This window comes from Diabrotica undecimpunctata, chromosome 9 (assembly GCF_040954645.1).
Source record: "Diabrotica undecimpunctata isolate CICGRU chromosome 9, icDiaUnde3, whole genome shotgun sequence".
Classification (NCBI taxonomy): Eukaryota; Metazoa; Arthropoda; class Insecta; order Coleoptera; family Chrysomelidae; genus Diabrotica; species Diabrotica undecimpunctata.
Window position 1 is genome coordinate 46,637,943 of NC_092811.1, and position 72,089 is coordinate 46,710,031.

At 34.2% G+C, this 72,089-nt stretch overlaps 2 long non-coding RNA genes across 2 annotated transcripts; both read left to right on the forward strand.

Moving 5' to 3' along the window:
- Positions 1-7,220: 7,220 nt before the first annotated feature.
- LOC140450063 (uncharacterized) lies at positions 7,221-20,285 on the forward strand. The gene is made up of 4 exons (XR_011951942.1): positions 7,221-7,335; positions 7,393-7,519; positions 7,574-7,645; positions 19,800-20,285. It is a non-coding gene; the product is annotated as an uncharacterized lncRNA (long non-coding RNA).
- Positions 20,286-27,266: 6,981 nt separating this feature from the next.
- On the forward strand, positions 27,267-55,391 carry LOC140450062 (uncharacterized). Its single transcript, XR_011951941.1, has 3 exons — positions 27,267-27,462; positions 36,545-36,773; positions 55,186-55,391. It is a non-coding gene; the product is annotated as an uncharacterized lncRNA (long non-coding RNA).
- Positions 55,392-72,089: the final 16,698 nt, after the last annotated feature.

Sequence of the window (72,089 nt, forward strand, 5' to 3'; positions counted from 1 at the left end):
ACCACAGGAAGATAGGGGCGGTAATGGGTCCTTAGGAGAGGGTAGATATTGTGATATTTTCTTGGGTGGTCGAAAAGTAGTCCTGATACCTTCTTTGCGAAGAATTTTGCCAATCCTATCAGTGACACTTCGAATATACGGAAGAAAAGCCACAGGAGTATTACCCGAAGATTCTGAATTTGTCGTCCTAGGGTGTAAAGGGGGATGTAGATGTCGGTGTGTAATATTTTGAATTGTGGACTTGGAGTAACCGTTGGCGACAAGGGTTTTTTGCAGATGGCCAAGTTCTTCTCTAAGGTTGTCAGGTTCAGAAATCGAAATGGCCCGATGGATGAGAGAGTTGATCACAGAATTCTTTTGGGCAGGATGGTGGTGTGATAAAGCATGTAGGTAACGATTCGTGTGAGTCTTTTTTCTATAAACAGAGTGACCCAATCGGCCATTGGGCTTGGAGGTGACTAACACATCGAGAAAGGGAAGGGACCGATTATTTTCTACTTCCATTGTGAATTTTATACTCGGATGTTGTGAGTTAAGATGATCTAGGAAGGGAGAAAGGGTATGTTGACCATGGGGCCAGATGATAAATGTATCATCAACGTAGCGGAACCAGACTTTTGGTTTTAAGGGGTAAGATTCTAGGGCTAAAGACTCAAAGGCTTCCATGAAAATGTCAGCAATGACAGGGGAAAGGGGAGAACCCATTGGTGTTCCAGATATTTGTTTGTAGAAATTGCCTCTAAAAGAAAAATATGTTGAAAGGAGGCATTTTTCCGCAAGATCTGCCAAAACCAAAGACTTGTTATCATTGGTCAAGTGATCTCGCAGAACAACTAGAGAGTCATGTATGGGGATATTAGTAAATAGGGATGATACATCGAAACTGACGAGAATGTCTTGGGGATCGACCGTGAGGGAGGAGATTAAGGTGATGAAATGTGTGGAATTTCGGACATAAGAAGAGGTACGACCAGTATAGGTCTTAAACTGATTCGACAAGTACTTTGCGAGTTTGTAGGTAGGAGAGTTAATCGTAGTCACAATGGGACGAAGAGGTACGTTGTCTTTATGGATTTTGGGAAGACCGTAAATTCTGGGGCAGATGGAGTTTTTCGGAACTATGGACTTCTTAACATCATCGGAAAGATCGGATTGTTTGATGGCATGGGAAATTTCGCGTTCGACTCTAGGAGTGGGGTCTCGAGAAATTGTGTTATAACAGGATGTATCCCTAAGTAAGTCGTTTACTTTCTCTATGTAGGAAGGAGTATCCAGGATGACTGTGGCATTACCTTTGTCTGCAGGAAGGATTATTATCTCAGAAAGAGAACGGAGATTTTTGAGAGCTATGAATTCCTCACGAGATATATTGGAAGTAGGGATTTTGGCTGTATCAAGACATTTAGCGACGTCAAAGCGGATACGGTCGGCTGGAATTTTGGGAATTGTGCGGAGTGCCGCTTCCACATTTGAAACTATTTCTTCGGTAGGAATTCTGGAAGGAGTGATAGCAAAATTAAGACCTTTAGATAGAAGACTGCTTTCTGCACTTGTTAATTGGTGAGAAGAAAGATTAACGACGGTGTTAGTAAGAGGTGAAAGAGAAGTAGAAGTGGTGGAATGTGATTTTTTCTTAGATACAAGGGATTGGAATTTCTTTTTGTGAGTTTCGTTGCTTAGAAGAAGGATTTTATCGGCTTGATGATAGGAAATGCGGTCTAAAAGTGACCAATCATCGACACTAAGAATACTGGAGAGTTCAAGATGCAGCTTAAAAAGTTTTTGGGATTGAAAATTAAGGGTTTTCCGAATATGTTGAATCCGTTCACGAAGTAGAGATAGGCTGGCTCGATGTAGAATTCGGGAAGAAGATGAAGAGGAAATGTGATGTTTTAGAACAAGAAAATTGGGAACCAAGTTATTATCACGACATCTAGAGAGGAAGGTGAGCGAAGAAAGTAGAGATGAAACTTTAGAGCGAAGATTGGAGAACTCTGAGGTTTTGCGGAATATAACCTCCCCGTAGAGGTTGGTCAAATGAAATCGTAGGCTTCCACGGCCAGAGTCAGAATTATGGTTTATTCGTCTTCCGGGTTTGGACCGTGTCATTTGTGAGTGACCCAAAAGTGGGTTCATCTCGACGTTTCGCTACAATTATATGTAGCTTCTTCAGGAGAACAAAAAAGAAAAAGAGACAAAAACAGGAAGATGGGTAGTTAGCAACGGTAACTCAGTTACTCAACGCAACCAGAGGCGAATACTAACTACCAAGATGGGCATTTGGTCACAGTAACTCAACTACTCAACGCAGCCAGAGGTGAAAACCAAATGCCAGGACAGGGATTCACGTCCAACAGCTCAGAACACTAACGCGTCGAGAGGCAGGGAGTGAATCCGACGATTACTCCGCTACCGCTCTATTTATAGTCGCGGTGACCTGTCGTGTCGGGACGTATCGGCACACTCCGTGGCGCGAACGTCAAGAAGCGCGCGCTGGCCAATCATGTGGCTGCATCGTGGTAGCGGGACCGGACGGCGGCTCTAGACTGGGATTCCAGATGGGAGACAAGTAGTATCCTTCCTCTCGATTGATATTATGTGGATTTTTTCGGATCTCTAGAGATTCGCGGATTTTCCTGGAATAAAAGAAGGGGCTCTTAGAAATAATATGAGTTTTTTCGAACAATATGGAATGACCGGTTTCTTGGCAGTGTTCTGCAACTGCAGAATGGGAGAAAAGACCTGATCGAATGCATCTTTGATGCTCTTGAATCCGAGTTTTGACGGAACGACCAGTTTCGCCAATATACACTTGTCCACATGAACAAGGAATAGAATAGACACCACAGGAAGATAGGGGCGGTAATGGGTCCTTAGGAGAGGGTAGATATTGTGATATTTTCTTGGGTGGTCGAAAAGTAGTCCTGATACCTTCTTTGCGAAGAATTTTGCCAATCCTATCAGTGACACTTCGAATATACGGAAGAAAAGCCACAGGAGTATTACCCGAAGATTCTGAATTTGTCGTCCTAGGGTGTAAAGGGGGATGTAGATGTCGGTGTGTAATATTTTGAATTGTGGACTTGGAGTAACCGTTGGCGACAAGGGTTTTTTGCAGATGGCCAAGTTCTTCTCTAAGGTTGTCAGGTTCAGAAATCGAAATGGCCCGATGGATGAGAGAGTTGATCACAGAATTCTTTTGGGCAGGATGGTGGTGTGATAAAGCATGTAGGTAACGATTCGTGTGAGTCTTTTTTCTATAAACAGAGTGACCCAATCGGCCATTGGGCTTGGAGGTGACTAACACATCGAGAAAGGGAAGGGACCGATTATTTTCTACTTCCATTGTGAATTTTATACTCGGATGTTGTGAGTTAAGATGATCTAGGAAGGGAGAAAGGGTATGTTGACCATGGGGCCAGATGATAAATGTATCATCAACGTAGCGGAACCAGACTTTTGGTTTTAAGGGGTAAGATTCTAGGGCTAAAGACTCAAAGGCTTCCATGAAAATGTCAGCAATGACAGGGGAAAGGGGAGAACCCATTGGTGTTCCAGATATTTGTTTGTAGAAATTGCCTCTAAAAGAAAAATATGTTGAAAGGAGGCATTTTTCCGCAAGATCTGCCAAAACCAAAGACTTGTTATCATTGGTCAAGTGATCTCGCAGAACAACTAGAGAGTCATGTATGGGGATATTAGTAAATAGGGATGATACATCGAAACTGACGAGAATGTCTTGGGGATCGACCGTGAGGGAGGAGATTAAGGTGATGAAATGTGTGGAATTTCGGACATAAGAAGAGGTACGACCAGTATAGGTCTTAAACTGATTCGACAAGTACTTTGCGAGTTTGTAGGTAGGAGAGTTAATCGTAGTCACAATGGGACGAAGAGGTACGTTGTCTTTATGGATTTTGGGAAGACCGTAAATTCTGGGGCAGATGGAGTTTTTCGGAACTATGGACTTCTTAACATCATCGGAAAGATCGGATTGTTTGATGGCATGGGAAATTTCGCGTTCGACTCTAGGAGTGGGGTCTCGAGAAATTGTGTTATAACAGGATGTATCCCTAAGTAAGTCGTTTACTTTCTCTATGTAGGAAGGAGTATCCAGGATGACTGTGGCATTACCTTTGTCTGCAGGAAGGATTATTATCTCAGAAAGAGAACGGAGATTTTTGAGAGCTATGAATTCCTCACGAGATATATTGGAAGTAGGGATTTTGGCTGTATCAAGACATTTAGCGACGTCAAAGCGGATACGGTCGGCTGGAATTTTGGGAATTGTGCGGAGTGCCGCTTCCACATTTGAAACTATTTCTTCTTCTATATATTTGATAACTACAAATTAACTGACAGTTAAAAATTTAGTTCAATTAACAAAGTTAGAAAAGTTATTATTAAAAAAACAAAATTGAATATCTGCCAAATATCACAATGGAAACACTGTGTAGAAATAAAAATGAATTCCAGTGTAATTAAGTTTTTCTAAAACATCACATCTTTTTTCTATAAATTCAAATGAGTGTTGGAACATTCTTAGAACCTACTTCGTATTCGAAAGCCTTGTGAGAAGCAAAATCTATTTTTTCTAAAAATATTTCTATTAAAAGGAGGTCCCAATGTTCAATCGGAACTTCGAGATTACTAAGAGCTTGAAGCGTTTACTTCGTGTATACAAGAAAATCTCTTAGTACCTGAGGAGTGCATTTGACTAGAGATTGAAGAGTACTAATCACTCGTGATTTGTTACCATTTCTTGCTTTTAGCGTTTTTATAGCGATAGCAAAATTTGCATCTATTACTTCAATACTACTGATTAAATTTAAAGGTTCTCTTTTGAGGAAAGATTTTAAATATATAAAACTTTGTACATTATTTAAACTTGAATTGTTTGTGATCAGAGTTCCAACTCGTTGAAAAAATTCATTGAATTCTGAGAAATTGCCGGTAAAGGTTTTCATGCTAATTTCAGGAAGTTTCGCACTGGAAACAGCATTATTGTTTGAGCTAGGTGTTTTATTTTCTGTTAAATTTAATTCTATTATTTTTCTTTGTAAACCTTTGAGCGTGTTGAAGTATTTTTCTTCAACATTTGATCGATCAGCTGATTGCTGTTCGCTGTCATCAGTCTTTTCGATTTCTAATTGAATCTGTTCATATTGTGTGAAAAAATTAAAAAAATTTTCTTTCCTTTTTTCGAAATCAAGTATTTCGTTTTCTGTATCTTTATTGGCTATAAACCATTCTGATATACGTGTAATTGATGCTTTAAGTGATTTGCGCTTTTTCTTTAAAGCTTCCATTTTTTATTTAAAAGTGAATTTATTTCCAAATATATACTGAGCGAGAAATAAGAGTGAACGATTTTGTTCAGTGTAAATGTCTTTTTTAACTAAGACGTGTTTTTAATTTTAATAGAGTATTTTTAACTAGAGTAATAAAACAAATAATAGTTTTTGTGAGAGCGGGCCGTGAGACAATCTGTAACACAGTTAAAGAATGGCAAAGTGGCAGGCCCTGATAATATACAAGCAGAACTACTCAAACTAATGGACAACGAATCAATAGCAATAATCGCAAAGATATTCAACAACATATACAACTCTGGAGAAATACCAACAAAATGGCTAAAATCTGAGTTTATTGCACTTCCAAAAACCAAATTGCGAAGATTACCGTACTATAAGCCACATGAGTCATCTCCTAAAATTATTCCTAAAGATAATTCATAAGAGAATCTACAAGCTGTGTGAAAGTCAAATTTCCCCCAACCCGTTCAGGTTCACAAATGCTGTTGTTACTAGAGATGCTTTGTTCTCAGTACAAGTCTTATTCCAGAGATGCAGAGACGTCAACTGCGACGTATACGCATGTCTGGTTATTATCTGGAATTAACAACCAAGATCTGAAAATAATTAGAAGTCTCTACTGGAATCAGACAGCAAATCTCAGAGTTGAAGGTGAACACACTGACTATGTGAAAATCATGCGTGGAGTGAGGCAAGGCTGTATTTTGTCTCCTCTAATCTTCAATCTGTACTGTGAAAGAATATTTATCGAAGCTTTGCACGAAACTGAAAAAGGTATTCTACTAAATGGTTACCGGCTAAACAACATCAGATATGCAGACCACAACATAGTATTTGCGGACAACTTAGAAGACCTTCGTATGAACAAAATCACGTATAACAGTCAACAATATGGACTTAATATAAATGTTAAGAAGACAAAGCTTATGATAATTTGCAAGAAAAGAATAACAGAAGGTCAACTCTACGTCAACCAATCCCCTATAGAAAGAGTGACGCACTACAACTACCTCGGCACCATAATAAATGAAGAATGGGCCAACAACCAGGAGATTAGAGCACGCATCGGAAAAGCTAGATCCACCTTCAATTGGATCGGGGCCTTCTTCAAGAGTCGCAACCTCTCTCTTGATACAAAAGTAAGAATGTTGCGATGCTACGTCTGCTCTGTCCTTTTTTATGGTGTTGAATCGTGGACCTTGAACGAAGATATGTGCAGAAAACTGGAAGCATTTGCAGGAGTAAAGAAATATGCCGTGTTTGGCCCCAAATGAATTTGGAAAAAAGAAAAATAAAGGCTCAGAAATGGAAACATCGTCAAGATCTGTTATCCCTCCTGATTGCCATTACTTTTACGATAATATCAAACATAATTAATTATTTCTGTTTAAAATCATTTTAATAATATGTACTTTAGTTATAAATAAAACTTAATTTCGAAATAACTTTTTAATTCGATAAAATACTTAAACCACATTTTGCAACATCATTTGGCATAGTAACCCACCGTTAGACCAAAATCATTTTGAAAATCAAAAAAATTGAGTATTTTACAATATAATATAAGAATGCCTTGATATTAAATCAATAATTATTTATTTGGGTTTGACGATTTTCACTTGCAGAGAATAGTTTTTTATTCTCCTATAAAAAAACCTATTTGTGGGTTACGAGCTTTTGCATCTTAAGCGACGATAAGATGCATGAAAAAAATTCCGATATACCTTGTATATTTTTGTTCTACAATAAACGTCAAGGTTGTCGAAGCTCAGCAAAGTATGAACTAAGTCATAAAATAATGATTGAACATAACAATGAAATTGATAAAGTTGAAGGCTAGAAGTTTGATGCGATATACAAAACCTCACAGTTGCTAGGTAGAGATAAGAAAACTGAATTATGATACAAATGTGTGCGATAAAATCTGTGGTTAACGGTCAAGGCGCAAACAAATAGATATCTCGGTTGGCTGTTCGGCAAACTGAATTATAGTGTTATAACGCACATATTGTTCAGCGAGGTAAGTTAAAAAAAATACTTATAAACGAATAAAAATTAAAAACTGTTCTTGTTACAGATGAAATAAACAGAAAATGGAAAAGGCAGCGACGACAGCGGGGTATAAGAGGTGGTTTGACGAATATATAGAAAGGAAAGACGGAGAAAAACGGGGATGGGAGTAAACCGGTATATCGATCAGCGAGGTAAGTTAAAAATGTTTATAAAAGAATCGAAATTAAACGTTATTCGTGTTACAGATGCCCAGAACAGGGGAGATCAACAAGACGAAAATATAAGACTGGAAAGTCGGAAAAACGGATGAAGCGAAGGTAAATATACGCTTTTAAATATGTATTTCTGCATTTCAGACCGTTATAGAAAAGGGCTAATACACAGTAAAATATGCTGGCTTAGTTCTTCGTGAGTGAAGTATTAAAGGTTTACCCATTCTTTCCAAAAATTTGAAATTCTGTCGGGTTACGCGAAGGGCCTACGGGCTATCGATCGGTAAATATAGGGGTGCCTGTTGCTAGTAATAAAATGCTTAGAAACATAAATTTATTCTAACAATATAATAATAATAACAATAATATATGTATTTAATAATATAGTACACTAGATTTCGATAAAACAGAGGTTAACAGGAAATCATCTTCTTCGTATAACGTTCTAGTTCTTGTTACAATTACTAGTCTTCTTCTCGTAAATAATGTTTATCAGATTTCGTCTTTCTGGTCTTCCTACTCTCTCGTAAAATAATTTTGTAGCGGCCGTCTTCTTCTAGTCTTTTACTGCACCGGGATTCTTCTCTATTATGGCAGGTATTAAGTCTACACCCTCTTTTTCAAGATAGTCTGTAATGTATTTGTTTTGTTTTTCCTCAGTGTCGCAATCTGCAGGCCAAGTGCTAGCCTCCTGCTTAATACCCAAAAACTTACTGATATATTCAGTAAATAGACCTCCTGGTTTTGTTTCCGTATTATATTTTTCCATCCAGTAGTTCCATAGTTCATAAATTTCTAGTACTCTATACCCTTTTTCTAAGGCTTTCTTGACTTCTAAAGTTACCCAAGTTCCAGTCAAAGACCTGTCATCTTCTGAGTGAGTGCACGCCGTCTGAACCATTTGTTCACCACAGCTACTACGTAAAACAAACATCAGCTTGTTATTTATTTTACATGGCAGTACAGGATGAAACAGATCAGTAGGTGGAAGTACTGTGCACTTGGTAAGACCTTCCATAGTTTTTAAGTTATAATCTATATAAACTGTGGGGTGTCCGATAGGGTACCAGCAGTATTTATTCACGTAAGTGTACAAAGACGTAAAATTGACATACTTGACTTGACTATGCCTGGTTTCTTCCACCAAAAAAAGCATCTCTGGCATCTAAAGGGGTTTTGTGTAACAGAAAATTGTTTTCAGTATATCTGTGTATGTCTTTATTATCTTCCAGATTGATGCAGAGATGACCTGCAGAACAGTGTTTCTTACAAATCTTGTAAAATATTTCACCGCAAGTATGTATTCTGGTCGAGGCAACGGTTGTAGCTTCCATGAAGGGACAAACACTTGATGTTTACTTAAAGTGCCAAACCTCATATACTTTGTATTTGATATCACTTTTCCCGCGCTTTATTAATTTCCAAAGTAGTCCACGTACCCATCAACATTCTCTCAGATTCATTATGTCTGCATTCTTCTGGTCTATCTATAACACACTGGTTATATAAAGGAAACATTAATTTGTCAGTTTTGACAGGCAGGAGGGGTGATGTAGACTGGTGGGTGGTAGTATTTGAAAATGTAACAGACCAAACCATTTAAAGTCGTCTACTTCAGGGGCATGTATTTTTGTGGGGTGGCCTACAGAGTAGCGGTCATAATACTGTACGATTGGATACAGTAATACAATATCTATATATCTGAGTTTTTTGCCTGTTACTTTTAGCTTTGTAGCATTTGCCGCCCTCCAAAGAATGCTTCGCAAGGCTTTAAAGGTTCAACAATTTGAGGAATTGGGGCATTTTTACATTATTCTGATTTCAACCACTCGCATTCCCAATGACTTTTAATTTTTCTTTTTCAGGTGCCATCTCCACTACGGAGGTTGACAATCATCATAGCTATTTTAATTTTTGAGGCAGTAGCTCTAAATAGTTGTTTTGAGTTGCATTGAAACCATTCTCTCAGGTTCTTAAGCCATGAAATTCGTCTTCTTCCGATGCTTCTTCTGCCATCTATCATCTTCCTGCATCCTTGTATTACGAGTCGCAGGATGCCATACTTCTCGCCCCGCATCACATGTCCGAGATACTGTAGCTTCCTTTCTTTAATTGTAAGTTCAGCTTCCTTCTCTTTACCTATTCTTCTCAGTACTTCATTGTTCGTAACTCTATCTACCCAGGAAACCCTCATAATTCTTCTATAGGTCCACATTTCAAAGGCGTTAAGTCGTCTCATTGTTTCTAGATTTAAAGTCCATGATTCCATTCCATAGTATAGTACACTGTATACGTAACATTTTGTTAGGCGTACTTTAAGAGCTAATGTTAAATCTTTGCCACATAGGACCTTTTTCATTTTCATAAAATTAGAACGTGCTTTTTCAATTCTGACTTTGATTTCTGCAGTGTAGTCATTATTTTCTGTTATAAGTGTTCCTAGATAAGTGCACTTTTTTACTCTTTTGATCTGCTGGCCCTCTACTATCAAGATTTCGTTAGTATTATGGTTGTTTTTACAAATTTTCATAAACTTCGTCTTTTTGATATTGAGCGAGAGTTTGTACTCCCTACTACACATTACTATTTTACTTATGAGTCTTTCCAGGTCTTGTAAACTATCGGCTATTATTACTGTATCATCTGCACATCTGATGTTAACTAAGACTCCATTTACTCTTATGCCGACTGTTTCATCTTCCAGAGTTTCTCGAATTATCTCTTCAGAATAAGCGTTAAATAGTAGAGGTGTATGCAGCCTTGCTGGACTCCTCTCTTTATTTCCATTTCTTCGGATGTCTCTTTTTCAATTCGTACTATTGCTCGCTGATTGTAATAAATGTTTGTTATTAGCCTTAAATCAGTTTCATCTAGGATTTTATTTTTTAGAATTTCCATGAGTCGGTCATGTTTTACTTTATCAAACGTTTTATTGTACTCTATAAAACAGACGTAAAGAGGACGGTTAACATCCAAACATCTCTGCGTAAGCACGTTGAAGCAGAATAGTGCCTCTCTGGTACCCATATCATTGCGGAACCCATATTGTGTGTCACTAATATCCAGCTCCAGTTTAGAGTGAATTCTGGCGTGGATAATTTTCAACAGAATTTTCAATGTATGCGACATTAAGCTTATGGTTCGATAGTCACTGTACTCTTTGGCATTCATTTCTTTGACAAACACACAAATGCTGATGTCAACATTTCTCTAGGGATGATTCCCATAGTATAGATAGCGTTGAACAGTTCTACTATTATCCCCAGGTTTTTCTCGTTTACCAACTTTAATAGCTCGCTGGGTAATTCATCTGGACCAGCAGATTTATTGGTTTTCATTGAGTTTAATGCCTGACTAACCTCTGATTTGGTTATCTATGGGCCTGCATCTCCCGTTTGGCTGTCTACAGATGTACTAGCTTCTCTCTGGTCATGAAATAATTCCTCGATATACTCTTTCCATCGTCGTAGTTTTTGTTCTGTCTCCAATATAATATTTCTATTTTTGTCAAACAATATATTCGAGGTTCTTCTACTTCCTACTCCGGCTAGTTCTTTGACTTTTTTACGTAGATTAAACTTGTCATATCTGTTTTGCAGATCTTCTATTTCTTTACATTTTTCAGAGAAGTAGGTTTCTTTAGCCTCCCTAATTTTTATTCTTATTTGGTTTTGAAGCTGTTTATAGCGGATCGTATTGACGGTTTTGTTTTTTCTTCTTTCATTCATCAACTCTAGAATTTCCTCGGTCATCCACTCTTTTTTCTTACATTTGGTTGTTGTAAGTACTTTCTTACTTGGCTACAATATAGAGGTTTTGAAAAATTGCCTCTGCTGCTCTACGTTATAATCATGTCTTGGATTTCTATCTAGATTTGTGTTGATTTCGTGTTTCAGATTTTCTTTTGTTTCTTCTGACTTTAGTTTCTGTATATTAAGTTTATTGTTGCGGCTTTTTTGCGTATTTTTTAGTTGAAGTTGATACCTAGCAATAAGAAGACTGTTATCAAAGGATAAGTCTGCTCCTGGATATGCGTTTACTGCTTGAATTGAGTTTCGATATCTGTGTTTTATTAGGATGTATTCAATTTGATTTCTGACGATTTTGTTGTCTTTGTCAGCTGGCGATTTCCATGTATAAAGGCATCGCTTAGGTAATTTAAAAAATGTATTTGCGGCTATAACATTATGCTCCTGGCAAAATTCTATTAGGCGATCTTCTCTGTCGTTTCGTTCACCAAGTCCATATGGTTCTACATTAGGGTAGCACTTTCCTTCGCCAATTTTTGCATTAAAATCACCCATGATCACTGTTAAATCTCTAGATGCTGTGAGATGTAATGTTTTTTGAAGTTCGCTGTAAAAGTTTTCTATTTCTTTTTCGTTTTTGTCAGCAGTTGGCGCATAAATCTGAATTAACTTCATTTTTCCATGGGTTGTCAATAGCTGCAGCATTATTCAGCAATTCTTTCGGACATCGGAACGAAGCCTGTTACTGATCTCGTTACTTTTTCACTGAGGATTATAGCAACTCCATATCTGCGTTGAGTGTCGCTGCTTCCAGAGTAATAAATTCGTCCATTGTCTGTATTGAGCTCGCCAGAGCTGATCCATCTTGTATCGCTTATTCCTAATATATCAATCTCCAGTCGCAACATCTGTTGCTGTATATTGCTCAGTTTCCCAGGTTCATACATACTTTTTACGTTCCATGTAGCGATTTTGCAGATGGATTTGTATATATTTAGTGAACAAGGATTTCGCTGGCTAACGGCCTTCGTTACTGTTGTTTCTTCCCTTGCCGAATCTTGGCATGCGAGGATCATGATTAGTAGGTTGTTGATTGTCATTTCTATAAGCCATGACGATGTCTAGGGATACTCCATGAGTCTTTAATGCACTAGTTTCCCGTTGCCTTCTGCATTCTTCTGCCGTTGGCCAATTTATTGGTTCTTCCTCCTTTGGAGTCGATTTCTCAGCTCTAGGACAAAAGAGTGTCCTACTACTTACCAACTCATCCGTCCGAAGCCGTTGGTCGGTAAGCAGGGTATTGATTATACCGGCAATCATTCGGTGAATTACCTGTTGGTCTACGGAAGGTATTTTATTACCCACCGGTAAACCGGATCGGGCATTCCCCTATGCTTCACCTGGGGACGCGCTCTCTAGGAGTTACAGGTTCTCCCGAGAGCATTTTAATTAGAAACTGCTAATACTTGTTGTTTTAATTAGGCACTAACAATACTTCCAAAACGTGGTTTTTTTATGTGTAATTCTCTAATTTTCTTTACGGAATATCTATTTTGATGTAACAGGTATTTTATACATCTAATGGCCTGTTGGGTAATCTATAACTTTTAACGATAACGTTATAGCGATTATTTTATACATACTACCGCTTAGCGATAACCACAGATGTTTTTTACAATATACACTTATGCTTATTAAAGTAGCTCTTTTATTTATACTTGCTTTTCTTCTGACTGCCTTCGGTTCTTTTGGTTAGTTGTGGTGGTGATGTTTGTTTTCGTTTCTTAGGTCTGTCTTAAGACACGCAATATAATCATTTATAAATATGACATTTGTTATATATTAATCTTACCATCCATCAAAATATCGTACCATCTTTTGAACTCTGCAACCTATTCAGTGTGAGCTTCAAGCTTTTGTGTTTTCTGAGAGCTGAATTTAGGAGAAGGACTCCTTGTTGTGGTCCAGATTTCCATAAACTGCTGGAAAAGGTCTTTATACTTGCTTTTTTTCGTAGGACTACTCTTTAGCTTGGTGTTTTTCAGGTTTGTCGACAGTTCTTTTGCTGTCTTTAGCTTAAGTGCTTTCGGTTCAATCTTAGGCTTTTTTTTAGCTTAATAGTCCTAGAGTTGTGTTTAGACATTTTATAAATTGTGCACAGCGGAAATTCAAAAACTCATCTATTGTAGGAAGTTCGTTGAAATCTCTTTCGGATCCAAAGGATCGTTTCATATTAAAATCTAATTTTTTTGTGAATATGTAAATTAAAATTAAATCTTCAAGATTGTTGGAGATATTTAAACTATTTAGCGCAATTAAATTCTTTTTTATGTGAGTTAAGAATTCTCGCAATTTTTGAGCAGTATTTTTTGCTAATGAAGGAAAGTTCAAAAGTTGTTTTAAATATGTGTTAATTATTAAACATTTGTTTTCAAATATATTCTTAAGTGTATCGATAGCAACAAAAAAATTTGAGCCTATAACTTCCAAATTTTAAATTAGTTGTAGAGGCTCGTTCTTGAGAATTTATTTTAAGTAAATAAGTTTTTCAATATCTGACAGACGAATCATTTACGATAAGTAAGGTGCTTTCTTGCATTTATCTTTATTTTTACCCTGATAAGGAGTATCACACCTCAAACAACAAATTTTTTTTACCGTATAGACCCTTTAAACTATTAATCACATCAAAATGGTTTTTGTTTTTGTATAAACATACCATGCGGTCCATATGTATGGAATAAATTCATTTTTAGCGTTATTATGTACTATCTGAAAAAACCTGAAATAGGTCGATATTTATTCTTAAATTGACAATTTACAGTATGAAAATATTATCCCCTTCCAGCACTTCCTTTGAATTATAAGTACCCCCTCGAAAATTTTAAATGACAAAGGGGGTCGTGTGGCACCTTGTTAGAAAGGGATTTTAGTCGTCTGTTCAGCAATATAAAGTTTTTTGAGTTGAGTGCAATCATAACGGAGAAAATTTATTTTTACAATTAAAGTAAATGTTCAACTTGAGTACCACTATTCACTTCTTGACAATAACCGAGGCGATTTTGGAATACTCGTACAACATTTTGTATGACCTCGGGGGTTATTTTGTTAGTTTCTTCCGTTATAGTAACTTTTAAATCAGCAATATTGCCTGGTCTATTAAAATATACTTTAGAAATAATCAGGTATTTTCGTATCTGTTCTGCTAAACATTAGGGAAAAAACTTTGAAGATAATAACATTAGTCAAAAAGCCAAATAAACAATTGATATGAATCTAGTAGGCGGCTGCCATTTAGGTGTTTAAAGTTACTAAAAGACGTCAGTAAAATATAATTGTGCGCGTATTAAATTTAATTATGCCTCATTTGTCCGAGACTCAAAGAACAGACATTTTAATTTTGATTGGTTTTGGTAATAAAACAAGAATGTTTCACAAACCTCCTTAAAAGGAGGTTTGTGAAATGTTTAATAATAAATACCCTGGTCAACAAGTTTCGCAGTCAGAAAGAAAAATTGAAAAGAAGTTTCGTTATACTGGACATGTAAAAAAAATTGGAAAACCAGGTAGAAATGTTAAATTTACTGAAGAAAAAGAGTTAGATGTACTTCTAGAGATTGAGGAAGACCCATATAAGAAAACTCGAAAACTGGTCGCTGTCAATGATGTAAGTAAATCATCTATTTTGAGAGTTTTGCATAAAGAAAAATACCACCCGTACAAAGTTCAGTTGGTTCTGTTGTTTAATGAAGATTATTCCGATAGAAGACAAGAGTTCTGTAAAATAATTTATGGACAGAATGAACGCATTTTTTGCAGTTCATAAACAAAATAGTTTTTTCTAATGAAGCGACAAAAATCCTCACTTAGTGTGTGAGACTCACGCAATATCCTACGAAAATTAACGTTTGGGCTGGTATCATTAACAATAAAATTATTGGTCCTTATTTTTTTGAGGGCACAGTTATTGGTGAGGTTTATCCAGATTTTTTTATTAACTTTTTAGTGCCTACATTACGAAGATTTTTTCCTGATGTCAATCATCCAAATAAGATAGATCTATCTATTTACTACCAACAAGACAGAGCTCTTCCGCATTTTGCACGTATAGTTAAAAATTATTTAAACGTGGTTTTCCCAATAAATGGATTGGAAGACGTGGAACGATCGAATGGCCGGCTAGATCCCCGATTTGACTCCTCCCGATTACTTCTTATGGGGTTATTTAAAATCTAAAGTATATTTTAATAGACCAAACAGTATTTTGAACATTTAATTTAATTGAAAATTACATTGAAAAATACATTCTAAATATTATGTGACATTATTATCTTTATTCAACCTAAAATTTTGTGAAAGAGACATTATCAAATTCACATCAATTCAAATCAATTTTACATCTTCAAAATCAATTTTCTCAGTTATGATTGCACCAAACTTAAAAAACTTTATATTTCTGAACAGAGGACCCCCTTTGTTATTTAAATTTTTCGAGGGGGTGCTTATAATTCAAAGGGGGTGCTGGAAGATGATAATATTTTCATACTGTAAATTGTCAATTTAAGAATAAAAATCGACCTGTTTTAGGTTTTTTTCAGATAGTACATAATAACGCCAAAAGTGAATTTATTCCATACATATGGACCGCATGGTATAATTTTACAGGCATGCTCACCATGCTTTTGGTATTCTTTAAATATATCTGTAAAGAATATTTGGCATTTATGAGAGGTTTTTCAGTCCTTTTTTTACCTTCATCTGTACCGTGACTACGCAATATCGTCGAACTTAGATACTTATACCGACTTTTTTTTGGTTAAATTTTTGCAATCCCATATTTAACCTATTTTTTTGTACGAGAGGCTGTAGTGTCGGTTTAATTGGCACGGATGGTTGGCGGGAATACCTGTTTTCCTGTTCCTTTGCCATTCTCCTTTTCATATAACGCATTTTTTTATATTACGGCATACTATACCACGATGTTACGTATTATTTAATAACAAATTAAAATAGTTCTAGCTTGTTCACAAGCTTTATGCTGAATTTACATTAAGTGATATTGGGAATTGAAATAGTTGCCTGAAGTTGCCCCGGTCTTGCGTTTAAGCTAGACACTCTTGCTTTGGGTTGTGGTATAAACACGGTGCTTATCTGAGTGTATTAGATTCTGCGTGGCCGTCTTTGTTGTAAAAGTATCTATACATTCTGCATAGTCCTCGAATATTATTTTGGTGTTTACCACGGGTCCTACATCTTTCAATTTTGTCGCACACAGACCCTAGGTCAGCATTGAAAGATGTATCACCGTAGAAGTTTCGACCATATTTCTGATTATCGCTCCAATTTCATCATCGTCATACTCTTGATCTCTCAACTTGCTTTTCATTTTTGGATCTCATCTTCTGAAGGAATATCGTATATTTTTTTTGATAATATACGTACTGGGTCTTGCTCACAAGACGCTTCAGTTTTAGATATGGAAGAGCATGGATCATGACCCGTTACTGGAACCTTTGTTGCTGTGGCTGAATTTTTTAAACACACACACACACACACACACACACACACACACACACACACACACACACACACACACACACACACACACACACACACACACACACACACACACACACACACACACACACACACACACACACACACACACACACACACACACACACACACACACACACACACACACACACACACACACACACACACACACACACACACACACACACACACACACACACACACACACACACACACACACACACACACACACACACACACACACACACACACACACACACACACACACACACACACACACACACACACACACACACACACACACACACACACACACACACACACACACACACACACACACACACACACACACACACACACACACACACACACACACACACACACACACACACACACACACACACACACACACACACACACACACACACACACACACACACACACACACACACACACACACACACACACACACACACACACACACACACACACACACACACACACACACACACACACACACACACACACACACACACACACACACACACACACACACACACACACACACACACACACACACACACACACACACACACACACACACACACACACACACACACACACACACACACACACACACACACACACACACACACACACACACACACACACACACACACACACACACACACACACACACACACACACACACACACACACACACACACACACACACACACACACACACACACACACACACACACACACACACACACACACACACACACACACACACACACACACACACACACACACACACACACACACACACACACACACACACACACACACACACACACACACACACACACACACACACACACACACACACACACACACACACACACACACACACACACACACACACACACACACACACACACACACACACACACACACACACACACACACACACACACACACACACACACACACACACACACACACACACACACACACACACACACACACACACACACACACACACACACACACACACACACACACACACACACACACACACACACACACACACACACACACACACACACACACACACACACACACACACACACACACACACACACACACACACACACACACACACACACACACACACACAGATGCATACTTCATAAGTTTTTACCATTAAGCATATTCACTTTAGTTATTACGAATTTTAAGTTTATTTTGAACTCTTTATTAAATAACATATTTTAATTTTCTATTTTTTTCGTAAAATAATATAGCCTTTGAACTTTTGTTATCATCAGCAACGCTTACGATACCACAGAACTTTTGTGGTTTTCTGCAACACGGATATTTAACCTTATCTCTACTGGTCTGTAAATAATATCGTAATGTTTTTCATATTTTAGATAAACTTATCTTTTCGATTCAAAACATAATTCTTTACAACTAAAAACCACCTTGTTTTTGTTTAAAATATTTTTTTCTTTGTATCTTTATCGTACTTCGAGTTTGCGGTTTTCATATTCAACAGCCAAGTTTTAATAAAAATATGTTTGAAATATCTATATCGAGAACCTCGACGTTTATTATAGAACAATAATATACAAGGTATATCGGATTTTTTTTTTTTTCGTGCATCTTATCCTAACAAATCGATAATAATAAAATTAAATACGTACACACCGGTCAAGTGCAGGCGCGCTAGGAGAGGGTTCAGTATTCTGACGTCAGTATGGTTCAGATCTTGGCTAAGTTCATGCTTTTACTAAGTAGATCAGTTACTGAGGGTTTTTACCTCCGAATTCTTTATAACTGAATCGATTCATTTGAAATTTTGTGTGTTGGTAAATAATTACTCAAGGAACAAAAGTTATATAGTGCCGATGTGCGCTTCCACCCTGGGGGTGTTTGCCACCCCTTTTCGAGGGTGGAAATTTTTTCACTCAAAATGACTACGCTATTCGATAGAAGGACAAATTTCAAACAAAAAATGTAGTAAACATTTTTTTCATTAATTAATACTTTTTGAGTTATTCGCTGTTGAAAAGTGTCATTTTTCGTTAAAAAAAAAAACATGTTTTTCAAAGGTTTTTTAAGAATAGCTCTGAAACTAAGAGTTTTATCAAAAAAAGTGTAACGTAAAATTAAAGCTCATAAAAAAACAAAAAGATTGTCTTTAATGAATATTTTCAGTTCAATATTAACTGAGTTATGGCTGTTCAAAGGTTTGTTTTTGTTTTTGTCTTTCAATACGAGTATTTAACGTTAAATAACGGAAAACGGATACATTTTTCGACAAAAACTCATAAAATATTTTTAAAAGAGCTTGAAAAGACCTTCAAAATGAGTGGTGGTAAAAGTCCTTTGCATCAACTGTACGTGAGATACAATCAAAAAAACATGGGTTTCTCAAATTTTTGTAAAAAAAAACGCAATAAAATTAACGTCATGTTCACTATAATTGAAATAAATTATTTTCCTTATAGAATTCACTTTATTTTAGTGTTTTTTGTATGATCCAAAAGTTTAGCCACTTTAGAATACCCAGTTTTTGAAAAAAATATGATTACATTTTTTTTTTGTAAATATTAAAAAAAAATCTTTTTTTTATAACTTCAAAACTATAAAAGATACGTAAAAGATGACACAATACAAAAAAATAGTTTTTTTTTTCAACAAAAATTTTCATTTTTTTTGTAGCTTAAAAAATAACGGAGATATAGTTGGTTGAAATTTGCTTTATAGCGCATGACGCATAGCGCTTTGACCCTTCAATATTTAAACATGAAGGACTTTAGAATGTTTTAACATTCCTATACTTATAGCCCGTTAAATTACCTGTAAAATCGTTTTTTTATGCATGTTGTAGCATCAAAATTAACCGAGTTATTGTAAAAAAACCAATAATACTTTTTATTTAGAATAAATTTTGGAGCATGGAAAAATTTTATAATTTGGAGCATTGGATCAAATTGATGGAACTAATAGACATTTACCAGCTCCAGAGGAACTGCTGAAAATGATGTTTTGCAATTGTACAAAAGGTTGCGGATCAGCGTGTGGCTGTCGGAGGCTGGGATTATTTTGCAATGCAACACGCGGAACATGCTGTAGTGACAATTGCCAAAATTGTCCTCCAGTAAACGAAGACCAATTGGACGGTGAAAATTATGATTCCGATGATGAATAGATATTCATTTATTTTATACCTCGTTTTATATAAATATTATTTATTTTTAGTTTTTTGGAAAATACAAAGATTGTAATGTATTATAAACTAAATTTTTTCTATTTATGTCCATGTCTAAGTTAAGGATTTAAGGATTTTATTTTCATCAAAAGGGGTGCTTGCAAGGGTCGAAAAAAATAGGCTCATTTTATAAGTAAAAAATTAATTTTTGTCTACAAAAAATGCACTCTAAAAATGTTTCAAATCGTTAAAAATATTTTTTAATTCATTTTTGACAAAGGGGGTGGTTGTGAGGGTTGAAATGTTGAAATTATAATAAAATGTTATTTTACAAGAAATTAGTTTTTGTTTAATAAAATGCACTCAAGAAATGTTTCAGACCAATAAAAATATATTAAATTCATTTTTTAAAAAAGGGGTTGGTTGTGAGGGTTGAAATGTTGAAATTATAATAAAAAGTTATTTTATATGCAAAAAATTAATTTTAGTTAAATAAAATGCACTCAAGAAACGTTTCAAACCGATAAAAATATTTTTTGATTTATTTTTAATTCATTTTTGTCATAAGGGTGGTTGTAAGGGTTGAAAATTTCCGATAAATAAAATATTATTGTATAGCTAGGGTATTAATTTTTATTTGTATTTAAATACATAATTGAAATGTCTCAAGCTGCTACGACTTTTTTTTATATTATTTTTATAAAAAGTATTAGCTTTTAAGGGGTTTTAAAGGGTTTTAAGGGTTGAAAATTGTGAATAATTAATTTTTATATTAGAGAACACATTACAATATTTACCTTATGCGAATAAACAAGATTTAAGTGCATAAAATAATTAAATCCGTGTTTTTCCCAGTTTCTTCAATAAGGGGTAGTTTTCACTCCTTAAAAACAAAAAGCGCACTTAGAGCGTATATAACTTTTGAAGTGAAGGGTAAGATAAGCTTAATTTGAAATTTTCAAAGAACTCGATGCAGTTATAAAAAATTCGGAGGTATTACCATATTTTAAGCTTCAGTAACTGGACTAACGCGCGGCCGGTAATGTAGATCCAATGCTTACTGAAATATTACGTGTCTGTCTGGCTGGCTATCGGGGCCCCCTTACTACTTGAGATTTTGTATAGTCTGTTATTTAGTGGAATATTTTCATAATCGGAAATGTGAAAACAATGTAAAAAGGCCTCGAATCGGTTCCTGCTAAAACCGCTACTTTGAAAAATCACATTTTTATAAAGTGGATTGTTGCTCCAATAGTCTTTCAACTCTGGTTTCTTGTCTAATCCCATCCACATTCTAACTGCTAAAAAACGAAGTAATTCATCTGTGTCTTGCCATTTGCACAAAAGCGAATAATTTTTTATGGTTTCATTTACAATCCTCTCAACTACTTTCTGTTGAACATATAGCATATCTATTTGTTTCTGTTACTAACAAATCTTGAATTTTATCAACAAATACTAAGTAAAAATCAATCGGTTCATGACCACGTAGCTGCTCTTCGTCAATGTTGATTCCTGGACTATCAGTGAATTCGAATTTATGTAGTTCTTCCGGGCCTTCTATTTCTTTCCACATTATTTTATCTGCTCTTAAATTAACATCGTCTATGTTGACGATTTCTTCAGTTCCTCTGGGTTCTGAATAATTAACAAATCAATACAAAATAAAAAATTGCAAATAAGACATCTTACCAATTACTAAATCATCGACTAAATTAGAAGGACCTGCTTCGTTATACAACTTTTGTTTCTTTCTTGGTCTACTAACATCGTCACTCTTTCTATAAAGTAAGAAAACAATCAAGACACCAATGTGTCCTTCTCCTAAGTGCCTTCTCTGTTGAGGTTGGCGATCAATATGGCAAATTTCTCTCTATTCTGGGCTTGATGAATTATTTCATTTCCTTTTATGTGAGTCCAATCTCTGATGTTTCGTAGCCAAGATTTTTTCTTTCGTCCTATGCCCCTTTTACCTTCAATCTTGCCTTCTAATATTACCTGGAGCTGCTCAAACTCCCTATGGCCCATTATATGTCCTAGATATGACGTCTTTCTAATTTTGATAGTATTGACCAGATGAGGGCGTGTGTTCATTGCTCTCAGTACTTCTTCATTCGTAGTTCTGCTGGTTTAGCTTATTCTTAACATTCGGCGGTTCATCCACATTTCAAATGAATTTAATTTGTTGACGTCATACTGTTTTGATGTCTTTTGATGTCCAGATCTCACAACCATATAGTAATAGAGACCACACATAATACTTTAGTGTTCTCAATCTCATTGAGATTGATAGCTTGGGGTTACAGAGCATTTTACGCATATTCATGAAACCAGATCTTGCACCAATGTGTGAGCGAAATTAATTACCTATTACCACTTTATCAATAGAATTTCTGGGTCCAGTTTCTTCATCACTACTTGAATAAAGTTGATCACTGTCATTATCTCGATAAGTAGGATCAGCATCAGAGTCATAATCTGATATATTATAATCACTGAAATCAGATTCTTCTAGTATTCGACGAAGTTCATCTTCTGATAATCCTTTTTTGTTCATTATACTGAGGCCAAATTGGTACACATGGTCTGTGGTAAAAACATGCTGTGCACCAGTATGGTGCACATGCGGCTTAACGTGTTAAAGATGGAATGGGACAAAGAGAGGCATTGTGCACAATAACGGTATTATTACAAAAATGCACGAAATATAATTAAAACTTATTCATATGTTATATAGATTTTCAAAAAGTGTTTGAGAAAGTTCAACATGGTACACCTGCACATGCATTGAAACCAAGACACATAGATTCCAAGGATATTAATTTAACCCTACAATACTAACGTTTTTTTAACATACGTAAATGCTAACTACACGTAAATTTTACGTACTCACTGATTTAGGTCTAGTATTTTCTTTTTATTTCATATCTAATTAAAACAAAATGGTTTAATTTTAAGAGAAGTTTATTTAGGAACGATATAAATAACAAACATTGAAATATTAATAATCCAAACATAAACAACATAAAATAGATACTTTTGACACAGAACAGAATCTTGTAATGATATGTACACGATAAACCCGTGCATATAATAAACATTACAAATATAGAAACGATAACCTTCTATTGATATACACGTCCCATACACATTTTTATTTAATGCTCTCCACGCAAGGTACTAGCACACTTGTAACATTTGGTAGTCATTTGTTTCTTTGCTGTAAAGCATAAACTACAGTAAATCCGTTTTCCTTTCCCTTGGAGACCTCGGCGGTCTTCAGCAACATGCGTTAAATTCAAAAGCATGGAGAGACTCTCTTTGAGACTTCTTGATAAAGTTAATACTGTTTGAAGTCTTATTTGTTGCCACTGCTCCGTTAATTATTCATGAAGTTTCAGCATAAAATTTAATCTTGATAATGGCTCCTGTTCGATTTTAGTTGCATTGTGATGGTAGATTACAAAAGCTTTTACTCCTGCAATATTCATCATATTGTAAAATATGCATAGCGGCCACCTTCTAGTCTTCCTATTACAGCAAATGTGTTGAGACATTTGGTCAAACGTATCTACAGCCCCTTTAGGTGAATTATATGTATGGATTATTTCGGGTTTTGTTGTTTTATAATCAATGTTTCCAGAAAAATGCATAGTTGAAAGTAGAAGAACTTTCTTATTTTGCTTAGGTTTATAAGATAATAAAGTCATGTTTTCATCGTACACAAACATACTTGAACCGCACTTCCAAATTTTGTTATCGAGCAATTCAGGAGGTATTTCTCCTTTATTTTTCCGGAGGGTTCCGACCATTGTCAAATTGTAAAAGGAACATAATAATTTATTCGCAAGAGGGATGCTGAAAAACAAGTGGTCCATTGTCACATTACGTCTACTTCCATGTAAAGGTCTCGTCAGGCTTGTGACAAAATGTTCTACTAAAGGAATGCCGTTGGTTACAGTAGATTTACCCAGATACGGTGTTGCATTTATTACATATCTCGTAGGCACATCGTAAACCGTAAGTATTTTTATGCCGCATTTACTAGGTTTGTTTGGCATAGACATGCGAAATGGACACCTGCCACAAAATCCTAGGAGTTGTTCGTCGATTGTCACATATGAACTAGCTTTATAATTTTTGACACGGTTTTAAATAAACAAGTTCCAAATTTTAGATATTGGAGCAAAACAACTTTTTTTTACGGTCTTCTTTTGTCAAGAAGTTATCAAATCGTAAAGAATTGATCAAAAAGTTAAACCTTTCTTTACTCATCGTTGCTTTATATCTATGACCACAATAAGTGCTATCAAACAAAACGTAAGCTGAGAGGTGATTATTTTTTGAAGCCGCAGATAAAAATAACAAACCTAACAGTGCTTTCAATTCAGGCAATGTCGTTTCTAAAACAGTAGCTTTTTTGTCTGGTACTTCTCTATGCTTTATGACCTAGTCTGCTCGTTAGAGCCTCTTGGATTCTTAGCAACTCTGTTACGATGGGGATGATGGTACTCTGTCGAAGTCTCTTTTAATCCTCGGGTGTTGCTGATTTGTTTTTCTTGGGATTTGCTATGGTCCATTTCCCAGCAGCCATTTTTGCCTTTTTTCTCATCTTCATTTGTTGAGCTCTAGTGGGGCGTTATTTGTAAATAAACAAAAATTATGTGTATGTGCTAAAAAGCAATTCTAGCGTACTAACAAGATCAGGAATTGTTTTTTGATCGAAACACCTTACAATTTTTTGAGCTTCCTCTCCCGGTGATTGACTTTTAAATTAATTTTATTTATATAGTTTATAAGAAGAGGGATTTAATTATATTATTTGTAGATTTGTACATATTTAAATTAAAAATTTGAATCATAATATTTTTTCTAAAAAGATTCATTTATTAAAAGTTAAAATAATATTTTATTTTCTTCAAAAAAATTTTATAAAACGCAAAAATTTAATGCTATTCTACGACCACGCGGCATCTTCATGTAAAAATATCTAAAGTTGCATTGTTGTACCACTCTTTCTTATTTTTAGTGTTTGGAAGATCAAATGTTGGAGCTGTGTTGGTTTTATTTTACTGTTTTAGAGCTTCCCTGGCGCAGTAATAGCGCTGACATGACCGGTCCCTGGTGGTACAAATACGAAACTAAAATCATGATCACCTTCTGAGTGTTTAGTATATAACTTTTGCCGAGCAAAAAGATGACAGTGAAAGATTCTTTCTATATGCGTCTACGTTTTTTGATATAATTATCATAACTAATCACGCTTCGGCATTTTTTAACTCCCTTAATCTTAAAAACAACTAAATAAAAGACCCAACAAACGATTTATTAGTACCTACAAGTGATTTTTCATCTATTAGATTAGTTTTTATTTAAAACATATGAGTTTTTCTTCAATAATAATTAGTCTGGAATTCAGCTAGCAGATGGCGCATACACAAAAAAATTTAATTGTTTTTTCTAATTTTTAATCCTAAAAACAACTAAATAGCCCACCCTACAAACGACTTGTTAGTTTTATATTAACCTACGAATTATTTGCCGTATATTAGATTAGTTTTTATTTAAAAATTGTAAAAAAATAATTAGGTTATTTTTAATACTAATTAGTCTAGCATTCGGCTAGGAGATGACGCACTCAGAATATTTTGTTTTTTTAATTATTTAATCCTAAAAACAACTAAATAATCGACCCTATAAACGATTGGTTATATTTATAATAATCTACAAACGATTTCTTATCTATTACATTAGAGTTTTTATGTAAAAATAAGTAATTTGTGTCGGCTAACGTCATGCCCAAATTTCATGAATTACCTATATGTGAACTTATTAAGTAATTGGTCTACAAAAAATGGACACATTACAATCATCTACCAACGACCTACAATCGAATACGATGTAGTATTATTATTAATCTTATCCGAATATTTGTCGACTCACCACATACAGGTTGAAGAAAGGTTTTTTACTACAGACACAACAATGCCATCGACTATCTTAGCATTCACAAACAAATTATTTTTGAAGTCACCATTTGCCAAGAACAAGGTTTTTTTGAAAATCTGAAACCTTATTTTGTGATAATCACTAACGCCCATTATTTTTTAAATTTACTAACCTGCTAAATTTCCCAACAGAAGCATAAAAGTGATTGAATTGAGCTTTAAATAAACATTGAATACAATCTAAACACTTTAGTTTAGGAACAATTTTATTATTAATAAATCCATAAATATAAAAAAAGGCTACAATATTTTTTTTTATGTCATACTAGTTTATTATTGTGTTTTTATTGCTTAGTTACACCTTAGACTCTTAGACACCTAAGACTAATTAATGCAAAAAGCAAAAAAAAGTAAAATTTGAAAAAAGTGAAAATCCCAATAATTTCGGAAAACAAAAGTTATTTAAAATTGTCAGATTTTCCTGAAAATGCGAAATTTGTGTCTGTCGTAGTGCCTCCGGGACTAATCAACAAAGACCTGCAACAAAATATAAACAAATAAAAAGTTATTCACAAATTTCGTATTAAAAATTCTCTAAGTCGAAAAAGACCTGAAAAGTAAAAATAATCCCAAGTTATTTTTATAGTAAAAATGTTTCAAAGTCCCAAAACAGTAAATAAATATCAGAAAAATAATCTATATTATATATATAATAATAATAAGTCATTTTTAACCTGTAAAAGAAATAAAATATTCGAAACATTTTCGAAGTCCCTAAAAGAGAAAATAATGTTAGCAAAATACGTCTAAATTATTTTCGGGCTGAAAATATTTCAGAGTCCCAAAAGATAAAATAAATATAAAATTATTATAATTTTTCCAAGTTAAATTAATAACCTAAGAGAGATACCTCAATTGTCTTTTTAATAAACATGAAACCCGCCAATTTTTAAATTGGGACCCACCCACCAACCAATCACGCCAAACCTAGGCTGTGCATTATAATGTCACGGTTCGTAGACTTACTACGGTTGCCTCTTCCGCCTAACCAATGAACATTAAGCCCGAAACTGTACTCTCGTGACGTAATTCTTCCCCTTCAACCAATCAACACTGCAATCGACCTGCCCTCTACATTCAGTTTCAATCGCGATTAAATGGGTTTTGTATTCTTATGTACTCTGGTGACGTAACTCAAGCATCCCCACCCCAGTGGGAAGAGGCAACCGTAGTAAGTTCACGCCACGTCTACGAACCGTGTTACGTGTTTTAATGTCATTTTTAAATTTTTAATGTATTCGTAGTCTGATCTATGGTAGTCTGCTGAGCTGGCAGCTGGCGTGTGTACTTTGACTTTGGTATGGTAAAATACTAAAATAGTTGGTGTCGAACGCTTGAATTTATATTTGACCACATTAAATGTATCGTCGACGACAACTAAGGAATGTAAGTACTATGCTTAGTTCATAACTACGTTTTAATCCTACTCTTAATTTTTCTTTATAATTTGTTTTAACTATATATATTTAACAATCATAGCTAGTTATAGCGGACACACATAGTAATAACAAAGAATATAGACGCTTATAAAGAATATATAAGCGTCTATATTCTTTGGAAATAAATCCAGACTGAATACATTTCTAAATATTTATGATAAAATTATAATTGATCTGCAGGTTGACACACTTGTTTGTGGGGTTAAATGTATAATTTTAGAGGCCATACTATTTTATTTGTTAAATCAGGATAACTAAATTGCATTTGTGATTAATACATACTTCTGTTGGAATTGTTTTACACCCCTTTAGAAAAAGTTAAAATTCACTAAACAATATAATTATACAGTATTTAAAACTTCCTTTTTCGTTTTTGTTTACAATCCTAACTCTATTCTTTCAGTAACTTTTATTACTTAAATAAGGTAAAAATTACACCCAATTTTCATTAACTACAACCAATTTCTATTCCATATAAAATATATTAGAGAAACTTAAATCATTTTGTTATAACAGTATTATTTGCAAACTTCAAAAATGACATCTTGTAAATTATTTCATATTAAATTTTATATTGTCATGAAGAATTTTCATTTAGTTTATTTCTTATATAATTCTGTTTTCTTATACTGTCGGCCCAATTGTAAAATCATCTAACTCACTTATTTCTAATTATACAGGAGACACAAAAAACTTGCTCCTTAAAAACTTATAGAAAGTTTTTTTGTGGATTTTTTTAAATTGTTTGCAATGTTACAGAATGTCTTTAAATAAGATTTAACAGACATTAATATTGTGTACAAGAGGGATTATTTGGAGTAGTATGTTTTGATAATTAAGATGTCTGGAGTTATAAGGTGATTTACTTTCAGAGTAATCTTCTTCTTCTCGTGCCACTCCTAGCGGAGATTGGAAATCATCATGGCCACTGCGACTTTGTTAGCAGCGCGCCTAAAAAGTTCAATCGAACTACACCCGAACCATTCACGTAGATTCAGAGTAATAAATTTTGCTTAATGAAATTACTGGAGTTATGTGTTTTATTGGTAGGAGTTGGGTGATTAGATACATACTTGTACCTTCTAACTGAAGTTACATGGCTTATGCATACTAGATTAATAGTAAAATTGTACTTCATTGGTAATAATGAGCTATTTAAATTGAAACATTTCTTTTATTATTTTTATTTTTGGCATACAAAGTGTTTTTCCATACAAAATCGCTACATATAAATAAGAACACTTAGGAACTGTAAACTGAAGAACAATCAATGTATGAATCTACATTTTTAACATTTCAAAGAAACTAACAATACTTTTTAGTTTAAATACAAAAACTGAACAAAATAAAAAATACTTAAACAAAACTAACCTTGATTTTAAAAATGAGCTACATGATTTTAAAAATAGTTACTATTTCCTATTCTCGTTTACACTTCAGTTGATAGGTTATCGGAAAATGGATGGAAATCCTTGGGTACTTAGCTTTAGTTCTTGAAGGTGGTTAAATTTTTCTCCTGGTATCTTTTGCCTGGCTTTATATAATTGAGGAAGTTAAAGTTAGTAACATTATTACCTTGGTCAGAATCAGTTTTTAATTTACTTGAATTTCTAGTTGATTTCCTTTGAGCCCCTTTTTTTCTGTATCAGGCATAATAAGCTCTTCATAGCTATCTTGGTAATTTAATTTGAAATAAATCTTGCCTTCAGTAAAATATTTAAGGCATCTGATGTCAGTTACCTTGGCAACTTTATTCCCAGGTCTTATAGATTTGTACTTCATGCCTTGTTGAAATCTTTAAAAAAAGAATAGTCTAAATATTTCACTTGATATAACCTGCTGGAGCATTGATCTTTATTTTTAATATGTCTTTCAATAATATATCTTTTAATTGTATGTAAGGCCCTTTTCAAGAGTTTTTTGTTCAATTGTCACCTTATGTTTTATTGCAAGATTTAACAATACATTTGATAATGTAGCACATCTGTTTTGATATCTACAAAATGTCACTGTAAATTATAAATTTCTTAGGAATATCAGCAGAACTATTATCAGAGAGAACTTTGTTTTCAAGAAAATCGAAAAGTATGCTTGAAAATTCGTTTGATGTTAGTTTACCTTCACTCTCATTCCATAAAATACAATAACCTTCTTTACTTAGCAAAATAAAAATACTAAAGTTGTGAACGGAAACTTTGCATCTATAATAAAGTGTGGATGCATTTGACTTTGGAAATAGTAGTAAATGTGATATTGATAGTCTTCTTCACTTATATGTTTCATTGAATACGCCCTAAACAAATTGCACTGCTCCTTTTTGGGTTGAAATATAGCTAGATTTAAATTTTCAAAAGACTTGTGCTCGTAATTTCGTACTGTAGTGCTCGTAAATCACACTTTTTGAGGCCCAAATAGGTTCTAGATATAGTTTAGTTGACGATTTACGACAATAGTGTGATTCTATTATTGATAATGACAAAAAAAAACTCTTAAGATAGATAGATAGATATAATTTATTCATCCACAAAATTTACACAATTCTTCCAAAAAAAAAAAATGTATAAATCGTATCAGACTAGTCAAAATTTTAGTACAAAAGAGTACAATATATAGTAAAAGTACACATGATTAAAATAAAACAGTGATTACAATAAAATAAATAAGAAATAAAAGTTACAAATACAAATTTAGAACTATTGTTGCAAAAATGTTAAAAATTTAAAAATCAATCAACACTGTAGATTGTGTTGTCCATTAAAAATGAATATAAAGTTTGGCGAAAACCTTTATATGAAGAATTACTGAGAGTTAATATATTGACTATTTTATTGTAACATTTTATTCCAATATATTCAGGTGCATGATACACCTAATCTAGGGAAAGGTTGTCGGAAATTTGATTTACCTCTAGTATCATGTGAGTGAATGTCCTCATTTCTGTCAAACTTGAGCTTGTTTTTCTCAGTGTGCAATAATAATTGGAAAATTAAAAGGCTCGGTAGTGTTAAAATATTAGACTTCTTAAATAATGGCTTGCAACCATCTGAAAATGGAACGCCATACATACTTCTTAAAACTTTCTTTTGAGCTATAAATGCCCATTAAAAATGAGCTGAGCAACCCCAAAATATTAAGCTATACTGAAGTACAGACTGGACTAAACTAAAGTAAATCATTTGCAATATATCAAATGAAACAGTTTCTCTTAAATTACGCATTATAATGCTACATGTACTTAATTTTGCTGATACATGATTTACGTGAGTTTCCCATGTAAGTTTATGCTTTAGTGTTACCCCCAAAAATTTCGTTGTAGTATAACTTTCTACTGATTTGCTGTCCACATGTAAATAAAAGTCAGAATTTGGAGTTAAGTTTTTTAGTAAGAAACGCATAAAATGTGTTTTTGTTACGTTGAGCTTGAGTCCACTATTTTTTCAATATGTGCTAAATTCAGCAGATGCAACATTGGTATTTTCCATCAGTTGTATGGGTTCACTGTGAGACATGAGAATATTGGTATCATCAGCATACTGAACAATTTTATCTGGCATTGAACAAAACGTGTTTAGGTCACTTACAAATATAATGAAAAATAAAGGCCCCAGTATTGAGCCTTGAGGTACACCCATCGTACATTGAAGTGGCCTCGACGTTACATTTTCCACTGTGACTACTTGAGTTCTATTACTTAGATAAGATAGGGCCCATTTGTATGGTATACCACATACTCCAATACCCTGCAATTTCTGTAATAAGAGTTCACAATCAACTGTATCAAATGCATGACCAAGGTCATAAAAAAGACACATTTAATTTATCATTTAATGCTTTATAAATAAATTGAAGACAGTCAGAAATAGCAGTATTTGTAGATTTCTTTTTTCTAAACGCATTTTGAATAACAGGAAGAATTTTAAAATGTTCTAAATAATCTGTTAATCTTTTTGCATAGGCTGCTTCAAATATTTTAGAGAACTCACTTGACACACAAATCAGCCTATATTTTTAAAAATAGGGATTCCTTTCGATTCCTTTATATCTGGAAATATTCCGCATGTAAATGATTCATTTATGAGATAGGATAGTGGTGAAGCTATATAAGTGGCAACATGTTTCAACGCTTTTCCATCAATTTCGTCTACCCCTGCAGCTGTTTGAGAAGCAGTTTTTAATACAATAGATATAACTTGTTTTTCAGTGGTTGGTGATAAAAACAAACTTGAATTGAATTGGTCAATTTGTACGGTACAGTTAACAACTGATAATTCATTATTTTTTACAGCATTAATAAAATAATTGTTGATTTGATCAGCTTTTTGATAATTTTGTAAGTCATTGTTGTTACTAAAAGATATTAAATTTTGATTTGATTGACAGTTTTTACCTCTATTTTTATTAAAATTTTTCCAACTTTCCTTCATTACATTATTACTATTTCTAAATTGATTATCATATTGTTCCTTTTTATGTTTTTTAACAATTTTTTGATATTCTTGTTTAAATTTCTTGTATCGTTCCAAATACTGTGGGTTATTGAGTTGTTTTCTTAATCCATTCATCTGACAAAATTGATCATGCAAACCTTTAATATGAGGTGCAAACCATGTTTTTTGTTTTGGTCTGGTAGTTACTTTATGTTTTAAGACAGTAGTATTATAATAATAAAGAAAGTATCATAAAATATTGAAAATTTTTCTTCAAAACTACTAGCCACATATAGATCACTCCAATCAATATTAGCTAAAATATTTTGAAAAGTTATTAAGTTAGCATCGCATAAGTTTCTGGTAAAAACAGTTTGAGGATTTTTTCCAGTAACTTTCATATTAAAAGCACATAATTGATAAGTATGATCTGATAGAAATGTGTCACATACACTCACCTTTTGAACACCTAAATTGGAAAAAAGTTGTCAATACATGTTGAAGAATTTTTAGTAATTCTAGTAGGTACATTTATGTGAAATTTAATGTTATATTCTAAAAATAAGTTTATTAAAATATTTTTCTGATTGCTATTTTCTAAAAAATTAATATTAAAATCTCCACATAAAAATCATTATTGTTATAAATACTCTGCAACAATAGTTCTAACTTCGTAATAGAAGTATTAAAATTCACACTAAAAGGAGGTCTATAGTCACCTGCAACAAAAACAAAGAAGAAAGTTAGCTCAAGCGGACTTCAAGAGTTTTAAACTTACTGTAAAATTATAGCAATTCAGCCTTGACTTATAAAAAAAGCCGATGTTTGTCCCATTGGCACAGGTAAGACTGCTTGCAAATCATAAATAGCTAATTGTATCTCATTGCTTTTGGCCTTCTCCTTGTCCTCGTTTTTCTCTGTCCTACTTAGTGCTTTTTCTTCTTGATATTTTTGAAAATTTTCTTCCAGCTTTGCCTTCTCTTCATCTGTCGCATTTTTGTAACCTTCACATTGATCGCATTGATCTTTTTTAGACAAGAAAAATCCAATATTAAATTCTGTATTTAATAGGCGTGCGTATGTGTCGTAGTTTGCAGCTGCCAGGTTAGCAGAAGACCGTTCTAAGGAGTAATGTCTATGCATTTCTGCTATAGATAAACCGCCTTCGATGAATTCCCTGTTGGTGTCACTTCTTATGTAGTGGCTCTCAATTCTAGGAACTGAATTTATGTGAGCTCTAATTGATTTCAAAATTTCAGGATGAGTTTTTTTGCGGTTATCATGTTTCCCTCTATTATCTGCAGGTGCCATGCCGGTCCCAGTCAACTTAGTTTTGATAACAGTACGGATAGTCCTCTCTGTTATTCCCAACGTATTGATAAGGAACTTTTTGCACACACGAATTTTCTGGTCATTGTTCATTAGATAGAAACCACAATTCGGATTTCTAGGTTCTTGGGCAGAGATCTGACGGTACTTTAGAACGAGTTTTTCAATACACGAATTTAAAAAATCCCGTTGTCTTTGCAACGAGCCCAATTCCCAGTAATTCTTGAACACCTGAGCTCTCCAATCTTCTAAAAATTTTTTAGAGCAAGAGAGGACACATTTATCCGTACATGAAACACCCATATTTCGAGCTTCGACGGGTTTTCCTGTTCTCGATGTGTAAGCTTTCCCTGAATTTTTTAAAATTTTTGCTTTTACTTTTAACCAATTGCTTGCATTACGTGTCCTTTTTTTAGGTTTCCTTGTTAAAGGTTCTTCAGGGGGTATTTCATCCAGCAATTGTTGGTTCACAGATACTTGCGCAATGGCTGTCGATGACCCAGAACTTGAAGATTCATCGTTGCTCATTGGTTCGTAATTGTCGTCTGAGCCTGAGGAAAAATCTGAACAAATTTCAAAACTGCTGCTAGGAGGTTCAGGGGCTGCTGTTGATGATACCCTTTTTATCACCGATCTTGTAGAGTTAGTTCTTTGAATAACATAAAAATTTGTTCCTTCAGTTTCATGTGTGACATTCAGATCACATTGAGAGGTTGAAGGCTGTGGCACTAAGTTGCTGCAAGTTCTTGTAAGATCTTGTTGTGGTTACATCAGGTTGCTAATCGGCGTGGTTGTGAGTTTGCGTTGTGATGTTGATAAATGTGGCTCCTCATTGCTAACCGAAGGTGATGTGCGGCACAGTGTTTGCGGATCATTCAATGAGGTATCATTATTCTTCTCCATTACATTATCTTTCGTTTCATTTTCACGAACAAGGAGTAAAATCTTCTTTGTTCAAGAGTTCATTTTCAGCTAAAAACAAAGAATGTATTGCTAACAAAAAGACATACTTAAGGACCTCTCTAGTGAATTTTACATTTTTCAGACCAAGGTATGCAACATTAAACACACTTGTTTTGACAGGCCACCACCCGTAGTTAAAGTTTCTCATAAATTTTAATGCGTAACTTGTTTATAGATAAGGGGTTTCTCGTTTTCAAGGGTCGTTTTTATCTGGTTTCCCGCTGTGTTCATGTAAGCCGGTAGTAAATCATCGGTAAGCTAAATTGAAATCGAACATTTTGCATCACAAGTTGCCTAACTTTTAAATTTTTAATTAAACTTATCGTCATTATCATTACGTATTAATAGAAAACAACATGTCAGCGGCCTAGATCTTAAAGTCCTCAATCTTATGTCATAAAATCGTGACAATTGATGCCATAGCAAACGAAAAAAACGTAAAATTGAAAAAACACATTTTATTAAAAAAAAATATAGAGATTTAAAAAAAAATGTCAGCGGCCTAGAGTTTTATAATACCTATAATCTGAGATATCATCCGCTCCTTACATGTTAAAATTGTGCAAAAACAAAACGTTAAAATACGGTCCAATGCTTTAAGATAGGCGCTAAAATTCACTATAGAGAGGAGCCTTAATAGTATCCCTGCTGTCGACTAATTCATAGATCGTCAGATAATGACATATTTTGCTGACTGCTGCTGATTTTTTCTTTTCTGGGATTTTAACCACTGAAAATTATGTCAGTGTTTAGTCAATATTTGATTAAAATTAATCAGATGTTTAAATCACCTCTCAAAATTAATGACGTTTAATCTGGACCACCCTGTAAATGTTAATGTATAGTACAAGTCCGGTCGCTAAATTTTCATTTTTTAAGCTGAACAGTGACAATTTTTAGTGGTTAAAATCCCAGAAAAGAGAAAATCATTCAGCAAAATCTGTCATTATCTGACGGTCTATCAGTTTGACAATGACGTTAACAACAGTTATGAAGTAAATAAAGCTTATTAACAGGTTCAATAACGACGAAAAGTACAATTAAGTCACACAATTGAAATAAGACCCTAAATAAACAATGACACAAAGTACACTTACGTCGTTGTTGCACTGGAATCTTGATCGAAGTGGTTCAAATTGCACCAAATCTTCCAATTGCGTCGTTGTTCCACTGGACACTAACACAGATTCACTAACGTCAAGGACTGAACTGAATCATGTGGCACTGTTCTTCCGAAACTACGCCACAAACATCAAATATTTCTACAACGACGTAACTTCCTCTAGCGGCCATAAGAGCAACTACATTTGCGTCGTTGTTTTCCGATGTGTGTTACATATTTTTGAGAACAGGGACGTATTTAACTGCAATTACCATATTTTTGCAGTTACGTCATTGTTCTTCTGGAACGGCGATATCTAATTTTACAATTATACTATTATACTAATCAAAATTAGATTTTTATTTCTCTTAATAACATATTCAGCTTGTTTTAATTCCTTTTTTTTTAATCTTATATAATTTGGGATATTAGACTAGGATACGAGATCTCGGAGACTGTTAGACAGGTGGACCTCGGATAGACTTAGGGCTTTGCACAAAGGGAAAAAGAAAAAAACATAGGTTATAAACTTAATCTAATACATAAAATATGTTTATACAAAATTTGATAAATATTACAATCTTCTGAACTTAATAATTGGGTTAGGTTATATGGTTTGGTGATTTTGGGTATTTTAGTTATTTCTTCACTTAATACTTTTACTTCATTACTTATTTTAGAACAGCCTAATATCATGTGCTCTGTTGTACCTTCTTCTCCGGATGGACAATTAGGAGAATCACTTAATTTTATTTTATATTTATACTGCGGAGTTAAAACATGGTTGAACCTTAATCTGCACAATACAGAGAAAAATCGCTTGCTTCCCGACAGTCTTGAGAACCAAGATTGGCTAGGAGGCTATGTTTTTATAAAATTTTCCTTTTTGACTGCTTCTATACATTTCTCTCCATTCTGTTAGTAATATGGGCTTTACGTGGCAAGCAATTTCATTGTGAGGACATGTATACCTTAAATATTCTCCTGTTCTACTTCCTATTTTAGCTTCTTCTTCTACTTCTTCATTTCCTTTTATTCCACAATGCCCTTTAATCCAAACAAGTGATACATTAATTTTTTGAGATTGTAGTTCATGAAGTTTAGTAATTATTTTGGTAAAAATATAATTACTATTGACCTGGTGGATATTTTTTATTTTGATAACAGCACTTTTACTAGCTTAGTGGTTAAACTGCATCCTTTTTTAGGTAACACCTTGACCAAAGAGAAGAGATGTGAAGATTGTAAGTCAAAGCTCTCCACTGCATAAAATCTATCAAAAAGATGCTTCTGGTGTACAGGATCGATTTTGCCGTGGCATTTCTGTTTAAAATTACAGGGAACATCTGTATTTAAGACTGTTTTAGCAGTTAAAGCACAATGCAATTTAAAATGGGCGTATCACTTACTTCTCTACACTGCTTCCGTCAGACCTACGTAAGTAACTCCCTAATTTGAAATCTACAGTGTTAACTTGTTTCGATCTTTACTCAGTGGCGCCGGCCGACGGGTAGTTTAATGACAACAAATGCATTATTCTCCATTCAATTAAGTTTTAGATTGATTATCGTAGATAATATTTTAAAAAGATTTATCACATTTTTAATTTATATGTCTTAGCTAAATATACTATTCAATAAAAATTATTGAAACGTGACTGCAAAAACATCGTGGTGTTTATTTATAATAAATTTAAAATAACATAACAAACAATTTCGCAGTTATAGCTTAAAAATTATCTCATGAAGTTATTTATTTGTTAGAGAAAACTGATATGAACCTAGTAAAAATTAAACAAAAAATATTTTATCTATAAAAAATTGGTACCTGCAAAACCATCATAATAGTAAAGTCCATTTCCATCATATTGATAACACATTATGTATGCAAATCCCTAAACTGTTGATACGGGTGACTCAATGAAAAATAGATATTTGTCAACAAGTTTACAGAAGTATATAGGAAAATAATTTTAAATTGAGTATGACCACCAGGTATAAAGGTTGAAGCAGAATAGAATACAATAGAATAGAATAGAATACAAAATGTAAGATGTTTATTTTATTGGTTATATATAAAATAATTTGTGGCCGTAACAGGGGCCGATTTGTAAAAAAATGAATATTATTATAATCAAATTCCATTTCGATTCACTGCTTTCTTCAGAATCTAAGGAATCTTCAACTCCAATGTTAATTATTACCGGTTCCAGCATTGCATCAGTCATATTATCCAAATTCCACATTTTATTTTCTTCCTTGCGAGCATGACTAACAGCATTTTTCCAATTTTCTGGAGTTACTTTTGATAAGGAATGTTCTAATAATTGTTGTAAGTCTTCTAATTTAAAATTTTTGTTGTTGCGTCCGACTTCACCCTTTACTTGAGACCATATATTTTCTATCGGATTCAGATCACAGTGGTATGGGGGTAAACGTAAAATAATTACATCACAGTTTAATGCCATTTCATCAATTATATATTTTTTATAAGCTGCTTTATGTTGCCTTACAATAGGTAATAATTCCTTTTTTGTCGAATTCTCCTTGTACTCAATTGCGTGTTTATCCAACCATTCGATTATCTCTCTTTTTTCCATGCCGTTGTTGGCAATTTTTCTGCTAGTCTTGAATGGTAACTAGCATTATCCATGACTATGACAGATTTTTTTGGAATTAAATCCAACATTTGCTCAAAATATTCTTCAAAAACGTCAGCAGTCATTTCCTCGTGGAAATTTTTGGTTGGTTTTGAGGCAAAACTTAATAATCCACCATTGACAAAACCGTATTCGTTTCCAATATGGGTTATTATGAGTCTGCGTCCTTTTCCAACGGGAATATTGTTTATTCCAGTAGATACACCTTTAATGAATGCCTGACGGGAACTTTTCACATTTGTATCAACCCATAGATATGGTACAGTATGACCTTCATTTAGCCAAGTCTCGTCCAAATAAAAAATTGTTTTCCCTTCTTCTCGGTACTTTTTAATAGTTCTTAGATAATCTCGTCTCCAACATACAATGTAATCTTTTTCAATTAAAACGGATTTTCTTCTATTCTTTTGCCAACGAAATCCCATCTCTCTCAATAGTCCCCATAATTTCTTGTTGCTTGTGATTGGTAACTCTTCGTTTTCTCTAATGAATGTTTGGATTTTGTCCAATGTTGGAAATTCTTTGTTAAAAAAAAAAAAAAAATGAGTGGACGCTGCGTCTTATCATGATTTTATGTATTTCTTCAATTTCCAAGGGTTTACTCCCTCCACTCTTCTTGGGAGATGAAACAGTTCCTCCTTTTCTTTCTTTTAGGAATCTATAAATTGTTTTCTTCAACCCCTGTCATATTTGAACACATGTTAACGATTTCACGAACATTACTTAAAGGGCGTTGATGTACAAGTGCATCGTGTACATTTAATATTATATTTTTCTCTCTTAGACTGAAGGCACCTTTAAAACTACACTTAACCGGGATAAAACCTGTTGTCGACGTCATTTTTAAATGCAAATAACAAAATATCGACACCAAAAACGTAGGTAGGTAAGACATGAACAATGTACATCTACAAACTAAATGGAAGATGCAAACAATTTCTAATTTATATTATTGGCATAAGCTGTAATGTGGCATAAAAACTACTTAAACTATCATTAGTGAAGCCTTATCAGTAATTCCAGGTAATCGTTCAAAGAAGGTATTCTTTTTGTGTCAGGCTATAACTTGTATAGAAAACAATAATCACCTTTAAATTACTGTTTACATTAATTTATTTCGTGAAACATTGAATTCTCTCGTTAATCACCCGTGTATAATTAACAATAATCGTGTGGCATATATACCGACGTTTTTTACGCACAAAAAAGGTATAGTGAGATTAGTGGACACTTATTTTACAGAAGATTTTTTAAAAGATAATGAATTGTTGATGGCATCTTAAAATATTAATTTTTTTTATTTATTTCAAAACAAGTATAGGGTGACGCCTATGGTTTTTTGACCTGTTGAGGATTTGCATACATAATGTGCTATCAATATGATGGAAAAGGACTATAAATGTATTTATCTGGCAAGTATTTCGAGGCGACGCACTGTGAGGAAAAAGTTCTCTGAATGGAATATACATTATTTTAATATATTTATAGGTTGCAGGAACATAAGAAAAGTATCCAATTGATGAATAAAACACAAATCGTGGATAATTTTCTGTCTTATTTTAAAACACCCTGTTTTGTATTTTATTCTGAAGAAGAAAGTAATCTGAAAATGCTTTTGTTTTTAACTACTTAAAATCCTCCTCCTCAGTCCTAATCCCTTTTGGGATGTGGTGACACCATCAGGCCTTTACAGTTTTTTCACGATTTCTCTCCATCCTTCTCTGTCCTGGGCTAGTTGTTCGGCTTCATGTAACCCTTGGTTAATCAGTATTTTTGTTTGATCTACCCAGCGGCTTGGAGATCTTCCCCTAGGTCTCTTTCCTTCAACTCTACCCTCGACTACCAGCTTTTCCATCATACTTAAAATACGTGGCAACATATTTTCAATATAAAATTTTTTCAATTTTGGCAATATTTGCTTCCAAAATTCCGGCTCGGTTTCTATCTGTAATTGGAAAATATTTATTAGTTGGTGTAGTTTAGTATGTGCAGGTATCAGTATTAAGTATACGATAAATAATGATACATAAATAATAATAATAGTAATCATAAAAATATTGTTTGAATATCTTAAAAATTCTGACATGAAAAAAAAGTTTCTAATACGTTTATAAACTAATATAAATATGTACCTTATCAACAATAAAACCCATAGGTTTCCAAACAATAAAGTAGCAATATTTTTTCTGAGCTATTGCTAGCTGTCCTTGAACTTAATAAAAATAATTATCGGTGTGTTTTAATTTAAAAGTATTTTCTTCGCGTGTTAGGTATTTAATTTTTTTTAATTTAACAGCTTCAATTGGGGACAACTTACAACATCTACGATATGATCATCATCAATAATGCCATCCGGACTCGCTACAAGAAACCGATTTTCTGCAGAAATGAATAATCTACATTCGCGTACGTTTAAATTATATTTTGCTTCAAATTCCAGTTTGGTAATTGTCTCATGATCTTGTCCCCACCTTGTAGCAGCAGATCCATGAAAATCTGAAAACAATATTTTTTTGTGGTGTTTGCAGGATTTGTAGATTTCCTCAATTTGCATACAATTCCAAAATTAGAGGCTGTCAAACGATTGTGCCTGTATTCTTTCCACAAAAAATTTGTAGATTGGCCCCTGGTAGATTGTTCTATTTTTGCAATCTCCCCATTCCAATAAGGATTCCAAAAAACTCTCTTGCTTGTTGGTATTTCTATATCTAATGCACCGTAATTTTTATCAGCTGGTGCAATTTTTCTTTATTTCTGGGTGTAATGCTCTACGCAGTCTTCTTTTGTTCCCTACTCTTTTGATTTGATCTATGTATTTGTTTGTATATTTTCCTGGACTTTTCATGGTCATTTTCTTATCATCATTATCAGTGGTGCTACAGCTCTAGTTGAGCCTTGACCTTCCCCAGTCTATTTCGCCAGTCGTTTCTGTTCATCGCCAACCGTTGCCAATTTGCCGCGCCGATTATTCCTTGCGTCCTCGTCCACACCGTCCCTCCATCTCAGTCGTGGTCTGCCTCTACTCCTATTTCCCACTGGGACCGATAATAGAGTTCGTTTGGGTGGGTAATTTTCATTTGCTCTTGACACATGTCCAGCCCATCTAAACCTACCTATTTTTATGAAGGATATTACATCTCTACCATTTACTATTTTTTTATACTTCTCGTACAATTCGAAATTATATCGCCTTCTCCAAATACCATTCTCACAGAATGCGCCCATTATTCTTCTTAGTATCTTCCTTTCGAAGACGAGCAGAAGATTTGCGTCTGTTTTGGAGATTGTCCATGTTTCTGACCCATATGTCAGCACTGGTAGGATGAGTGTTCTATATATTATTAGTTTGGTTTTCTGGCTTAAATTTCTGTTTTTTAGCTGCTTGCTTAGTCCAAAATAACATTTGTTTGCTAGCAGTACCCTCCGTTTTACTTCTTCAGATGTGTCATTATCGTTTGTTATGAGAGAACCCAAATATGTAAACTTATTTACTACCTCAAAATTATATTGGTCTATACTGAAGTTTTCTTCGGCGTTTCTAGCTCTATCTCTGTTATTTGGAATAGATGCTAACATTTTGGTTTTTTCCTCGTTTATTTTAAGGCCCATATTTTGTGCGGCTGTCAAGAAGGTGGAAGTCATCTCTTTAAGTCCTCGTGTAGTACGTGCGATCAAATCCAGATCGTCAGCGTAAGCCATAATCTGCGTTGATTTATTAAAGATTGTTCCCCTATTGTGTAACTCGGCATCTCTTATAGTCTTTTCTAACGCTATATTAAAGAGAAGGCACGCCAGCGCGTCTCCCTGCCGTAACCCTGCATATGTTTCAAACGCTTGTGACATATCGCCTTGTATTTGCACTCTGCAGATCACTTTACTCATAGTTGTTTTTACGAGCCTTATTAATTTATGGGGAATGTTAAGTTCATTCATGGCTTCGTATAATTTACCTCTTAGGACGCTATCATACGCTGACTTAAAGTCCACAAAGAGATGGAACGTGTCAATATTAAATTCATTGGTTTTTTCTAAGATTTGACGTAGCACAAACATCTGGTCAATTGTTGACCTACCTGGCCTAAAACCGCTTTGATACTCACCAAGGATTTCTTCCACGTACGTACTTAAACGGCTGTACGGGGTGTTGGAGAATATTTTGTACATTGTATTCAGAAGAGTTATACCCCTATAATTTTTACATTCCAACAAATCTCCCTTTTTGTGCAGTGGACATATGATTCCAGTGCACCATTCCTCTGGCATTTGTTCTTCTTCCCAGACTTTGACTATTATGTTGTGAATTTGGTGCATAATGCTGTTACCTCCATGTTTGATGAGCTATGCGGGGCTACAATCCACTCCTGGGGACTTGCTATTTTTGAGTCGTGTGGTCATTTTCTTATGTAGGTCACTAAAGTAATGTTCTCTTTCATTAAATGATATCGCTGCAGCTTTACACCGTGTATCGTAGCTACCTCTCAAAACAAAATTAATTCTTTTACCCCCCAACAAACTTTGAAATCTATTTCGTTTTCTTTGGATCCTTGACAAAAATATTGATCGCAGTTTGTATGTTGTCCAAAGACATGGTACGGACAATTTTTTATGTTTTTTATTAAGTTTTTCATTTGAATTTCTATACTATTTGTTTCATTTCTTCTGTAGGCTATCGCTGTTTTGATTCCTAGTCTTAATCTCAGTATATTACTAGACAAACGTTTTCTTAGTTCTGGCGCCACAGGTTTCATTTTAGTTGAATTTTTTTTGCTGCCAAATCTCTTAATTTACTGCAATAATTGCGTAAAGGTGATTTATGCATTCAATTTTTTTTATTAAAAAATTTGGACCATATGGTTTTTTAATGCATAATGAATTATATACACTACTATCTCCATCACCTACTGACTGTATGTATTTTAATCGATGCATCTCCACACTTCTTTAAAACCTTTAACTATTATATCAGTTTCCATGGAAGTGGATGATCCTTCCCAATTTTTAGAACATGTATGGGATTTAACTGTTTCATTTTTTGTTGCAGCTCTCGCGCATATAATACAGTATTTATTTCTTGTAGCAACAAATAAAATCTTACCAGTTTTGGCACCGACTATGCAAGCCTAAAAAACAAAATATATAGAAAGATTGTCTATCTTGTCAATACAACACACTTACTACACCTGAAGAAGCATCGTAGTTTACTTTATACGATCTTTTGAACCAAGCACCATCAGCTATAACGGTTATTAACCCATTTCCGTCGGAATCTACTTCACCAATTTCTTTGGCTAAAGCTAATTCCTCCCGTCCAGCCTCTTCTATGGAATCACAAAGTGTTTGGCAGATGATATCTGCAACTGTCTCTGTATGTGTTGCATACTGCCTGCAGGACATCACAGGTATATTTAATGCAACGTGTTGCTGCTGTATGTCTGAATAACCAGACCCGGTGGATATAGTAGCCATCACTTGTGCTACATTCAAGTTCAGTGAATTGTTACCAGAATCCTCTGTTGCTATCTCCTTTTCAATATTGCACATTTTACATTTAACAGTCAATGTACTTATCAATCCGTCCATTTTTTCTTTGATAATCTCCATATAAGAAACGTTGCATGAAAATGAAGAACTTATAACTTATACCACTAAACTAACATATTACTTAAACATACCCGTAAACTAAAAAAATTCAATGTTTTCAAAATAAATAAGAATACTAAGCAAGTTGATGAAGAAAATACAATAATGAATAACTGAAAATGGATTCTAATTCAAGCGAACTAACTGACCGTACGTTCATGAGATTTGACGTCACGAAGGCGATAATGATGAAACTATGCGCCAATGATGAGTAACACGTCACAAGTTGTGTGACTTCTTACTTTCAAAACCAGTTGGCTGCTTCATATACACACACTCTGGTAGGTCACCATATAGGAATGCAGTCTACATCAAAATTAGCAAGTCTAAGGTCCTTTTCCACTGCTAACGATAGCAAAATCCGGACAGAGTCATACCGCACAACCGGCGCGAAAGTGTCTTCATAGTCTATTCCACGTTCTTGCATAAAACCGCGTGCAACCAGACGTGCTTTATAACGAACATGATTACCGTCTGAGTCAGTCTTAACACGATAAACCCACTTATTGTCTATCACTTTTGCACCATTGGACAATTTCACCAAGTTCCATGTGTTATTAAACTTGAGGGCATATATTTCCTCCTGCATTGCTTGTTGCCACTTGCTAGAGTCCTCACACTTTATTGCACTGTCATAACTTATGGGTTCAACTATGTCACACTAGTTTGCTACACCATAATAGTCAGGCTTAGACAGTGTATTTCTGTTGCGTAGCTGTCTATCACTAACATTATCATCATTGGCACTATAGAACAGATTACAATCAAAATCCTCATCATCACGATCTGTTGCTCGAGACCTACTACCTTGTGACATGTATAAACTCTCTTCATTGTCACTTTCTTGAATATCGTACATATCATCATTGTCTCTTTTTTCATTATCATCTAAGAGTTCAAATTTTAATCTAAAGATTTCCTTCTTATTTTTAATTGTTTCATCTTCATTAAAATTTACATTGCAGCTCACTTCAATTCTTCTCTTCTCACAATCCCAAAGTCTATAATTTGATGAATATCCATCATATCCAACGAACAATAATTTTCTTGATTTTGAATCTGGAATTTTGAATTTTGAACTTCTTACGAAACTGTGATGGTATCAACATAAATATCAACATGGCAGTAAGCTATACTGCCAAAAACTCTGATGTGCTTTAGATCTGGTTTTCTCCCAAACCACTTTTCATATGGAGTCATGTTTTGTACTTGACTTGAAGCTGTTCGATTAAGAACATATACAGCAGTATTTACAGCTTCGGTCCGCAATTCTTGTGACACATTTTTGTTGATAAGCATAGTTCTTGCACTTTCAACAATTGTCCGTAACTGCCTCTCACTGCGGCCATTTTGTTGAGGTGTATAAGGAGCTGAACATTCATGTAATATACCATTCTTCCTGATAAATTCCTGAAAGTCATTATTGATATATTCTCCTTTACCTTTATCACTTCTTAAAATCTTAATCTTATTGCCAGTTTGATTTTCAATCAGTATTTTAAAATCTTTAAACTTGTTGAGAACATCTGACTTGTGCTTTAGAAAATAAACACTGCTGTAACCGCTACAATCATCTTTAAATAAAACAAAATATTTTGATCCACTTGGAGAAGAAATGTTTACTGGTCCACATACATCTGTGTGAATCATTTCATCTGGTTTGTCTGATCTGCTTCCTGTAAGACTTTTATGGAACTTTCTTGACTGCTTCCCATACTGGCATGTCGCACAGAAAAATTCTTCTTTGTCATCAACTCTCATATTGTCTATCAAATTAACTGTTTTCTTAATTGTAGTGAAGTTGATATGCCCTAGGCGATCATGTCATAACTTTATTGATGATTTGCAAGCTAAATTACATTCTACAATAGGCTTAACTCTAAATTGCATGACCCACAGATTATCTCTACCTACTCCAACACATGAAATGTTTCCATTTGGCTCTAGAAATTGACACCTGTTTTTATGAGAATGATAGGTAAAGTTTTTATCTGTCATAGCTCCCATTGAAAATAAGCTGTGACTAAGTTCAGGAATGTATAGGACATTATTTATAGTACGATCATACTACTCACCTTGGACAAATGCCTGTATTTCAATAACACCTTTACCTTCTGCAGGAATCAGCTTGTCGTTTGCTATTCTAGCAAACAGGTTCAGATAGAGATTCTAATTTTGAAAACAACAATTTTTCACCAGTCATGTGTAGGCTTGCTCCTGAATCACATATCCACTCACTTTTATTTACACTGGAGGTTGACAAGTACATGGAAGAAATATCACATATATAAGCTGAACTTGATGCTAAATTACTTCCTGATGACTTGATTTTATCTTCATTTTTGGAATCATGTATTTTCTTTCTACACTCTCTAACCCAATGTCCCTTGCGTTTACAATAATTACAGGTGGAATTCTTCTTTAAGTCCTGTATATTTGTTATCTTTTTACTGGTGGCTTCCAGTTTACTTTGTAAAGCCTCTACTTGTAAAGCAAGACGGGATATTTCAGAGTCATTATTATTCATTCTAGTTTCTTCTTTAAGCAATCTTGCTGCTAAATTTTCGAAAGTGTGCTGATCACTAGTTACAGAGTCCCAGGCTGTACGAAAGGCATTAAATCTAGGAGGTAAACTATTAATTACTTTGGAACAAACAGCACTATTACTCATAGTTTCTTTAACATCTTTTAACTTTCTAACTAATAGTTCTATTGTTGATATATGCTCTGCAACTTTTGCATTCTCATGCATTTTATATTCATAAAATTTTTGCCATAGCAACTCTCCAGATATTTCTGTCTTTTGTTCGTGTATTGTGATCAGTCTTGACTACATTTCTGAAGCATTTTCGCAATTTATCAAATGTTGTATTTGATCTTGACATATAGTGGATAACAAAATTACCTGTGCTTTTGAATTTTTGTCATCCCATTCTTTCCAGTCATTTTCACAGCTGAAGTCATTTTTGCACTTCACTAAATGTTTATTTTATAATTGTACGACTCGAAAGTAACGAAAACTAAACACGGGACCACTCACGACTCGAACGTGAAACAACTAAACTTTTTACCACACCGGTGCGAACGACAGACTAGCTTTCAAATTTCGTAATACCATGTCTGGGCAACCATAACCTGATAAATAAAATAACTATACTGTCCATGTAATAAAAAGTTTATTAAACAATAATTATTAGCCTGAGAATATTAATTAAACACATGTGTAACCGTTATTACATTAGAGAACATAGACATAACCTTAAAACTTAATTCTTCTTTTTCTTATATCTTGAATATTACATTAGTGCGGGACCTTATATTAACATTTTGCATTAATTTTTAAATGTTTCTATCATATATTTCTTCTGTGTCTGGCTATGATGCAGATATCATCTGCAAATGCTGGTTTGCAGCCTTGATTTTTTTAATTACATTTTTTAATATCCATGCCTCAGCTCTAATAATCATCATTACGGCTCAACAAGCTTGTTTAGGTTTTGGCCTGTTTCAGATTTCTTCTCCATTCTGAATTGTTTTACGGTGTTTTTTCTCCAATTTTTTATATCTAAGGTTGTTATATCATTTTCTATCTCTACTCCTTATGGGTAGAAGGGAATTGTGTAGATGATTTCTTATTATTTTTCCTATTGGCACATGTTGGCTTATTTTTTCTTCCATTCTTCTTTCCACATGCTCTATTCCAATGCAGCTTTCCCATTTAAATAAATGTTATAATATCTGCATCCTGGTATATTTTCTATAGTTCAGTTATATCTTCTTTTCCAAACTCCATTTTCTTTGGTGCCTTTGTATGTGTTACAAGATTTTTCTTTCAAATGTAGCTAATAATCTTTCCACACTTTTAGAAAGTGTACAGATTTCTGAACCATATGTGAACCAGTTTTAATAGGTTTTTGTATATTTGGAATTTTGTTTTTCTTGACAATATCTGATCCAAGTTGCTTAATTGTGCTATAAATGTTACCATAAAATATGGTAACATTTTTTGGCAATGGATATTCTCCTCTTCACTTCCCCTACAACATTGTTATCAGATGTAACTAAGGATGTGTGTGTGTGTGTGTGTGTGTGTGTGTGTGTGTGTGTGTGTGTGTGTGTGTGTGTGTGTGTGTGTGTGTGTGTGTGTGTGTGTGTGTGTGTGTGTGTGTGTGTGTGTGTGTGTGTGTGTGTGTGTGTGTGTGTGTGTGTGTGTGTGTGTGTGTGTGTGTGTGTGTGTGTGTGTGTGTGTGTGTGTGTGTGTGTGTGTGTGTGTGTGTGTGTGTGTGTGTGTGTGTGTGTGTGTGTGTGTGTGTGTGTGTGTGTGTGTGTGTGTGTGTGTGTGTGTGTGTGTGTGTGTGTGTGTGTGTGTGTGTGTGTGTGTGTGTGTGTGTGTGTGTGTGTGTGTGTGTGTGTGTGTGTGTGTGTGTGTGTGTGTGTGTGTGTGTGTGTGTGTGTGTGTGTGTGTGTGTGTGTGTGTGTGTGTGTGTGTGTGTGTGTGTGTGTGTGTGTGTGTGTGTGTGTGTGTGTGTGTGTGTGTGTGTGTGTGTGTGTGTGTGTGTGTGTGTGTGTGTGTGTGTGTGTGTGTGTGTGTGTGTGTGTGTGTGTGTGTGTGTGTGTGTGTGTGTGTGTGTGTGTGTGTGTGTGTGTGTGTGTGTGTGTGTGTGTGTGTGTGTGTGTGTGTGTGTGTGTGTGTGTGTGTGTGTGTGTGTGTGTGTGTGTGTGTGTGTGTGTGTGTGTGTGTGTGTGTGTGTGTGTGTGTGTGTGTGTGTGTGTGTGTGTGTGTGTGTGTGTGTGTGTGTGTGTGTGTGTGTGTGTGTGTGTGTGTGTGTGTGTGTGTGTGTGTGTGTGTGTGTGTGTGTGTGTGTGTGTGTGTGTGTGTGTGTGTGTGTGTGTGTGTGTGTGTGTGTGTGTGTGTGTGTGTGTGTGTGTGTGTGTGTGTGTGTGTGTGTGTGTGTGTGTGTGTGTGTGTGTGTGTGTGTGTGTGTGTGTGTGTGTGTGTGTGTGTGTGTGTGTGTGTGTGTGTGTGTGTGTGTGTGTGTGTGTGTGTGTGTGTGTGTGTGTGTGTGTGTGTGTGTGTGTGTGTGTGTGTGTGTGTGTGTGTGTGTGTGTGTGTGTGTGTGTGTGTGTGTGTGTGTGTGTGTGTGTGTGTGTGTGTGTGTGTGTGTGTGTGTGTGTGTGTGTGTGTGTGTGTGTGTGTGTGTGTGTGTGTGTGTGTGTGTGTGTGTGTGTGTGTGTGTGTGTGTGTGTGTGTGTGTGTGTGTGTGTGTGTGTGTGTGTGTGTGTGTGTGTGTGTGTGTGTGTGTGTGTGTGTGTGTGTGTGTGTGTGTGTGTGTGTGTGTGTGTGTGTGTGTGTGTGTGTGTGTGTGTGTGTGTGTGTGTGTGTGTGTGTGTGTGTGTGTGTGTGTGTGTGTGTGTGTGTGTGTGTGTGTGTGTGTGTGTGTGTGTGTGTGTGTGTGTGTGTGTGTGTGTGTGTGTGTGTGTGTGTGTGTGTGTGTGTGTGTGTGTGTGTGTGTGTGTGTGTGTGTGTGTGTGTGTGTGTGTGTGTGTGTGTGTGTGTGTGTGTGTGTGTGTGTGTGTGTGTGTGTGTGTTTGGTGAGTTGGCTTGGAAACTAGTCCTTTAGCCACAGAATTGTAATGTAAGATATTAGTTTTTAAATAATGTAACCAACTTTAAATAAAAAGTTACATATTAGTTCGTATACTTCTCTACTATCTAAGGAGAGTAAATGGGTGATGTTTATGGGAGTCTGAATTTTAAGTTCTGATAGTTTTGAATACAGCTGATCTGTTTCATACCTATGTTTATCGCACTTAAAAAGAATATGGTTGATGTCACATTGTGATATATTATCGCATGAGCATACCCCAGAAGGGATAATATTTAACTTAGCCAAGTGAGCTGGGAATGCACCGTGATTAGTTTTCAGTCGAGTAATTGTGGCTGTCAACTTCTTTGGCATTGCATATTTGAAAATATAGTCAACATCTTGTGGTAGGGTAGGGTGGATAAATGTGGTAACTAAGGATGCTAAGTATTAAAGTTTTTTACCCCTCAATATTGTATTCTTATATTCCTAGATTCTGTAGCTGCCTTATTACTGCCTTTTTACTTACATGTACATATATATTTTGTTTTGGACTAATTGATTTTAATGCCACTATTTTGTGCAGTTCGTTCTATTTGATTGAATGCCTCTATTATTTCTCTTATTGTCCTTATGTTTAACATGCTAGTATTTGCACACTTTTATTAATTATTGTTCCTCAAGGAACGATATTTTTCATAACCATATTTCTTCCCATATTTCTCATAACTTAATTGCTGTTATCAAGGAATCTTGTTCTGGGTCTTCCTCTTCTTCTCTGACCATTGGGTCTATCACAAAGTGTTTTTGTCAGTTGTATGAAGAATTCTGTTTATATTGTCATATGTACTGTTGAAGTCATGATGTGTAGATGTTAAATTCACTTGTTTTTTTGTTCTATATTGTTTTCTGTCTGCAGAAGCCATATTAGTATTTGCCAACTATGTTTTCAGCGTTTTTAAGCCTTTCATCAATAAAATTGGACATTTGTATACTGCTTTCAATTGCATGATTTCACTCTGCTGGCAACTGCTCATTCAACCACACCGTTGGTAATTTTACTACTGCTGTTCTAATTTCAGATATCGTTGGTGGACTATTTTCCCTGTTGTCTGCTTGGTCTAATAGTACATCGTTTGCTTCTACCCTACCCGTCTCAAGGTTTTCCTTAAAATGTTCTGTCCATTTTCTGTGTATTTTTTGTTGTTCTGTTAATATATTATGCTCCTTATCTCTACACATCCTTGTTCTCATTTTGAATTATTTTCTGTTGACTTCTTATTCTTGTAGTTCTTGCACTTCCTTATTCATGTTTTCTCTATTTTTTCTTCAGTCAATTTTCTTCTTTACATAGTTGTTTATATTCCTGGTCTGCTGCTTCAGTCTCCTGTTGCGTCAGTAAATAGTCTGTTTTCTTTCTGTTTGATATTTTATTTTATTTATATTCTCTTTTTTTCTTGGTATCCTTGACTCCTAAGTCCATTTAATTATATTGAAAATGTATAGCCTTAAATTGTGTTCACTCTTTTCAAATTAAGATGCACATTAGGAGTGGCTTCAATACTCAATATTGTTTATTCATGTTGAAAATATAAAGTCTTACACACCTCAAATATGTACAAAAGATTAAAATTAAAATTATTTTGTAAATATTCGTGAATTGAATAAAAGGAAATTTTATCAATATTTTTTTAATATTATTTTCAAATTCCTTTTCAGACAAGTTTCTGATATTTTCAGGCAGAACATTTTATTGCCCAATACTCTAGTCCATTTTGACACCTTTTCAAATACCAATATGCGGGTATCATATTCTGTTTTTGTCTAGTATTGTAACCATGCTGATCCTTGTGACCTCTATAAGGATTGGTACTCCTCTTCATGAATTTTCTAAGTGCTGATACAGTAAGAATTCCCAATCTTTCATAAGCCTAACAGCAGCCTTACCTAAATCCCAAACCAGCCAGGACCCTCACTGTCTTTCTTTTTGCAGACCAAATACCCTGTGAGTTTCAGCTACATGGCCACAGACAAGGAGAGAGTATGAAGGATGTGAGTGGACTATGGAGTGATATGTAGTACATTGACGCATTTTGAAAGATTTCTCAAAATAAAGAGACTTATTTCTTATTACTTTTGCATAAGTTAATAATATGTGGACCCAATGTAATTTTGGCTCCAAAAGAACTCCTAAAATCCAATCTCGCTGACTCCAGCATTCATATCACCCACATCTCCCATTGTGAAAAATCAGTTCTTTAATTTTATTGTTACTCAGAACCAACCTATTTGTAGTAAACCATTGCTCAGTCATCTGCCATGCCACCATAGAACCCCCAGCACATCTTTAATATTATCAGCTACAAAGACCACCACAGTGTCATCTACAGAGTTTATATTTAGCCTTATATTCCATGTTTGGAAGATTGTGTATATAAATCAAAAATAAAATAGGGCACAGTATTGAATCCTATTGTACTCCATTATTTAACACACTCTCTGACGATAACACTCCACCAACCCTCACAACCTGTATCCTATCTTTAAGATATGATTTTATAAGCTCAATACTCTCGGAACAAAAGTTATATTTTTCTGATCTCTGCAGTAGGATTTCATGACTGACCAAGTCAAAAAGTTAAATTGAAGCTTATGAAATGACTGTAATATATAAGGTTCAAAATATTGTATTTTTTATTCTTGCGAAAACTAAATTGACATTCAGAAAACATACCATTGTCCTCAAAGAAATCTTCTATTTGTAGTGCCATGCACTTTTCCACAATTTTCGAAATAATTGGCAGTAGTGAGACTGGCCGATAATTTTCTGGCAGGTTTGAGTCCCCTTTTTTGAATATTGGACAAATTATTGCTTTTTTAAAGACATGAAAAACATGTTCTTTGATGCAGATACTGTATACGTCTCATAAGATATATCCAACCTCACGCATGTGGCGTGTACCGATTGTGTTTGAAGAGGTGGACAGTGGCGTGATTATGCTTTTTATATAATTACGGCACCGAACGGTTAACGCTGCGCTACTGCGAGTGGATAATTATGTAAACAAGGCACTCGTATTAAGTCATTGTTAAACCAAGGAATTTTATTAATTTGATTGCCCCTTACCTTATACCTCTTCTCTAGGAAAGATTCCAAATAAGCTTCTTCCAGAACATTCACAAATCTGTTAAACTTCTCAGTCACATTAATTTCTCTCACATCCACTAAGTCCAAAATTATACCAAATAATTTAGTCCAAATACCCTTTCTATGTAAATGGCTGAAAGTAATTTTTTCTTCCAACCTGTTGTCCTTTGTGGTCAGAGAAATAAAGTTCACATACTCCGGCCATCTCACACTGTATCTCAGAATCCAGGGAAATGTTATCAAGAAAGTTTTCTCTTCGAGTCGGCTCAAAAATGGCTTGATTTAAATTGTAACCTCTAGCCTCATACCCTAGTTGTATTGACCTCATTTGTACAAAATTTTACATTAAAGTCACCTGCCAAGACCAATACTTTCCAAAAGTCCATCTAAACATGTTAAAAAGGTGTCAAAAGGGCCAGATAGGCTTTGATATAAACAAATAATACTTTTATTTATCTTCTTTAATACAATCATACAGTATTCAATACACTTTTCTAAATTAAAATTCACATTACAATTAAACACATTAAGATTCAAATTCTCCCTAACAAAAATACAGAATACAATGTGGCTAAAAAAGCTGCCAGTTTAATTCCCTGTAAGTGGACTGCTTGAATCTCCTCTTCCTTCAGCCAATGTTCTGTTATATAAAGAATATCAATTTTCTTATCTGCCGTAAAAACCTTCAGTTCATATACTTTATTCATTATGATTGCACATTTCCATGTAGAATCCTTATGTTAACGTTTGTTTCATCAATCAATCCTAGATTTTTCTGATCGACTTTGTGAAAGTATTTTGACAGCATATAAATTTGTATTGGAAATAATCAGTTCATAAATTTCGTCATTGGCTATCAGGTTGAAATAGTCTATGGGATCATTTCCACTTGGATCTAATTTAAATCCGGCTCTAACAGCAAATGGTATTTCACGATATTATCTTAGTTTTGAAGACAACAGCTATTTCCGGTTCATTTTGATTTTGTTCTCCATAGGGTAGTTGAATAAAATTTTGTATTTGCATAAAATCATCATCATCGGTTGCGGTAGTATCGCTATTATCTTGTCAATTAGAGTCACTTCCAACATTCATTAAATCTACATCGTCCTCGTCAGATGTTTATAACATGTATGGTCTAGATATCTAGCCTTTTTAGATGTCTGGCAAATCTGGACACGGTATCATTTCCGAATTACTTTTTTTTGGACCAAATAACAAAACCCACATTAAATCCAAGTTTACCTAGGCATAAATTATATATTAATTTTATGTGCTAGTTCATTTTTGTTCTGTTTTCTGGCGTGCTGGTACCAAAGAAAGCAAATAGATATAAAAGGATAAAACTCCAGGCGCGTTGCCGGAGATGAACGTGTTAATGCAAAAATTCTTTTTCTGAACGATATATTTCTGCATTTGCATCTCCATAAGAATCAATTCGTTTTAAAGTACAAGTAACTGCAGCTATGCATCTTGCAAATCATAGAATGGCACAAAACTCTTCTTAAACTTGGACCATTTCACCATTTGTTTGATATAATTTCAATTCTTGAAACTGTATATCCATATAGTCCTGTATAGCCCTCGATATAACCATATAGTCAGCCCAAATTTTAGAACATACCCGAATTTGAGATGTGAAAAAAGACGAATTTTTTAAAATTATTTGTTAATATTTTACTAATTTAATTAATTAATTTAATCTTTCATTTATTATTCAATTATATTAATTTAGTTAATTTAAATTAATTATTATAACAACAAAATGGATAATGTTTAGACGTTGCGACCTAATAATTTATCTATACAAGTGTGCACAATTTGAGAAGTATCGATCAAGTAGTTTTTGAGCTAAAGTGAACACCGAATTAAACAAAATTATTTCGAGAAAAACGCGTTAAAAAAAGCATTTTTTTATACTCACACATTGTTTATTTCTGGCTCAAATAGCGACGTGCTTCCTGCTAAAATATCTAGAGCATCTTTTTGCTCCCGCCTTCGACGAACAATGCCTTTTTTGTGGCACCTGCAGATTTTTTTGGCTGTAGTAATTCGATTGTTATCTACCGCGCGGGCATAATAACTAGAACTTGACTCTGTACTTATTCCAACTTCTATGTGAGTGCTCACTCATCTCACTCACTCACTAATCTCACTCACCCATTCACTCACTACTGTCACTCACTAATTTCACTCACTCACTAATCTCACTCATCTCACTCACTGACTCTCTCATTCACTCACTCACTCTCTCACTCACTCGCTCGCTTACTCACTCGCTCACTCACTCACTCACTCACTCAGTAACCCACTCACTCACCTCACCACCTTACTACCTCACTCAGCTCACTCACTCACGTCAATCACTTTAATCACTCACTTTACTTATTCACGTCACTCATTCACCTCACTAACTGCTAAATGCCTATAGCTCCATCACTTTTGCCCCGATCACTCTGTAATTTTAGTTGGATACTCTTGAAGAGTTCTACTGTTGAGTAAAAAAATTCAAAAAATCCTCTAACCCCTCTTAAAGTGAAACTACTGCTTAATATTGGCTTGAGAGGGACAATGATGTTGAAAATTATTCATGTTACTCTTTTCCACTACATTCGTTACTCCTTCCGCAAATGGTGCAGTTTAAAGCTTATTAAAGTTACGAAATATCTTAAAAACCTTTAATTAAAGAATTGCACAAATCTGCTGATTAATCAACGTTAAAAGTTCAGCCAGGTCAGTTTATACTGATCTTCGTTTTTGTTAATATTATTTGAAACATAATAGATGTTGATTTACTCTAATTCTATTTTTTTTTAGGTTAACAGTAGAAGCCATGATGAGTATCTGAATACATATAAATGGATTTTTGGTGACTAAGGAATGCATACATCATGGAGTTATGTTTGTTGGTTACCACAAAAGCTTTTCACAAAAAAGAGACAACGGCAAATAGCATTCCAAATCTTGATTTAACATAGATATAGCAATGTACTTGTTAATAATAAATGTTTTGTTGTGGTGTATTTTTTTTACAGTCAGTTTTCCTATATATTTAAATTGTAATATTTTTTCAGAAGTATTAATATTTTACGTACTTTATCAACACAAATTTGTGAAATTACTTGACCAGACACACAAATGTATGTATATAATACAGATGTGGTGGGGCACTTCGACAGTCCACAGCAAAGTAGCTTTCGAATTAAGTAGAGAGCTGCAGAAGAGTTTGTTGTGGAACTCTGAGGACCTCATCGTCTTGTTTATATATAAATACTTTTTGACTAAAGAGACTGGTTCAAGAACAATCTGCAAGTAAAACTATTTGACTAATGTATAATAATATATTTATTATGCTCATGGTGTAACGTAGTAATGATACTCAACAAAGTCTGACTAATTGGTCGTAACCAAAGTCATTACTACCAGAAAAAAGTAGTAATATATTTTTAGTTTATTCGTAATAATCATTACGTTAGTGTCTGCTTTATATTAAAAAAATCTGTGTATTATTACACAATGAGCAATAACTGAAATTCATACAAGATCTTGACTGCATTACTATGACATGAAAAGTGTTAGATCAACATCAAGGATTTTCAACACAAGGACGGTTTCCTATACGTATATATTTGTTTATAATAATCATTAGCTTAGCATTGACTTCAAATTTTAAAAGTCGATTTATGATTATTATTAAACAAGAAATTGGAATTATATCTAGAATTAAATCTAACGCACTTTGTCCTCTAAATCAGAGGTGAAAAGAACAAATTATTTCATATATGAAGGGTGACTGCTAAAAACGATCTTAGTTACAATTGAGGCGTTCTTTGCAAAAATTCCATTTGCCATTATTTACAACCTTGAAGATATTTAAAAAAAGTTATTTAATTGAACCGTATCAAGTTTACAGAAATTCTCAAATTAGTGATTTATTACTTTGATTATTACACATAGTTTACAATATAAGTAACATTACTTTTTCCTTTGGTTTTTTTTATGAAGGACATTTATTTATTTGACATATGGGGCTAAAAACGACATTTATAGTAATACACCAAAATAGAAAATGAACGAAAACTTTTGTGTGTGAATTTCGGTAATTAATTTATCGATGTCTATAGCTTCCATAATATAATATACAAAATTTGGCAAACACTCACAAAAGTAATCAAATAAAACCGTTGCAAAACAGTCACACGTCTGTGTTAAAGCACAAGATATCTATTACTGATGTGCCGCCAGAAGTCATAAAACCGCCGACGGCGCATTGTACTCAGCACAGGCCGCGCGGCGAGCTGACAAACGACGGCTTGTCTGTGTTGCACAACATAAGTACCATAGACGAGAGACCGCTTTCTACGCCTCCGACACCCTGTCTGTGTTTAAATTTAGATGTTGCGGGCTGTATTAAATTTGAAATTATTATGAAGGGCCAGAGAACTCAACTCGTTCAAATAAAGTTTATTTTAAAAAATAATATACAAACGAAATATTTACAGGTATTTTATTATGGTTTACATGTTATGTTTAAAGTTTAACATAAAATAAAAAATCAATGGGATATTTGAGGCAACGGTTTATCTTCTAACTTTTGCACATCTATATCTATGCTAGTCGTAGTGAGTCTAAGACACGCTTCCAGAGAATCGTTTTCCATGCGATTACGTGTTTTAGATTTAATATGCTTAAAAGCAGAAAATGTACTTTCACATATATCCGTACTACCAAACATTGAATATAGTTTCAACGCAAAGTTACGAAGTTTAGGAAAACGATCCTTGGAGACTAACTTCCAAAAGGTACTAATGTCTTCATTTTTCTTTGCTTGAAAAAACGAATCGGACTGTAGTTCGCACAGCTCTAACTGGCAGATCAACATCAAGGATTTCCAACACAAGGACGGTTTCCTATACGTATATATTTGTTTATAACAATCATTAGCTTAGCATTGATTTTAAATTTTAAAAGTCAATTTATGATTATTATAAAACAAGAAATTGGAATTATATCTAGAAGCAAATCTAACGCACTTTGTCCTCTAAATCAGGGGTAAAAAGAACAAATTATTTCATACAGATTGAACGAATTTAAAACGGAACATACGAAATCAATGTATTTCGGCTCAACTCCGCTCTAGGTGGTTGGCCAACAAAAGGTTGTCAAATAATTATATTATAAAAATCCAATACTTCAGCGGGCTGCTGGATTCGGAACTCATTCAAGAACAAGTCAAAACTCCACCCAAATAGGTTGCCTAGAATCACTGAAAAAACTAGACTAAACAAGCAGTTATTATGCTGTCAAACCACTTATCGCTTCCTTATAGTCCAAGAGATAGAGCCGAAATTTTGAACTGATCAGTAATATGACATTTCTCTATTGGAATATATTCATTGTAACTGAGTTAAGACTTTGCCTTACAGGCGGACGCCCCTCGTGGTACAGGGGGTGGCTATACAGGGTTAAAGTTGTTATTTTTTTCGGAAAAATTTACGATCGATAATATGGCTGAAAATTTGCCCAGAGTAAAATCTTGGTATAACTAGAAACTAGACGAAATCCCAAAGGCCGGACGCGAGAGTAGATACATAAGGTGTGGCGGACAGCCATAAATTAACAATAAGTAATATGTCCGCCATTTTCATGGCTCATTATTTAGCCCCTAAAAACTTTAAATCCAAAATGGCGGACAGCTGGGTTGATACAGAGAGCCACAAAACGGGGTCAAATGTACCACTTGCCTGCGCATTTTAGGTCTCGGTAACAATTTTCAAACTGATTTTATTATGATATTTTTATACCGATTGATTTGAATATTTGTATGCTCACTTCTGTTACTATTCTGAGAAGCGTCAAGTAGTTTTCCTCAAAATTTTCCAAAAAAATTTCCGTAAATGAAAATTTTCGTAATTTTTTGAGGTAAAATCTAATTTGTAGAAGAAAAAAATGTGTATAAGAAAAAAAAATTTAGAAAAACTTTTCTAAAACATTTGATAAAACTCTACGTCATCGTCTTAATCTTTTATAGAATATTTTGTAGTATTAAAATGATATTATGATAATGTTTTTTTTTTAAACTAAAGTCATATTTACTTTACAAATCACATTTTTTTCTTAAATATAAATATTTTACGAATTAATTTTTAATTGAATAAATGTTTGATATTTGATATTTTATTAAATTAAAGTAATTTTATAATGTTAATTATTAAATATTTTTGGTATAACAAATAGTAATTTAACTTATTTTTTATTACAATAAAAAGGTTTTTAAATTTATATTGCATAAATAATGATTGTTCAGATATAAGAAAAATTTGATTTATTATTACATTAATAATCAAATACAAAATATATTATTTCTATTTATCAATAGATAAAATTCAATTTTGTGGCTCTCTTCAATTTGTAGAATTCCTTTAACATTTTACAAATAATTATTAATAAAAATCAATTTAATAGTGGAATTATCAATTTTTTAAGTTTTGAAATTTAATTTGTAGATATTTTCAATATTTTTTTTAAATTTCAAATTGATTGAATTTTTTTTTCATTAGTTAATTATAATTTTACAAATTCTGTTTGGACATTAATTTTGCATCATTATTATTTTAAAATATTAAAATAATAATGATGCGCGTTCATTTAGATCAGTAATTCTAGACGCATGCGCTAAATGTTATAAGTATCAAGATGCTTTTATTCAACTTGGTGAAACTGACTTCGATTGTAATGAAGTTTTTGAAACCTTAGAAACTTTCGTATGTCATTTATATGTAACAGGACTGACGAGAACAATTCCAAAAAGAAAAGTAAACGATGTCAGATTTTCACTATTTAACCGGCAGTATAAGTTGCATGATGTGAACAAACCTTTAAAAAAAACTAAAAAATTTCGATGCTTCAAGCTTACCACCATGTCAAGATGAATTACACCAACATCTACTGCGAGCTCATTATATTTCAAATATTTGGACAAATGCTCATAAAAAAGTACCAACAGAATTGATTGTTGAAGAACATGGTTGGGAGTTTGAAGATGAAACATATAAATTCAAATGGTTTAGTGGACTTCAGATGCCAGAATCAGTTCGAGAAGTAGTGATTGAAAATGAAGCAGATAATGAATGTGATATTATTGAAAGTGAAAGTGACGAAGATGATGAATGTAATGACATCAATGAGACTGAGAAAAATGACGAAATTTTTAAAGTTTTTCTAAATTTTTTTTCTTATCGGAAAAATCGTTTGAAAATTTTTGGAAAAAAATCATGGTATAACTGACAGAAAATCGAAAGAATTCTACAAATAAATTTTACCTCAAAAAATTACGAAAATTTTCATTTACGGAAATACTTTTGGAAAATTTTGAGGAAAACTCTACTTGACGCTTTTTACTATAGTAACAGAAGTGAGCATACAAATTTTCAAATCAATCGGTATAAAAATATCATAATAAAATTAGTTTGAAAATTGTTGCCGAGACCTAAAATGCGCAGGCAAGTGGTACATTTGACCCCGTTTTATGGCTCTCTGTACCAACCCAGCTGTCCGCCCTTTTGGATTTATAGTTTTTAGGGGCTAAATAATAAGCCATGAAAATGGCGGACATATTACTTATCGTTAATTTTTCTCCAAAAAATTGCAACTTCACCCCTGTCCGCCACCCCTTATGTATCCACTCTCGCGTCAGCCCTTTGGGATTTCGTCTAGTTATACCAAGGTCTTACTCTGGGCAAATTTTTAGCCATATTATCGATCGTTAATTTTTCCGAAAAAAATTACAACTTCATCCCTGTATAGCCAACCCTGTACCACGAGGGGCGTCCGCCTGTAAGGCAAAGTCTTAACCCAGTTACAATGAATATATTCCAATAGAGAAATGTCATATTACTGATCAGTTCAAAATTTCGGCTCTATCTCTCTGACTATTAGGCAAGCTCCTCTTTCCTTTAAAGGAGACTGATAGTTGAACAATATTTTATACAATGTCTATCACCGGGTATGGATTTATTTTTGTCCAAGTTTTATATTGGTCCACTATTTCAAATGCAGTTCAAACCGATATATATTAAATTGTATGTTCCGTTTTAAATTGGTTCAATCTGTATATCGATGATATAAAGGCCAAAGGACGTAACCCCCAATTTATGAATTTTACAGGAGGGTTACAAAACTGAATTACGTGTACTATGTAGCTAGTTTCAATTTTCTTATACTATTTGCATGTACCACTTGAATGCCTCCTGAATTAACCCTGCGGCAGCGACGTCTCTTAAAGTTACATGATTGCACACACTGCGGTACTTAATGCCGCACATAGAAAAAATGGTATTAAAAGTTAAAAATTATCAAAACTTTGTTAGAAAAATTCGTATTCGACGCAAAAAACCGTTATTTTTAGCAATTTATTATATGAATTTAACACTATCACTGCTCAGCGCATTTTAATGGAAATCGTCCGCAGAGCTGACTCGTTAAAATATTTATGAATAAATAAAGTAAATATTAAATAAACGGTATTTTACATAAATTGTAATATTTTATGCGAAAAGAAGAAAAGACTCAGATCCGAGTCGTGAGCATATTCCTTATATTTTCTTTACAGTACAATTTCTCTTAACCGGTCACCTCGGGACTTCATACTTGGCCGGTTGCCGTTTTGGCCGGTTAATCCGAAGTGTACTTTGCTTGCATACATATGTACATAATATAAAAAAATTAAGAAGTATTTTTTACATATTTCATATGTATTTATATACATTAATGTGCTACATAAATACCGTTACGTCGGATACGACATCATTCTAATTTTACCGATATTTTATATCGAAAACTTACTTTAATGTACAAAACAGACAATTATAAACTAAATAACCAAACTCATAATAGATTTTAGTAAAAAATACGTTTATTTGATATATAAAAAAATTTATAGAATACGTTAGAAGTACATAAACGATTAAACAAAAGTAATACGATTCTTCATATTCCAAGTTATAAAATGGAACAAAAACAACAAAAACGGTGAAACAAAATAAAAAATTACAAAATTTTTATTAATTATAATGCCGGGGGCAAACAATTCGTTTGTGCTCACCACACACACTTTTATTACAATGGCCACAACTGTAATTTCCTCCCCTTCTCTTTCTCCGATCACAGAAGGCACACAATCCACTGTTTTAATCTCCCTAGCCAAACATATTTTACAAATCAGGCTCGTTGTTTACACTGATTTCTTCGTTCATACACACATCTATAATTATACAAATGTCAGTAGTTATCGTTTTTTTATATGGGCCTGTGTACAAAAACCCTCGCTCAACGGCCACGACCTCGCTGGATGTGCGCAGAGGATTGCGTGGACCTGGCTTTTTTTTGAAAAGTCTGCAATCTTACGATGCTTAACGTAATATTTTTATTCGTTATATACTAGACATTACCATTTGCATGAAAGAAGCCTGCTTTGGCATGCTTTCTAGCCGAGGGGCAAATAATGGGAAAAGTTTTTAAACGTTCTTCTTCAACGGTCCATAGTTTGTACACATGCTTATAAGCGGTCAGAAAACAGCACGTGTCTGTATGTTTTTGCAGGGGCATATCATCTACTGACCATTTATTGACAACACCGCAGAGAGCACACAAGACTTTATCGTTTACGCCTGTATAATAAAAGCCATCAACTGCTAATACTATTGGTTTTATGGGGTGTGCTGGTGGCCATTCATCAAAAGATTTCAGGCGTTGTTCAAGTACTGTATAAAGCAGTAGGGCTGTTGTCATTGTTCTAAAATAACGAAAAAGCCTCTATGAATACATGGTTGTTAGAAAAATATTGTTACTAGTAATGTACGGTTATGTAGAAATATGTTTACTTTCTAATATGTTTCACATTTTTTCGCCTAGCATCCCTGACGATCCTTTTAAAATAGCCACCATGGTTGTTTTCCTCACCTGTACGACACTGATGGCATCGAAATGACACACGGTTGAGGGAGAGCGGTTGATTAAGATAAGGCTGATATGTCTGGCATGTATCACACCTAAGCAGGTTAACGTACTTGCTTGATAGATTACAGTGACTCATCTGAAAGCAGTATGTAATTTTTATGTGTGTGTGTGTGTGTGTGTTTTGTGTGTTAGTACTGCCTTTCAAGAACCTTACACCATAGAAAAGCACATACGCGGTGACAGATGCGCTGACACACGCAGCCAAACAAGCAGAGGCACACAGAGACGTGCAGAGCGTACCAGAGACAAGCAGAGGCCCACAGAGAGAGAGGCGCGCAGAGGCACACATATTGTCATAGCTGAGGGGTAGTAGAGCGTGGCCGAGAGAGAGAGACGATAGGCTGAAGGAGTGGTTTTTACTAGTGGATACACGGTTTTTTAGTAGACGTTGTTGTACGTCTATTACCCCTGTCGGTGAATTTTTTAAAATGATTCAACCCTTCATTACCCGTTCGACATAAATGACACCGAAAATAAACGAGATTGTTTGTACAGACTTGTCCCATACATATTTTATATTGTCTACAGTTTATGCACAGCAACACTTTCATATTGTGGAGCACCTTAGGAGGTTATTAAGCATCGACACATAGCACATTTATTTACTGTGTAGCCACAAACTATACAAGATACAAGATGTCTACATGGTAAAAATACTACTCTAATTTCGCCTTCTAAGCATATTTTACAACGTAATGTAATATCCATATTTGTTGGCATCTCCACATCCAACATAATACACATATCTGTGTGTGACACAATACAGATTTAACAAGACTATCGCCAGACATCATAAATTTCCACTCAGAATTAAGCCATACAGAACTACCTATTATACCTAATATGGGGCTTGTCGGGTATTTGTGGAGCCAGGCCAAGAGTTTTTCTTCCGAACTTCTTTTGTAACGTTTGGCAATTCCGAAATTCTGCGAATGGCCTCTTCGTTTATTTGTTGTGTTAAGGAAAATAGATTGTCCGCACGATTCTGAATCAGAAATGAAATCCGACTCTTCGCTTGCCTCCACCATTGAGATTTGTCTAAGTTCGCTATATCTTTGGTACGAAATATTTCCAATTTGACTAGGTACTCGCCACTTTCGCCCTCCGATTTCAATATGTAATATTGATCTGGGTGGTTGACACAAATACTTTGTGATATTGTAGTAGTATTTTGAGTTGAAAATGATTTGTTTATGAAATTTTCTAGAAAATCGTGTACGGGAGCCAAGAAAATCTACAACATCTGCATTTGTTTCCACTGTACCCACAATCGTGGACGACGTGAGCATGGTCGGTGTGGAAACTGAAAATAAAGAGTCCACCATTATATTTTTTTGCCAAACATTTTCTAAGATATTCATTTGCTCTTTCGTCAGTAATATCTGGGATAACGTCATGTATAAGTCTGTTTCCTTTAAGGCTTGCTCGAATTCTAAGTAAGTAATTGTCGATTTCTGAAACATCGACGTTTTCTTCAATTGCTCGATCCAAACTTTCAATGATTCCATCAGGATCATAAACAATTTCTTCGAGTTGAGATCTTTCTTGGAAATAGCTTCTTGCTGCAAGATGAAATAGAGGTTCTATCTTTAAAATTATTAGACCCATTACTGGCCACATTCACTCGAAAAAAGTCACTAGTGAGTCCTGTTGAGAATTCGTTTCTGATGGATCCATTATTTATTCTAGGATAGTCTTGTTCTTCAAATATCTGTAATTAAATATTTAAAGTATTAAAACCATTCATTTCTACGGTACTAAGAGAATTATTAATAGAATTATTATAAACCTCATTTAAAATTTCATCAACCTCTGGTAAAGCAGATTCAATTGCTAAATCAATTATTTGATAATTAGGATCTACTGATACATATGGTACTTGTAAAATATATTTATAATAAAAAATTAATGGACAATGTGAGTAATTAATACAATCATAATGACATAAATGACAGTGTGCATGTTGTTCACTATGTATATGTAAATGATCAATATATGTCTTCATTATTCCTTTACTTAGACGATATGGAACTTCTTTTCTGTCGAAGCAATTATGGCAAACGATGAGATCTTTGACTTCTTCTGCATTATAATCAGTATGTATGTAATAAAACTGATTACAACAATAAAAATCACTACCGCAAATACTATTCTGCAAATCCTTGGTCCCCATCTTGAATTCTGATAAACTTCGTTCGATTCCATAATCTAAATCAGCAATATAATCACCTTTTAAATCATTATCTATTTGTGGTAATATTATTCTTGAAGAATTATCATGAATTGGGGATTCATCTTTACATCTCCAAGAAGCACAATATAAAGTACATTTTTTTAATCTAATTTGTCCATCTGGTACATTTTGCTGATTATTAAATGGATTTTGACATAAAAATGGTGGATTTAAATCAATATCACTATAATAAGACATACCTGCGATAAAAGTTTTTCACAATTTTCACTAAATATTGATTCTTCGTTATTATGCATCGACATTTATATTGTCGTACTATCGATTAGTATTTATACCTTTTATAAATCAGTGTCGTGGTAAAAAAAATAAGACTTTCGTCTTACCGGACGGCTAATCAGCCGTCCTCCCACCCAGGGGGGGGGGGCATGACATAAGCATGATCATGACCGGAGGTCGATCGATCCTTTTAAAATAGCCACCATGGTTGTTTTCCTCACCTGTACGACACTGATGGCTTCGAAATGACACACGGTTGAGGGAGAGCGGTTGATTAAGACAAGGCTGATATGTCTGGCATGTATCACACCTAAGCACGTTAACATACTGGCTTGATAGATTACAGTGACTCATCTGAAAGCAGTATGTAATTTTTATGTGTGTGTGTGTGTGTGTGTGTTTTGTGTGTTAGTACTGCCTTTCAAGAACCTTACACCATAGAAAAGCACATACGTGGTGACAGATGCGCTGACACACGCAGCCAAACAAGCAGAGGCACACAGAGACGTGCAGAGCGTACCAGAGACAAGCAGAGGCCCACAGAGAGAGAGAGACGCGCAGAGGCACACATATTGTCATAGCTGAGGGGTAGTAGAGCGTGGCCGAGAGAGAGAGAGAGAGAGAGAGAGAGAGAGAGAGAGAGAGAGAGAGAGAGAGAGAGAGAGAGAGACGATAGGCTGAAGGAGTGGTTTTTACTAGTGGATACACGGTTTTTTAGCAGACGTTGTTGTACGTCTATTACCCCTGTCGGTGAATTTTTTAAAATGATTCAACCCTTCATTACCCGTTCGACATAAATGACACCGAAAATAAACGAGATTGTTTGTACAGACTTGTCCCATACATATTTTATATTGTCTACAGTTTATGCACAGCAACACTTTCATATTGTGGAGCACCTTAGGAGGTTATTAAGCATCGACACATAGCGCATATATTTACTGTGTAGCCACAAACTATACAAGATACAAGATGTCTACATGGTAAAAATACTACTCTAATTTCGCCTTCTAAGCATATTTTACAACGTAATGTAATATCCATATTTGTTGGCATCTCCACATCCAACATAATACACATATCTGTGTGTGTGACGTAATGTCTAAATCCAGAGTATATGTAGCCTTGCTTGGCTTTTTCTTCTACATTGTTTACCTTGGTTTGTAATTTCAAAGTATTTAGTCTTGTTGTGTACGATGATATATATTTCGGTGTAAAATCGTAAAGCATCACCTGTATAAAAGAATCCTGCTTTTGCATACTGCTCTGCGTCATCGCCATCCCAAGTAGCAAAAGTTTTTAAACGTTTCTCGTAATGGGACAATGTTTTTATTTTGTTGAATGCTTTAAGATATGGGCATGTACATTTATGTTTTTTAATTGGAGTGTCTGTGGGTAACCAATTATTAACCCTTGCACTACAGAATGTACAGAGTACTTTATCATTATAACCAGTGTAGATAAAACCCGCAATACTGTACTGTATAGGCTTTAAGGGTAATAATGATGGCCAATTTTCAAACGATGCCAATCGCTGCGCTAGTGAGCGATACTCCAGCATCGTTGATGGACGAGTCATTTTAACTGCAAATCATAAACCTGTTTTTTAAAATAGATATGTCACAAACACAACGCTTTTGTGTTGTCTAATTTTACAAAGGTTCTCAAATAAACAAACTTATTAACAGTGTAAGAAGAATTGATAGACCCCTCCAATTAGAGAATGCTTTGTATCGGCAAGATTTAAGCAACGGTCACCCGATAATGAATAGTTTACAAATAGGCTACACTGAGCACTGATTATAAAGTAACATGTTTTGTACAAACACGGGTGTTAGAAGTAATATTAACCAATCTACAGAAATAACAAAAATAGTGCATACCACACATGTTTAGGTGTGTGTTCTGACAAGCTACCCGAGGTTTCTATATAAAATATCTGCCCATCTATAGAAAACTGTAATATAAGCAAGTCACCCTCACCATAATTATTGCCTAGCCATATCTCACCACTGTAGACGAAATTATTCATTGTAAAAGTAATTAACACAAATTCAAGATCTTGTGTGAATTGAACCAAATTTAAGTGAATTGAAAGTTTTCTGATAAAATGTTAATTTGAACAAGGAACTTGCACTCAGACATATTTATCAAACAAGCAAGGTAATAAGTATAAAAGAATATCAAAGACTGTTACCATTGTTTAAATAGGACTAGTTAGACAATCCTTATGGAACAAAAGTTTGACTCTCAATCTGCCGTCATGTGGCGGCCTCTAGTGATAAATTTTAAAAACTATTAACAGAAACTTAATTTTCTGCAGTATTCTACTCGAGTATATTTTTAGCTGTCTGTTAACTAATGCAAACCTGTACACGGATGCCAGATCGTGAAGAAAATATAAGACTTAAATAAAATGCTTATTGTTATTATCGTTGTATGCGTCTTGTGAAAGATAATTTAACTATTTCGAGCGAATATTTCAAATTGTTTTTATACTTTGAGACTTGCTAAATCTAAATCGGTCAGTAACCTATTTAAATAAAGTAGGTAAATGCTGCCTTTTTTTTTTTTTAATTTTTATTAGTTTACTGGATATTTAATTTGGTTATATGATTTGTTAGAAAAGGATTAAATATTTAATTGAAATAGACTCGATTGCTACCGTCTTAGAACACTCATGCGGAGGTTTATTTTTAAGTCAAGATTTAAGTTTTATCTTTGTTTAAAAAAGAAAATCTTTTTAAACAATGATTTTATGTATGTTTTGAGAAAATTAAATTTTCAATCCTTTAATCTTTAAAATGACGTTTAAAAATATAGTAAATTTATGGGTATGGTTTTTTGATAATTGTTTTAAAACAAATAAACAGATCGATATGCCACAACAAGAGGCAACACATATTTAGGGACAAATTAATCTATGTGTTGGGATAAAAGGAATAATAATTAACAAAACTTTAATAAATAGTACCCTTTATTTTATTTATTTATGTATTTTATAATATAAAGACCATTTTTGTATTTCTGTTTACATAAATGAGAATATTTTTTTTTCAATTAACTCGCCCGATCTGAACTATTTATTAATGATATAATTTTAAATTACAAAGTGATATATGTATTGCAAAAATTAAATTCGCATTATTTTAATAGTTATATAACACTTATTAAAATTCTAATATCTACACATAGACATTTTTAACAAAATAATAATTCAAGGTAAAAAAACAAAACAAAATTTTTACATTAATAGTTATAGAAATTGATTGTAACATTGTTTTCATTAACTAAAATAAGCAATGTATGAGTTGGAGATATGTATGAACCAGCAATACTAGTTTAAAAATATTAGATCGATATTTAACTACAATGGTATCAAGTCCAACAAACGTTATGCTAGCAAAGTGTTCAAGAAAAACTGCAGCAGAAAACTCAGTTTGTGGCTTTGGTGCAGTTTGTACAGATTTTGTCCTTATCTTAACCAGTCTCTTTGTTAGTGCTGTTATGCGAGTTTTCAGAAGATTAATCCATATTCGAGATGCATGTAATCTCCTTTGAAGTGTGTGATAATTATGAAATCTTTTTTCTTGACCAATGGTAATAACGGCATATCTATAAGCTCATCAACAAAATCGTCAAGTTCAGAATTATCACTGTGCGAAACAGTATTGGCACTGGTTGATGGTTGTTTTGCTATCGAATACGCATGAAAAACGCGTGGTGTCGTTAACGAACCTTCCTCTTCTACCTCACTATATTTTTTTTGATATAGCAGTACTGGGTTATATACCCAGTTTTATATACCCATATTTTGCATTTAGATATTTTTGGTCAAAATGCTTACTGCATAGAAATTTTTTTTTTAAATCGGGTAGCTCCAGACTTTCCAATGCAGCATTACCTACAACAATATTATTATTAAGACAACTGAGAAAAAAGCAACTTTCTGCACAATAAAGTAAAAAAACAATTTAAGTTCTGTATTCAAAATATAAATATTATATATATATATATATATATATATATATATATATATATATATATATATATAAAAGTAAAAAAAGAGTAAAAAAAAATTTTTAGATAGGAAAAGAAAAGATCCCATAGGACTACCAAAAACAAATTTTTGATAGCCCTATGGGATCTAGTCTTTCACCCATTCTAAGTAAGTAGCTATGTCATGGATCATGTTATCAGTGATTTTATTTTATTGATGTCCTCAATTCGAATTATTAAACATATTTTATATAAACAAATGCGAAATGTATTACATCTGCTATATGGTCTCTGTTACCCTCTGCTACCCTCTGTTACCCTCTGCTATATGGTCTCTATATTAACACTTTATTTGATTCTCTTTTACGATTTTTTTTAAACAATACCTTTCCTATCTATTAACCTGTACAAAATGACTCTGTGGTTTCTTGTTTGTTTCTACACACAGATATAAATTTAGAATCAGTCTTTGATATTCTTTTATACTTATTACCTCGCTTGTTTGATAAATATGTCTGAGTGCGAGTTCCTTGTTCAAATTAACATTTTATCAGAAAACTTTCAATTCATCAACTTAAATTTGGTTCAATTCACACAAGATCTTGACTTTGTGTTAATTATATTTACGATAAATAATTTCGTCTACAGTGGTGAGATATGGCTAGGCAATAATTATGGTGAGGGTGACTTGCTTCAATTACAGTTTTCTATAGATGGACAGATATTTTATATAGAAACTTCGTGTAGCTTGTCAGAACACACACCTAAACATCTGTGGTATGCACTATTTTTGTTATCACTATTATTTTCACTGGATCCTGTTTCGGGGCGTTCTCCTCAGCCTGTGTCCCCTTGGACACCATGGAGGTCCCCTCTGTTTGGGTGGCCGTACTCTGGTTCTTCTTTGTAAAACGATCCATCCTATGTTTGGAGTAGTATCTAAAAAATGTTCTTACACAAATAATACTCAAAAGAATATATTTATGTAACTTACTGGACAGTCTTGGAGCAATAGCAAAATAAGAAATTACACTTAAAACAGATTATATTATATAGTTGTGAAACAGCTTGGTAAGCCTTATATTATATTAGCTTAAACCACGAATATTTTGTTATGCTGCATTTTATGAAAAACAATCGTGTTTTTTTGCTATGATGCATTTATGAAAAAAACAATATCGGTTTGCATCGGTGTAACCATATTTTTGTTTGTTACATTTTCACCTATTCTCTGGAGGTAAATCAATACTTTTAATAAATAATTGGGTAACATGGTATAAAAAAATCCATTTTAAACAAAACAATTTTTCAAAAGTGTGGTAACGTTTCCGTTATCGCCATTGCCCTTGCATTTATGTGTTGCACTTTAACCTATTATCTGTGGATGTATTATTGCATTGATAAATAATTGGTTAGTCAGTATAAAACTGCTTCTGTTATCATTATTGTTTTTTCCGTTTTGGTAGGTTTAATCAATGCAGAAGTTTGCAATGCTTGCATTCTTAAGGCCAAACCGTGATACTACCCCACCATATACATACTATAAAAAGCCTGCTCGAGAGCATTGAGTACTATTTAGAGTCTACAATCAGAAGCAACAACACGATACCTCCTGGTATGTATATTCTTATTTTCTTATATTTCTTTTTTTTTATCTTGTACATGACTTTTTATACATGACAATGTCATATGTCTACTTATAAATATTACGTAACCTCTTCTCTCCTCTCTACTGTCAACAATGCTATAATGATTCTCTAATGATTTAATGGTTCTATTATATGTATTTTTTTTTACTGTAAAAGTGTAAAATAATAAAAACATGAAATTTTTAAAATTTTTATTTTGTATTTTTTCTTTTTTTTTTTGGTGGCTGCGGTGTCATTGTAGGTGGTCGAGCTTCATACTCCGCCTCCTCCTCTTCAATATCGGTGTCTAACCTGAAACAAAAAGACACAATATAATATACATATTTCAGCACCTTTAATACTTACTCATACAGCCCTGGCTCACCCACAAGTTCCAGGATGTCTCTATAAAACAATAACAATAATTATAAACGTAATAAAATAACGTTATATACATAACACATTAACTGTATCTTTATACTCACAAGTCGTCTATATTGCTCGCCTGGCTGAAAATGTAAAATTATTTTATGCAAAAAAATAACAATAGTAGATCTACTTACTCATATAAACTAACGTTTCCCAGAGATATGTAACTGTAAAATTTAGAAAATACTTTAGGAATGTATAAACACCAATGTACTTACTCTTCTTGTTGTATCTCTGGGCACTGTTTAGGGGTGGCCTCCTCGGTCTGTGTACCCTTGGACACCATGGAGGCCCCCTCTGTTTGGGTGGTCGTAGACTGTTGCTTACTAGTACAAGGATCAATCCTATGGTTGGCGTAGTATCTAAAAAATGTTCTTACACAAATAATACTCAAAAGAATTACCTTACACTTTTACCTATTATCTGCAGGTGTACATATATATATATATATATATATATATATATATATATATATATATATATATATATATATATATATACAGATTGAACTAATTTAAAACGGAACATACGAAATCAATGTATTTCGGCTCAACTCCGCTCTAGGTGGTTGGCCAACAAAAGGTTGTCAAATAATTATATTATAAAAATCCAATACTTCTGCGGGCTGCTGGATTCTGAACTCAATCAAGAACAAGTCAAAACTCCACCCAAATAGGTTGCCTAGAATCACTGTGAAAACTAGACTACACAAGCAGTTATTATGCTGTCAAACCACTTATCGCTTCCTTATAGTCCAAGAGATAGAGCCGAAATTTTGAACTGATCAATAATATGACATTTCTCTATTGGAATATATTCATTGTAACTGAGTTAAGACTTTGCCTTACGGGCGGACGCCCCTCGTGGTACAGGGGGTGGCTATACAGGAGTAGATGTGGGTCACTTGAGACCAGGGTCACTTGGCACCACTTGCGGTTGGCGCGGGGGTCGTGTGGCGGGCGCCGCAGTGTTGTCGGGGCGTGTGGTTGGCGCGAAACCGCAGGGTTGAGATAAGGTGTGGCGATTATTGGATAAACACATGCGTCTAATGGTAATGGGGGTTGTGGTACGGATTTAACACCAATATTAACAGTCTATTTTGTTCGTGTGTTAAGATAAGGTGTGTGGATGGTTGCAGGGTTGTGTATAATTATGTATATAATGGGTCGGTACACAGC